Genomic DNA, 70,911 nt, shown 5'->3' on the forward strand with positions numbered 1-70,911 from the left:
TGGACGGGGAAGAAGGGAGGATGGAGGGGGAAATAGGGAGGATGGAGGGGGAAATAGGGATGATGGAGGGGAAAGAAGGGAGGATGGACGGGGAAGTAGGGAAGAGAAGGAGGGCGGAATAGGGAGGAAGGAGGGGAAGTAGGGAGTATGGAGGGGGATGTAGGGAGGGTGGAGGGGGGAGTAGGGACGAAGGAGGGGGAAAAAAGTGAGGAAGGAATTGGAAATAGGGAGAAAGTAGGGGTAAGTATGGAGGATGGGGTAGGAAGTAGGGAGTACGGAGGGGAAAAAGGGAGGATGGAGGGGAAGTAGGGTGGATGGAGGGTGAAGTAGGGAGGGTCGAGGGGGAAGTAGTGAGTATTGAGGGGGAAATAGGGAGGATGGAGGGGGAAGTAGGGAGTATGGAGGGGGAAGTAGGGATGATGGAGGGGGCAGGATGGATTGGGACGGAGGGAGGATGGAAGGGGGAATAGGGACGAAGGAGTTGGAAGTAGGGAGGATGGAGGGGGACATAGGAAGGAAGGAGGGGGAGTAGGGATGATGGACGGGGAAGTAAGGAGGCGGGAGTAGGAAGGAAGGATTGGGAAAAAGTGAGGAAGGAGTTCGAAATAGGGAGGATGTAGGGGGAAGTAGGAAGGATTGAGGGGAAAGTAGGGAGCATGGAGGGGGAAGTAGGGAGGATGGAGGGGGACCTAGGGAGGATGGAGGCGGGAATAGGGACGAAGGAGTGGGAAATAGGGAGCATGGAGTGGGAAGTAGGGAGGATGGAGTGGAAAGTTGGGAGGATGGAGGAGGAAGTAGGGAGGATGGAGGGGGAAGTAGGGAGGATGGAGGGGGAAGTGGGGAGGATGGAGGGGGAAGTAGGGAAGATGGAGGGGGAATTAGGGACGAAGTAGGGGAAGAAGGGAGGATTGAGTGGGAAATAGGGAGGATGGAGGGGGAAGAAGGGAGGATGGAGGGGGAAGTAGGGAGGATGGAGGGGGAAGTGGGGAGGATGGAGGGGGAAGTAGGGAAGATGGAGGGGGAATTAGGGACGAAGTAGGGGAAGAAGGGAGGATTGAGTGGGAAATAGGGAGGTTGGAGGGGGAAGTAGGGATGATGGACGGGGAAGTAGGGAAGAGAAGGAGGGGGAAGTAGGGAGGATAGAGGGGGAAAGAGGGAGGATGGAGGGGGAATGAGGGAGGTTGAACGGGGAAGTAGGGAGGATGGAGGGGGAAATAGGGATGATGGAGGGGGACGTAGGGAGGGTGGAGGGAGAAATAGGGACGAAGGAGTGGGAAATAGGGAGGATGGAGGGGAAGTAGGGAGGATGGAGGGCGAATTTGGGAGCATGGAGTGGGATATGGGGAGATTGGAGGGGGAAATAGGGAGGAAGGAGGGGGAAGTAGGGAGGATGGAGGGGGAAGTAGTGAGGATTGAGGGAGAAATAGGGAGGATGGAGGGGGAAGTAGGGAGTATGGAGGGGGAATTAGGGATGATGGAGGGGGAAGTAGGGATGATTGAGGGGGCAGGATGGAGTGGGACGCAGGGAGAATGGAAGGGGGGATAGGGACGAAGGAGTTGGAAGTAGGGTGGATGGAGGGGGACATAGGGAGGACGGAGGGGGAGTAGGGATGATGGAGGGGGAAGTAAGGAGGGGGGAGTAGGAAGGAAGGATTGGGAAAAAGTGAGGAAGGAGTTCGAAATAGGGAGGATGTAGGGGGAAGTAGGAAGGATTGAGGGTAAAGTAGAGAGCATGGAGTGGGAAGTAGGGAGGATGGAGGGGGACCTAGGGAGGATGGAGGCGAGAATAGGGACGAAGGAGTGGGAAATAGGGAGCATGGAGTGGGAAGTAGGGAGGATGAAGTGGAAAGTTGGGAGGATGGAGGAGGAAGTAGGGAGGTTGGTGGGGGAAGTAGGTAGGATGGAGGGGGAAGGGGAGGATGGAGGGGGAAGTAGGGAAGATGGAGGGGAAGAAGGGACGAAGTAGGGGAAGAAGGGAGGATGGAGGGGGAAAGAAGGAGGATGGAGGGGGAAGTAGGGAAGAGAAGGAGGGGGAAGTAGGGAGGATGGAGGGGAAGTAGGGAGGATGGAGGATGAAGTAGGGAGGATTGAGGGGGAAATAGGGAGGATGGAGGGGGAAGTAGGGAGGATGGAGGGGGAAGTAGGGAGGATGGAGGGGGAAGTAGGGAGGATGGAGGGGGAAGTTGGGAGGAAGGAGGGGAAGTAGGGAGGATGGAGGGGGAAGTAGGGAGTTTGGACTGGGGATGATGGAGGGGGACGTAGGGAGGATGGAAGGGGAAAGAGGGAGGATGGAGGGGAAGTAGGGATGGTGGAGGGAGAAATATGATGGATGGACGGGTTAGTAGGGAGGATGGAGGGGGAAATAGGGAGGATGGAGGGGGAAGTTGGGATGATGGAGGGGAAAGAAGGGAGGATGGACGGGGAACTACGGAAGAGAAGGAGGAGGAAGTAGGGAGGATAGAGGGGGAAAGAGGGAGGATGGAGGTGGAAGTAATGAGGTTGGACGGGGAAGTAGGGAGGATGGAGGGGGAAATAGGGAGGATGGAGGGGGACGTAGAGAGGGTGCAGGTGGAAATAGGGACGAAGGAGTGGGAAATAGGGACGAAGGAGAGGGAGAAATGGAGGAAGGAGGGGGAAGTAGAAGTGAAGGAGGAGAAAATAGGGAGGATGGAGGGGGAAGTAGGGAGGGTGGAGGGGGAAGTAGGGAGGATGGAGGGGTAAGTAGGGAGGATTGAGGGGGAAGTAGGGAGGAAGGAGGGGCAGAAGGGAGGATGGAGAGGGACCTAGGGAGGATGGAGGAGTAAGTAGGGAGGTTGGAGGGGGAAGTAGGGAGGATGAAGGGGGAAGTAGGGAGGATGGAGGGTGAAGTAGGGAGGAAGGAGGGGAAGAAGGGAGGATGGAGGGGGACCTAGGGAGGATGGAGGAGGAAGTAGGGAGGATGGAGGGGGAATTAGGGAGGATGGAGGGGGAAGTAGGGAGGATGGAGGGGGAAGTGGGGAGGATGGAAGGGGACGGGAGGAAGGAGGGGAAGTTTGGAGAATGGAGGGGGAAGTAGGGAGGATGGAGGGGGACGTATGGAGTTTTTAACGGGGAAAGAGGGAGGATGGAGGGGAAGTAGGGATGGTGGAGGGGGAAATAGGGTGGATGGACGGGGAAGAAGGGAGGATGGAGGGGGAAATAGGGAGGATGGAGGGGGAAATAGGGATGATGGAGGGGAAAGAAGGGAGGATGGACGGGGAAATAGGGATGATGGAGGGGGACGTAGGGAGGGTGGAGGGAGAAATAGGGACGAAGGAGTGGGAAATAGGGAGGATGGAGGGGAAGTAGGGAGGATGGAGGGCGAATTTGGGAGCATGGAGTGGGATATGGGGAGATTGGAGGGGGAAATAGGGAGGAAGGAGGGGGAAGTAGGGAGGATGGAGGGGGAAGTAGTGAGGATTGAGGGAGAAATAGGGAGGATGGAGGGGGAAGTAGGGAGTATGGAGGGGGAATTAGGGATGATGGAGGGGGAAGTAGGGATGATTGAGGGGGCAGGATGGAGTGGGACGCAGGGAGAATGGAAGGGGGGATAGGGACGAAGGAGTTGGAAGTAGGGTGGATGGAGGGGGACATAGGGAGGACGGAGGGGGAGTAGGGATGATGGAGGGGGAAGTAAGGAGGGGGGAGTAGGAAGGAAGGATTGGGAAAAAGTGAGGAAGGAGTTCGAAATAGGGAGGATGTAGGGGGAAGTAGGAAGGATTGAGGGTAAAGTAGAGAGCATGGAGTGGGAAGTAGGGAGGATGGAGGGGGACCTAGGGAGGATGGAGGCGAGAATAGGGACGAAGGAGTGGGAAATAGGGAGCATGGAGTGGGAAGTAGGGAGGATGAAGTGGAAAGTTGGGAGGATGGAGGAGGAAGTAGGGAGGTTGGTGGGGGAAGTAGGTAGGATGGAGGGGGAAGGGGAGGATGGAGGGGGAAGTAGGGAAGATGGAGGGGAAGAAGGGACGAAGTAGGGGAAGAAGGGAGGATGGAGGGGGAAAGAAGGAGGATGGAGGGGGAAGTAGGGAGGATGGAGGGGGAAGTAGGGAAGATGGAGGAGAAAAAGGGACGAAGTAGGGGAAGAAGGGAGGATGGAGGTGGAAGTAGGGAAGAGAAGGAGGGGGAAGTAGAGAGGATGGAGGGGAAGTAGGGAGGATGGAGGATGAAGTAGGGAGGATTGAGGGGGAAATAGGGAGGATGGAGGGGGAAATAGGGAGGATGGAGGGGGAAGTAGGGAGGATGGAGGGGGAAGTAGGGAGGATGGAGAGAGAAGTAGGGAGGATGAAGGGGGAAGTAGGGAGGATTGAGGGGGAAGTAGGGAGTTTGGACTGGGGATGATGGAGGGGGACGTAGGGAGGATGGAAGGGGAAAGAGGGAGGATGGAGTGGAAGTAGGGATGGTGGAGGGAGAAATATGATGGATGGACGGGTTAGTAGGGAGGATGGAGGGGGAAATAGGGAGGATGGAGGGGGAAGTTGGGATGATGGAGGGGAAAGAAGGGAGGATGGACGGGGAACTACGGAAGAGAAGGAGGAGGAAGTAGGGAGGATAGAGGGGGAAAGAGGGAGGATCGAGGTGGAGGTAGTGAGGTTGGACGGGGAAGTAGGGAGGATGGAGGGGGAAATAGGGAGGATGGAGTGGGAAATAGGGAGGAAGGAGAGGGAGAAATGGAGGAAGGAGGGTGAAGTAGAAGTGAAGGAGGAGAAAATAGGGAGGATGGAGGCGGAAGTAGGGAGGGTGGAGGGGGAAGTAGGGAGGATGGAGGGGGAAGTAGGGAGGAAGGAGGGGAAGAAGGGAGGATGGAGAGGGACCTAGGGAGGATGGAGGAGTAAGTAGGGAGGATGGAGGGGGAAGTAGGGAGGATGGAGGGGGAAATAGGGAGAATGGAGGGGGAAATAGGGATGATGGAGGGGAAAGAAGGGAGGATGGACGGGGAAGTAGGGAAGAGAACGAGGGGGGAAATAGGGAGGAAGGAGGGGAAGTAGGGAGTATGGAGGGGGATGTAGGGAGGGTGGAGGGGGGAGTAGGGACGAAGGAGGGGGGAAAAAGTGAGGAAGGAATGGGAAATAGGGAGAAAGTAGGGGTAAGTATGGAGGATGGTGTAGGAAGTAGGGAGTACGGAGGGGGAAAAGGGAGGATGGAGGGGAAGTAGGGTGGATGGAGGGGGAAATAGGGAGGATGGAGGGGGAAGTAGGGAGTATGGAGGGGGAAGTAGGGATGATGGAGGGGGCAGGATGGATTGGGGCGCAGGGAGGATGGAAGGGGGAATAGGGACGAAGGGGTTGGAAGTAGGGAGGATTGAGGGGGACATAAGAAGGAAGGAGGGGGAGTAGGGATGATGGAGGGGGAAGTTAGGAGGCGGGAGTAGGAAGGAAGGATTGGGAAAAAGTGAGGAAGGAGTTCGAAATAGGGAGGATGTAGGGGGAAGTAGGAAGGATTGAGGGGAAAGTAGGGAGCATGGAGGGGGAAGTAGGGAGGATGGAGGGGCACCTAGGGAGGATGGAGGCGGGAATAGGGACGAAGGAGTGGGAAATAGGCAGCATGGAGTGGGAAGTAGAGAGGATGGAGTGGAAAGTTGGGAGGATGGAGGAGGAAGTAGGGAGGATGGAGGGGGAAGTGGGGAGGATGGAGGGGGAAGTAGGGAAGATGGAGGGGGAATTAGGGACGAAGTAGGGGAAGAAGGGAACATGGAGGGGGAATTAGGGACGAAGTAGGGGAAGAAGGGAGGATTGAGTGGGAAATAGGGAGGTTGGAGGGGGAAGTAGGGATGATGGACGGGGAAGTAGGGAAGAGAAGGAGGGGGAAGTAGGGAGGATAGAGGGGGAAAGAGGGAGGATGGAGGGGGAATGAGGGAGGTTGAACGGGGAAGTAGGGAGGATGGAGGGGGAAATAGGGATGATGGAGGGGGACGTAGGGAGGGTGGAGGGAGAAATAGGGACGAAGGAGTGGGAAATAGGGAGGATGGAGGGGAAGTAGGGAGGATGGAGGGCGAATTTGGGAGCATGGAGTGGGATATGGGGAGATTGGAGGGGGAAATAGGGAGGAAGGAGGGGGAAGTAGGGAGGATGGAGGGGGAAGTAGTGAGGATTGAGGGAGAAATAGGGAGGATGGAGGGGGAAGTAGGGAGTATGGAGGGGGAATTAGGGATGATGGAGGGGGAAGTAGGGATGATTGAGGGGGCAGGATGGAGTGGGACGCAGGGAGAATGGAAGGGGGGATAGGGACGAAGGAGTTGGAAGTAGGGTGGATGGAGGGGGACATAGGGAGGACGGAGGGGGAGTAGGGATGATGGAGGGGGAAGTAAGGAGGGGGGAGTAGGAAGGAAGGATTGGGAAAAAGTGAGGAAGGAGTTCGAAATAGGGAGGATGTAGGGGGAAGTAGGAAGGATTGAGGGTAAAGTAGAGAGCATGGAGTGGGAAGTAGGGAGGATGGAGGGGGACCTAGGGAGGATGGAGGCGAGAATAGGGACGAAGGAGTGGGAAATAGGGAGCATGGAGTGGGAAGTAGGGAGGATGAAGTGGAAAGTTGGGAGGATGGAGGAGGAAGTAGGGAGGTTGGTGGGGGAAGTAGGTAGGATGGAGGGGGAAGGGGAGGATGGAGGGGGAAGTAGGGAAGATGGAGGGGAAGAAGGGACGAAGTAGGGGAAGAAGGGAGGATGGAGGGGGAAAGAAGGAGGATGGAGGGGGAAGTAGGGAAGAGAAGGAGGGGGAAGTAGGGAGGATGGAGGGGAAGTAGGGAGGATGGAGGATGAAGTAGGGAGGATTGAGGGGGAAATAGGGAGGATGGAGGGGGAAGTAGGGAGGATGGAGGGGGAAGTAGGGAGGATGGAGGGGGAAGTAGGGAGGATGGAGGGGGAAGTTGGGAGGAAGGAGGGGAAGTAGGGAGGATGGAGGGGGAAGTAGGGAGTTTGGACTGGGGATGATGGAGGGGGACGTAGGGAGGATGGAAGGGGAAAGAGGGAGGATGGAGGGGAAGTAGGGATGGTGGAGGGAGAAATATGATGGATGGACGGGTTAGTAGGGAGGATGGAGGGGGAAATAGGGAGGATGGAGGGGGAAGTTGGGATGATGGAGGGGAAAGAAGGGAGGATGGACGGGGAACTACGGAAGAGAAGGAGGAGGAAGTAGGGAGGATAGAGGGGGAAAGAGGGAGGATGGAGGTGGAAGTAATGAGGTTGGACGGGGAAGTAGGGAGGATGGAGGGGGAAATAGGGAGGATGGAGGGGGACGTAGAGAGGGTGCAGGTGGAAATAGGGACGAAGGAGTGGGAAATAGGGAGGAAGGAGAGGGAGAAATGGAGGAAGGAGGGGGAAGTAGAAGTGAAGGAGGAGAAAATAGGGAGGATGGAGGGGGAAGTAGGGAGGGTGGAGGGGGAAGTAGGGAGGATGGAGGGGGAAGTAGGGAGGATTGAGGGGGAAGTAGGGAGGAAGGAGGGGCAGAAGGGAGGATGGAGAGGGACCTAGGGAGGATGGAGGAGTAAGTAGGGAGGTTGGAGGGGGAAGTAGGGAGGATGAAGGGGGAAGTAGGGAGGATGGAGGGTGAAGTAGGGAGGAAGGAGGGGAAGAAGGGAGGATGGAGGGGGACCTAGGGAGGATGGAGGAGGAAGTAGGGAGGATGGAGAGGGAATTAGGGAGGATGGAGGGGGAAGTAGGGAGGATGGAGGGGGAAGTGGGGAGGATGGAAGGGGACGGGAGGAAGGAGGGGAAGTTTGGAGAATGGAGGGGGAAGTAGGGAGGATGGAGGGGGACGTATGGAGTTTTTAACGGGGAAAGAGGGAGGATGGAGGGGAAGTAGGGATGGTGGAGGGGGAAATAGGGTGGATGGACGGGGAAGAAGGGAGGATGGAGGGGGAAATAGGGAGGATGGAGGGGGAAATAGGGATGATGGAGGGGAAAGAAGGGAGGATGGACGGGGAACTACGGAAGAGAAGGAGGAGGAAGTAGGGAGGATAGAGGGGGAAAGAGGGAGGATCGAGGTGGAGGTAGTGAGGTTGGACGGGGAAGTAGGGAGGATGGAGGGGGAAATAGGGAGGATGGAGTGGGAAATAGGGAGGAAGGAGAGGGAGAAATGGAGGAAGGAGGGTGAAGTAGAAGTGAAGGAGGAGAAAATAGGGAGGATGGAGGCGGAAGTAGGGAGGGTGGAGGGGGAAGTAGGGAGGATGGAGGGGGAAGTAGGGAGGAAGGAGGGGAAGAAGGGAGGATGGAGAGGGACCTAGGGACGATGGAGGAGTAAGTAGGGAGGATGGAGGGGGAAGTAGGGAGGATGGAGGGGGAAATAGGGAGAATGGAGGGGGAAATAGGGATGATGGAGGGGAAAGAAGGGAGGATGGACGGGGAAGTAGGGAAGAGAACGAGGGGGGAAATAGGGAGGAAGGAGGGGAAGTAGGGAGTATGGAGGGGGATGTAGGGAGGGTGGAGGGGGGAGTAGGGACGAAGGAGGGGGGAAAAAGTGAGGAAGGAATGGGAAATAGGGAGAAAGTAGGGGTAAGTATGGAGGATGGTGTAGGAAGTAGGGAGTACGGAGGGGGAAAAGGGAGGATGGAGGGGAAGTAGGGTGGATGGAGGGGGAAATAGGGAGGATGGAGGGGGAAGTAGGGAGTATGGAGGGGGAAGTAGGGATGATGGAGGGGGCAGGATGGATTGGGGCGCAGGGAGGATGGAAGGGGGAATAGGGACGAAGGGGTTGGAAGTAGGGAGGATTGAGGGGGACATAAGAAGGAAGGAGGGGGAGTAGGGATGATGGAGGGGGAAGTTAGGAGGCGGGAGTAGGAAGGAAGGATTGGGAAAAAGTGAGGAAGGAGTTCGATATAGGGAGGATGTAGGGGGAAGTAGGAAGGATTGAGGGGAAAGTAGGGAGCATGGAGGGGGAAGTAGGGAGGATGGAGGGGCACCTAGGGAGGATGGAGGCGGGAATAGGGACGAAGGAGTGGGAAATAGGCAGCATGGAGTGGGAAGTAGAGAGGATGGAGTGGAAAGTTGGGAGGATGGAGGAGGAAGTAGGGAGGATGGAGGGGGAAGTAGGGAGGATGGAGGGGGAAGTGGGGAGGATGGAGGGGGAAGTAGGGAAGATGGAGGGGGAATTAGGGACGAAGTAGGGGAAGAAGGGAAGATGGAGGGGGAATTAGGGACGAAGTAGGGGAAGAAGGGAGGATTGAGTGGGAAATAGGGAGGTTGGAGGGGGAAGTAGGGATGATGGACGGGGAAGTAGGGAAGAGAAGGAGGGGGAAGTAGGGAGGATAGAGGGGGAAAGAGGGAGGATGGAGGGGGAATGAGGGAGGTTGAACGGGGAAGTAGGGAGGATGGAGGGGGAAATAGGGATGATGGAGGGGGACGTAGGGAGGGTGGAGGGAGAAATAGGGACGAAGGAGTGGGAAATAGGGAGGATGGAGGGGAAGTAGGGAGGATGGAGGGCGAATTTGGGAGCATGGAGTGGGATATGGGGAGATTGGAGGGGGAAATAGGGAGGAAGGAGGGGGAAGTAGGGAGGATGGAGGGGGAAGTAGTGAGGATTGAGGGAGAAATAGGGAGGATGGAGGGGGAAGTAGGGAGTATGGAGGGGGAATTAGGGATGATGGAGGGGGAAGTAGGGATGATTGAGGGGGCAGGATGGAGTGGGACGCAGGGAGAATGGAAGGGGGGATAGGGACGAAGGAGTTGGAAGTAGGGTGGATGGAGGGGGACATAGGGAGGACGGAGGGGGAGTAGGGATGATGGAGGGGGAAGTAAGGAGGGGGGAGTAGGAAGGAAGGATTGGGAAAAAGTGAGGAAGGAGTTCGAAATAGGGAGGATGTAGGGGGAAGTAGGAAGGATTGAGGGTAAAGTAGAGAGCATGGAGTGGGAAGTAGGGAGGATGGAGGGGGACCTAGGGAGGATGGAGGCGAGAATAGGGACGAAGGAGTGGGAAATAGGGAGCATGGAGTGGGAAGTAGGGAGGATGAAGTGGAAAGTTGGGAGGATGGAGGAGGAAGTAGGGAGGTTGGTGGGGGAAGTAGGTAGGATGGAGGGGGAAGGGGAGGATGGAGGGGGAAGTAGGGAAGATGGAGGGGAAGAAGGGACGAAGTAGGGGAAGAAGGGAGGATGGAGGGGGAAAGAAGGAGGATGGAGGGGGAAGTAGGGAAGAGAAGGAGGGGGAAGTAGGGAGGATGGAGGGGAAGTAGGGAGGATGGAGGATGAAGTAGGGAGGATTGAGGGGGAAATAGGGAGGATGGAGGGGGAAGTAGGGAGGATGGAGGGGGAAGTAGGGAGGATGGAGGGGGAAGTAGGGAGGATGGAGGGGGAAGTTGGGAGGAAGGAGGGGAAGTAGGGAGGATGGAGGGGGAAGTAGGGAGTTTGGACTGGGGATGATGGAGGGGGACGTAGGGAGGATGGAAGGGGAAAGAGGGAGGATGGAGGGGAAGTAGGGATGGTGGAGGGAGAAATATGATGGATGGACGGGTTAGTAGGGAGGATGGAGGGGGAAATAGGGAGGATGGAGGGGGAAGTTGGGATGATGGAGGGGAAAGAAGGGAGGATGGACGGGGAACTACGGAAGAGAAGGAGGAGGAAGTAGGGAGGATAGAGGGGGAAAGAGGGAGGATGGAGGTGGAAGTAATGAGGTTGGACGCGGAAGTAGGGAGGATGGAGGGGGAAATAGGGAGGATGGAGGGGGACGTAGAGAGGGTGCAGGTGGAAATAGGGACGAAGGAGTGGGAAATAGGGAGGAAGGAGAGGGAGAAATGGAGGAAGGAGGGGGAAGTAGAAGTGAAGGAGGAGAAAATAGGGAGGATGGAGGGGGAAGTAGGGAGGGTGGAGGGGGAAGTAGGGAGGATGGAGGGGGAAGTAGGGAGGATTGAGGGGGAAGTAGGGAGGAAGGAGGGGCAGAAGGGAGGATGGAGAGGGACCTAGGGAGGATGGAGGAGTAAGTAGGGAGGTTGGAGGGGGAAGTAGGGAGGATGAAGGGGGAAGTAGGGAGGATGGAGGGTGAAGTAGGGAGGAAGGAGGGGAAGAAGGGAGGATGGAGGGGGACCTAGGGAGGATGGAGGAGGAAGTAGGGAGGATGGAGGGGGAATTAGGGAGGATGGAGGGGGAAGTAGGGAGGATGGAGGGGGAAGTGGGGAGGATGGAAGGGGACGGGAGGAAGGAGGGGAAGTTTGGAGAATGGAGGGGGAAGTAGGGAGGATGGAGGGGGACGTATGGAGTTTTTAACGGGGAAAGAGGGAGGATGGAGGGGAAGTAGGGATGGTGGAGGGGGAAATAGGGTGGATGGACGGGGAAGAAGGGAGGATGGAGGGGGAAATAGGGAGGATGGAGGGGGAAATAGGGATGATGGAGGGGAAAGAAGGGAGGATGGACGGGGAAGTAGGGAAGAGAAGGAGGGCGGAATAGGGAGGAAGGAGGGGAAGTAGGGAGTATGGAGGGGGATGTAGGGAGGGTGGAGGGGGGAGTAGGGACGAAGGAGGGGGAAAAAAGTGAGGAAGGAATTGGAAATAGGGAGAAAGTAGGGGTAAGTATGGAGGATGGGGTAGGAAGTAGGGAGTACGGAGGGGAAAAAGGGAGGATGGAGGGGAAGTAGGGTGGATGGAGGGTGAAGTAGGGAGGGTCGAGGGGGAAGTAGTGAGTATTGAGGGGGAAATAGGGAGGATGGAGGGGGAAGTAGGGAGTATGGAGGGGGAAGTAGGGATGATGGAGGGGGCAGGATGGATTGGGACGCAGGGAGGATGGAAGGGGGAATAGGGACGAAGGAGTTGGAAGTAGGGAGGATGGAGGGGGACATAGGAAGGAAGGAGGGGGAGTAGGGATGATGGACGGGGAAGTAAGGAGGCGGGAGTAGGAAGGAAGGATTGGGAAAAAGTGAGGAAGGAGTTCGAAATAGGGAGGATGTAGGGGGAAGTAGGAAGGATTGAGGGGAAAGTAGGGAGCATGGAGGGGGAAGTAGGGAGGATGGAGGGGGACCTAGGGAGGATGGAGGCGGGAATAGGGACGAAGGAGTGGGAAATAGGGAGCATGGAGTGGGAAGTAGGGAGGATGGAGTGGAAAGTTGGGAGGATGGAGGAGGAAGTAGGGAGGATGGAGGGGGAAGTAGGGAGGATGGAGGGGGAAGTGGGGAGGATGGAGGGGGAAGTAGGGAAGATGGAGGGGGAATTAGGGACGAAGTAGGGGAAGAAGGGAGGATTGAGTGGGAAATAGGGAGGATGGAGGGGGAAGAAGGGAGGATGGAGGGGGAAGTAGGGAGGATGGAGGGGGAAGTGGGGAGGATGGAGGGGGAAGTAGGGAAGATGGAGGGGGAATTAGGGACGAAGTAGGGGAAGAAGGGAGGATTGAGTGGGAAATAGGGAGGTTGGAGGGGGAAGTAGGGATGATGGACGGGGAAGTAGGGAAGAGAAGGAGGGGGAAGTAGGGAGGATAGAGGGGGAAAGAGGGAGGATGGAGGGGGAATGAGGGAGGTTGAACGGGGAAGTAGGGAGGATGGAGGGGGAAATAGGGATGATGGAGGGGGACGTAGGGAGGGTGGAGGGAGAAATAGGGACGAAGGAGTGGGAAATAGGGAGGATGGAGGGGAAGTAGGGAGGATGGAGGGCGAATTTGGGAGCATGGAGTGGGATATGGGGAGATTGGAGGGGGAAATAGGGAGGAAGGAGGGGGAAGTAGGGAGGATGGAGGGGGAAGTAGTGAGGATTGAGGGAGAAATAGGGAGGATGGAGGGGGAAGTAGGGAGTATGGAGGGGGAATTAGGGATGATGGAGGGGGAAGTAGGGATGATTGAGGGGGCAGGATGGAGTGGGACGCAGGGAGAATGGAAGGGGGGATAGGGACGAAGGAGTTGGAAGTAGGGTGGATGGAGGGGGACATAGGGAGGACGGAGGGGGAGTAGGGATGATGGAGGGGGAAGTAAGGAGGGGGGAGTAGGAAGGAAGGATTGGGAAAAAGTGAGGAAGGAGTTCGAAATAGGGAGGATGTAGGGGGAAGTAGGAAGGATTGAGGGTAAAGTAGAGAGCATGGAGTGGGAAGTAGGGAGGATGGAGGGGGACCTAGGGAGGATGGAGGCGAGAATAGGGACGAAGGAGTGGGAAATAGGGAGCATGGAGTGGGAAGTAGGGAGGATGAAGTGGAAAGTTGGGAGGATGGAGGAGGAAGTAGGGAGGTTGGTGGGGGAAGTAGGTAGGATGGAGGGGGAAGGGGAGGATGGAGGGGGAAGTAGGGAAGATGGAGGGGAAGAAGGGACGAAGTAGGGGAAGAAGGGAGGATGGAGGGGGAAAGAAGGAGGATGGAGGGGGAAGTAGGGAAGAGAAGGAGGGGGAAGTAGGGAGGATGGAGGGGAAGTAGGGAGGATGGAGGATGAAGTAGGGAGGATTGAGGGGGAAATAGGGAGGATGGAGGGGGAAGTAGGGAGGATGGAGGGGGAAGTAGGGAGGATGGAGGGGGAAGTAGGGAGGATGGAGGGGGAAGTTGGGAGGAAGGAGGGGAAGTAGGGAGGATGGAGGGGGAAGTAGGGAGTTTGGACTGGGGATGATGGAGGGGGACGTAGGGAGGATGGAAGGGGAAAGAGGGAGGATGGAGGGGAAGTAGGGATGGTGGAGGGAGAAATATGATGGATGGACGGGTTAGTAGGGAGGATGGAGGGGGAAATAGGGAGGATGGAGGGGGAAGTTGGGATGATGGAGGGGAAAGAAGGGAGGATGGACGGGGAACTACGGAAGAGAAGGAGGAGGAAGTAGGGAGGATAGAGGGGGAAAGAGGGAGGATGGAGGTGGAAGTAATGAGGTTGGACGGGGAAGTAGGGAGGATGGAGGGGGAAATAGGGAGGATGGAGGGGGACGTAGAGAGGGTGCAGGTGGAAATAGGGACGAAGGAGTGGGAAATAGGGACGAAGGAGAGGGAGAAATGGAGGAAGGAGGGGGAAGTAGAAGTGAAGGAGGAGAAAATAGGGAGGATGGAGGGGGAAGTAGGGAGGGTGGAGGGGGAAGTAGGGAGGATGGAGGGGGAAGTAGGGAGGATTGAGGGGGAAGTAGGGAGGAAGGAGGGGCAGAAGGGAGGATGGAGAGGGACCTAGGGAGGATGGAGGAGTAAGTAGGGAGGTTGGAGGGGGAAGTAGGGAGGATGAAGGGGGAAGTAGGGAGGATGGAGGGTGAAGTAGGGAGGAAGGAGGGGAAGAAGGGAGGATGGAGGGGGACCTAGGGAGGATGGAGGAGGAAGTAGGGAGGATGGAGGGGGAATTAGGGAGGATGGAGGGGGAAGTAGGGAGGATGGAGGGGGAAGTGGGGAGGATGGAAGGGGACGGGAGGAAGGAGGGGAAGTTTGGAGAATGGAGGGGGAAGTAGGGAGGATGGAGGGGGACGTATGGAGTTTTTAACGGGGAAAGAGGGAGGATGGAGGGGAAGTAGGGATGGTGGAGGGGGAAATAGGGTGGATGGACGGGGAAGAAGGGAGGATGGAGGGGGAAATAGGGAGGATGGAGGGGGAAATAGGGATGATGGAGGGGAAAGAAGGGAGGATGGACGGGGAAGTAGGGAAGAGAAGGAGGGCGGAATAGGGAGGAAGGAGGGGAAGTAGGGAGTATGGAGGGGGATGTAGGGAGGGTGGAGGGGGGAGTAGGGACGAAGGAGGGGGAAAAAAGTGAGGAAGGAATTGGAAATAGGGAGAAAGTAGGGGTAAGTATGGAGGATGGGGTAGGAAGTAGGGAGTACGGAGGGGAAAAAGGGAGGATGGAGGGGAAGTAGGGTGGATGGAGGGTGAAGTAGGGAGGGTCGAGGGGGAAGTAGTGAGTATTGAGGGGGAAATAGGGAGGATGGAGGGGGAAGTATGGAGGATGGAGGGGGAAGTAGGGATGATGGAGGGGGCAGGATGGATTGGGACGCAGGGAGGATGGAAGGGGGAATAGGGACGAAGGAGTTGGAAGTAGGGAGGATGGAGGGGGACATAGGAAGGAAGGAGGGGGAGTAGGGATGATGGACGGGGAAGTAAGGAGGCGGGAGTAGGAAGGAAGGATTGGGAAAAAGTGAGGAAGGAGTTCGAAATAGGGAGGATGTAGGGGGAAGTAGGAAGGATTGAGGGGATAGTAGGGAGCATGGAGGGGGAAGTAGGGAGGATGGAGGGGGACCTAGGGAGGATGGAGGCGGGAATAGGGACGAAGGAGTGGGAAATAGGGAGCATGGAGTGGGAAGTAGGGAGGATGGAGTGGAAAGTTGGGAGGATGGAGGAGGAAGTAGGGAGGATGGAGGGGGAAGTAGGGAGGATGGAGGGGGAAGTGGGGAGGATGGAGGGGGAAGTAGGGAAGATGGAGGGGGAATTAGGGACGAAGTAGGGGAAGAAGGGAGGATTGAGTGGGAAATAGGGAGGATGGAGGGGGAAGAAGGGAGGATGGAGGGGGAAGTAGGGAGGATGGAGGGGGAAGTGGGGAGGATGGAGGGGGAAGTAGGGAAGATGGAGGGGGAATTAGGGACGAAGTAGGGGAAGAAGGGAGGATTGAGTGGGAAATAGGGAGGATGGAGGGGGAAGTATGGAGTATAGAGGGGGAAGTAGGGATCATGGAGGGGGCAGGAGGGATTGGGACGCAGGGAGGATGGAAGGGGGAATGGAGACGAAGGAGTTGGAAGTAGGGAGGATGGAGGGGGACATAGGGAGGATGGAGGGGGAAGTAGGGAGGATGGACGGGGAAGTAGGGAAGAGAAGGAGGGGGAAGTAGGGAGGATAGAGGGGGAAAGAGGGAGGATGGAGGGGGAATGAGGGAGGTTGAACGGGGAAGTAGGGAGGATGGAGGGGGAAATAGGGATGATGGAGGGGGACATAGGGAGGGTGGAGGGAGAAATAGGGACGAAGGAGTGGGAAATAGGGAGGATGGAGGGGAAGTAGGGAGGATGGAGGGCGAATTTGGGAGGATGGAGTGGGATATGGGGAGATTGGAGGGGGAAATAGGGAGGAAGGAGGGGGAAGTAGGGAGGATGGAGGGTAAAGTAGGGAGGGTGGAGGGGGAAGTAGTGAGGATTGAGGGAGAAATAGGGAGGATGGAGGGGGAAGTAGGGAGTATGGAGGGGGAATTAGGGATGATGGAGGGGGAAGTAGGGATGATTGAGGGGGCAGGATGGAGTGGGACGCAGGGAGGATGGAAGAGGGAATAGGGACGAAGGAGTTGGAAGTAGGGAGGATGGAGGGGGACATAGGGAGGAAGGAGGGGGAGTAGGGATGATGGAGGGGGAAGTAAGGAGGGGGGAGTAGGAAGGAAGGATTGGGAAAAAGTGAGGAAGGAGTTCGAAATAGGGAGGATGTAGGGGGAAGTAGGAAGGATTGAGGGTAAAGTAGAGAGCATGGAGTGGGAAGTAGGGAGGATGGAGGGGGACCTAGGGAGGATGGAGGCGAGAATAGGGACGAAGGAGTGGGAAATAGGGAGCATGGAGTTGGAAGTGGGGAGGATGAAGTGGAAAATTGGGAGCATGGAGGAGGAAGTAGGGAGCTTGGAGGGGGAAGTAGGTAGGATGGAGGGGGAAGTGGGGAGGATGGAGGGGGAAGTAGGGAAGAGAAGGAGGGGGAAGTAGGGAGGATGGAGGGGAAGTAGGGAGGATGGAGGATGAAGTAGGGAGGATTGAGGGGGAAGTAGGGAGGATGGGGTAGGGAGGATGGAGGGAGAAGTAGGGAGGATGGAGGGGGAAGTAGGGAGGATGGAGGGGGACGTTGGGAGGAAGGAGGGGAAGTAGGGAGGATGGAGGGGGAAGTAGGGATGATGGAGGGGAAAGAAGGGAGTATGGACGGGGAACTACTGAAGTGACGGAGGAGGAAGTAGGGAGGATGGATGGGGACGGGAGGAAGGAGGGGAAGTAGGGAGGATGCAGAGGGAAGAAGGTAGGATGGAAGAGGGAAAGATGGAGGATGGAGGGGAAGTAGGGATGGTGGAGGGGGAAATAGGGTGGATGGACGGAGAAGGGAGGATGGAGGGGGAAGTAGGGAGGATGAAGGGGGAAGTACGGAGGATGGAGGGGGAAGTAGGGAGGAAGGAGGGGAAGAAGGGAGGATTGAGGGGGCAGGATTGAGTGGGATATAGGGAGGATAGAAGGGGAAGTAGGGAGGAAGGAGGGGAAGAAGGGAGGATGGAGGGGGACCTAGGGAGGATGGAGGAGGAAGTAGGGAGGATGGAGGGGGAAATAGGGAGGATGGAGGGGGAAGTAGGGAGGATGGAGGGGGAAGTAGGGAGGATGGAAGGGGACGGGAGGAAGGAGGGGAAGTAGGGAGGATGGAGGGGGAAGTAGAGAGATTGGACAGATGATGGAGGAGGAAGTAGGTAGGATGGAAGAAGGAAAGATGGAGGATGGAGGGGAAGTAGGGATGCTGGAGGGGGAAATAGGGTGGTAGGACGGAGAAGTAGGGAGGATGGAGGGGGAAGTAGGGAGTATGAAGGGGGAAGTAGAGAGGGTGCAGGTGGAAATAGGGACGAAGGAGTGGGAAATAGGGAGGAAGGAGAGTGAAAAATGGAGGAAGGAGGGGGAAGTAGAAGTGAAGGAGGAGAAAATAGGGAGGATGGAGGCGGAAGTAGGGAGGGTGGACGGGGAAGTAGGGAGGATGGAGGGGGAAGTAGGGAGGATAGAGGGGGAAAGAGGAAGGATGGAGGGGGACGTAGAGAGGGTGCAGGTGGAAATAGGGACGAAGGAGTGGGAAATAAGGAGGAAGGAGAGTGAAAAATGGAGGAAGGAGGGGGAAGTAGAAGTGAAGGAGGAGAAAATAGGGAGGATGGAGGCGGAAGTAGGGAGGGTGGAGGGGGAAGTAGGGAGGATGGAGGGGGAAGTAAGGAGGAAGGAGGGGAAGAAGGGAGGATGGAGGGGGACCTAGGGAGGATGGAGGAGTAAGTAGGGAGGATGGAGGGGGAAGTAGGGAGGATGGAGGGGGAAAGAGGGAGGATGGAGGGGGTAGTGGTGAGGTTGGACGGGGAAGTAGGGAGGATGGAGGGGGAAGTAGGGAGGATAGAGGGGGAAAGAGGGAGGATGGAGGGGGACGTAGAGAGGGTGCACGTGGAAATAGGGACGAAGGAGTGGGAAATAAGGAGGAAGGAGAGTGAAAAATGGAGGAAGGAGGGGGAAGTAGAAGTGAAGGAGGAGAAAATAGGGAGGATGGAGGCGGAAGTAGGGAGGGTGGAGGGGGAAGTAGGGAGGATGGAGGGGGAAGTAAGGAGGAAGGAGGGGAAGAAGGGAGGATGGAGGGGGACCTAGGGAGGATGGAGGAGTAAGTAGGGAGGATGGAGGGGGAAGTAGGGAGGATGGAGGGGGAAAGAGGGAGGATGGAGGGGGTAGTGGTGAGGTTGGACGGGGAAGTAGGGAGGATGGAGGGGGAAGTAGGGAGGATAGAGGGGGAAAGAGGGAGGATGGAGGGGGACGTAGAGAGGGTGCACGTGGAAATAGGGACGAAGGAGTGGGAAATAGGGAGGAAGGAGAGGGAAAAATGGAGGAAGGAGGGGGAAGTAGAAGTGAAGGAGGAGAAAATAGGGAGGATGGAGGCGGAAGTAGGGAGGGTGGAGGGGGAAGTAGGGAGGATGGAGGGGGAAGTAGGGAGGAAGGACGGGAAGAAGGGAGGATGGAGGGGGACCTAGGGAGGATGGAGGAGTAAGTAGGGAGGATGGAGGGGGAAGTAGGGAGGATGAAGGGGGAAGTAGGGAGGATGGAGGGGGAAGAAGGGAGAAAGGAGGGGAAGAAGGGAGGATGGAGGGGGACCTAGGGAGGATGGAGGAGGAAGTAGGGAGGATGGAGGGGGAAATAGGGAGGATGGAGGGGGAAGTAGGGAGGATGGAGGGGGAAGTAGGGAGAATGGAGGGGGAAGTAGGGAGAATGGAGATGGACGTTGGGAGGAAGGAGGGGAAATAGGGAGGATAGAGGGGGAAGTAGGGAGTATGGAGGGGGAAGAAGAGAGGATGGACGGGGAAATAGGGAGGGGAGGGTGGGGTGAAGTGGGGAGGATGGAGGGGGAAAGAGGGAGGATGGAGGGGGAAGTGGTGAGGTTGGACGGGGAAGTAGGGAGGATGGAGGGGGAAGTAGGGAGGATAGAGGGGGAAAGAGGGAGGATGGAGGGGGACGTAGAGAGGGTGCACGTGGAAATAGGGACGAAGGAGTGGGAAATAGGGAGGAAGGAGAGGGAAAAATAGAGGAAGGAGGGGGAAGTAGAAGTGAAGGAGGAGAAAATAGGGAGGATGGAGGCGGAAGTAGGGAGGGTGGAGGGGGAAGTAGGGAGGATGGAGGGGGAAGTAAGGAGGAAGGAGGGGAAGAAGGGAGGATGGAGGGGGACCTAGGGAGGATGGAGGAGTAAGTAGGGAGGATGGAGGGTGAAGTAGGGAGGATGGAGGGGGAAAGAGGGAGGATGGAGGGGGTAGTGGTGAGGTTGGACGGGGAAGTAGGGAGGATGGAGGGGGAAGTAGGGAGGATAGAGGGGGAAAGAGGGAGGATGGAGGGGGACGTAGAGAGGGTGCACGTGGAAATAGGGACGAAGGAGTGGGAAATAGGGAGGAAGGAGAGGGAAAAATGGAGGAAGAGGGGGAAGTAGAAGTGAAGGAGGAGAAAATAGGGAGGATGGAGGCGGAAGTAGGGAGGGTGGAGGGGGAAGTAGGGAGGATGGAGGGGGAAGTAGGGAGGATGGAGGGGGAAGTAGGGAGGAAGGACGGGAAGAAGGGAGGATGGAGGGGGACCTAGGGAGGATGGAGGAGTAAGTAGGTAGGATGGAGGGGGAAGTAGGGAGGATGAAGGGGGAAGTAGGGAGGATGGAGGGGGAAGAAGGGAGAAAGGAGGGGAAGAAGGGAGGATGGAGGGGGACCTAGGGAGGATGGAGGAGGAAGTAGGGAGGATGGAGGGGGAAATAGGGAGGATGGAGGGGGAAGTAGGGAGGATGGAGGGGGAAGTAGGGAGGATGGATGGGGGCGGGAGGAAGGAGGGGAAGTAGGGAGGAAGGAGGGGAAGAAGGGAGGATGGAGGGGGACCTAGGGAGGATGGAGGAGGAAGTAGGGAGGATGGAGGGGGAAATAGGGAAGATGGAGGGGGAAGTAGGGAGGATGGAGTGGGGAGTAGGGAGAATGGAGGGGGAAAGAGGGAGAATGGAGGGGTACGTTGGGAGGAAGGAGGGGAAATAGGGAGGATAGAGGAGGAATTAAGGAGTATTGAGGGGAAAGAAGAGAGGATGGACGGGGAAATAGGGAGGGGAGGGGGGGGGGGGGGGGGGAAGTGGGGAGGATGGAGGGGGAAAGAGGGAAGATGAGGGGGAAGTGGTGAGGTTGGACGGGGAAGAAGGGAGGATGGAGGGGAAGTAGGGAGGATAGAGGGGGAAAGAGGGAGGATGGAGGAGGAAGTAGGGAGGATGGAGGGGGGAAAAGGGAGGATGGAGGGGGAAGTAGGGAGGATGGAGGAGGAAGTAGGGAGGATGGAGGGTGACGTTGGGAGGAAGGAGGGGAAGTAGGGAGGATGGAGGGGGAAGTAGGGAGTTTGGACGGGGGATGATGGAGTGGGACGTAGGGAGGATTGAAGGGGGAAAGAGGGAGGAAAGAAGGGAAGTAGGGATGGTGGAGGGGGAAATAGGATGGATGGACGGCGAAGTAGTGAGGATGGAGGGGGAAGTAGGGAGGATGGATGGCGAAGTAGGGAGGATGGAGGGGGAAGTAGGGAGGATGGAAGGGGACGGGAGGAACGAGGGGAAGTAGGGAGGATGGAGGTGGAAGTAGGGAGGATGGAAGAGGGAAAGATGGAGGATGGATGGGAAGTAGGGATGGTGGAGGGGGAAATAGGGTGGATGGACGGAGAAGTAGGGAGGATGGAGGGGGAAGTAGGGAGGATGAAGGGGGAAGTAGGGAGGATGGAGGGGGAAGTAGGGAGGAAGGAGGGGAAGAAAGGAGGATGGAGGGGGCTGGATTGAGTGGGATATAGGGAGGATAGAAGGGGAAGTAGGGAGGAAGGAGGGGAAGAAGGGAGGATGGAGGGGGGCCTAGGGAGGATGGAGGAGGAAGTAGGGAGGATGGAGGGGGAAATAGGGAGGATGGAGGGGGAAGTAGGGAGGATGGAGGGGGAAGTAGGGAGGATGGAAGGGGACGGGAGGAAGGAGGGGAAGTAGGGAGGATGGAGGGGGAAGTAGGGAGAATGGACGGGGGATGATGGAGGAGGAAGTAGGGAGGATGGAAGAGGGAAAGATGGAGGTTGGAGGGGAAGTAGGGATGGTGGATGGGGAAATAGCGTGGATGGACGGAGAAGTAGGGAGGATGGAGAGGGAAGTAGGGAGTATGAAGGGGGAAGTAGGGAGGACGGAGGGGACCTAGGGAGGATGGAGGAGGAAGTAGGGAGGATGGAGGGGGAAATAGGGAAGATGGAGGGGGAAGTAGGGAGGATGGAGGGGGAAGTAGGGAGAATGGAGGGGGAAGTAGGGAGGATGGTGGGGGACGTTGGGAGGAAGGAGGGGAAGTAGGGAGGATGGAGGGGGAAGTATGGAGCTTGGACTTGGGATGATGGAGGGGGACGTAGGGAGGATGGAAGGGGGAAAGAGGGAGGATGGAGGGGAAGTAGGTATGGTGGAGGGGGAAATGGGATGGATGGACGGGGAAGTAGGGAGGATGGAGGGGGAAATAGGGAGGATGGAGGGGGAAGTAGGGAGTATGGGGGGAAAGAAGGGAGGATGGACGGGGAACTACGGAAGAGAAGGAGGGGGAAGCAGGGAGGATAGAGGGGGAAAGGAGAGGATGGAGGGGTAAGTAGTGAGGTTGGACGGGGAAGTAGGGAGGAGGAAGGGGGAAATAGTGAGGATGGAGGGGGACGTAGGGAGGGTGCAGGTGGAAATAGGGACGAAGGAGTTGGAAGTAGGGAGGATGGAGGGGAAGTAGGAGGATGGAGGGCGAAGTAGGGAGGATGAAGTGGGATATGGGGAGATTGTAGGGGGAAATAGAGAGGAAAGAGGGGGAAGTAGGGAGTATGGAGGGGGAAGTAGGGAGGGTTGAGGTGGGAGTAGGGATGAAGGAGGAGGAAAAAAGTGAGGAAGGAGAAGGAAATAGGGAGAAAGTAGGGGGAAGTATGGAGGATGGGGCGGAATGTAGGTAGGATGGAGGGTGAAGTAGGGAGGGTGGAGGGGGAAGTAGTGAGGATTGAGGGGGAAATAGGAAGGATGGAGGGGGAAGTAGGGAGTATGGAAGGGGAAATAGGGATAATGGAGGGGGAAGTAGGGATGATGGAAGGGGCAGGATGGAGTGGGACGTAGGGAGGATGGAAGGGGGAATAGGGACGAAGGAGTGGGAAATAGGGAGGATGGAGGGAGAAGTAATGAGGATGGAGGGGAAATAATGAGGATGAGGGGGAAGTAGGGAGGATGGAGTGGGGAAGTAGGGAGGATGGAGTGGGGAAGTAGGGAGGATGGACGGGAAAGTAGGCTGGATGGAGGGGAAAAGGGAGGATGGAGGGGGATAGGGACGAATGAGTGTGAAATAGCCAGGATGGAGGGGAAATAGGGAGGATGAAGGGGGAATTTGGGAGGATGGAGGGGGAAAGAAGGAGGAGGGAGGGGATGTAGGGAGTAAGGAGGGGAAGAAGGGAGGATGGAGGGGGGAATAGGGACGAAGTATTGGGAAATAGAGAGGATGGATGGGAAGTAGGGAGGATGGACGGGGAAGTAGGGAGAATGGACGGTGGAAATAGGGACGAAGCAGTTGGAAAGAGGGAGGATGAAGGGGGAAGTAGGGAGGATGGAGGGGGAAGTAGGGAGGATGGAGGGGGAAGTAGGGAGGATGGAGGGGGAAGTAGGGAGAAAGGAGGGGGAAGTAGGGAGGATGGAGGGCGAATTAGGGAGGATGGAGGGGGAAGTAGGGAGGATGGAGGGGGAAGTAGGGAAGATGGAGGAGGAAGTAGGGAGGATGGACGGGGAAGTAGGGAGGATGGAGGGGGAAGTAGGGAGAAAGGAGGGGGAAGTAGGGAGGATGGAGGGGGGAAGTAAGGAGGATGGACGGGAAAGTGGGCTGGATCGAGGGGGGAATAGGGACGAATGAGTGGGAAATAGCCAAGATGGAGGTGAAGTAGGGAGGATGAAGGGGGAATTGGGGAGGATTGAGGGGGAAAGAAGGAGGATGGAGGGGGAAATAGGGACGAAACAGCGGGAAATAGGGAGGATGGAGGGGGAAGTAGGGAGGATGGACAGGGAAGTAGAGAGGATGGACGGAAGTAGGGAGGAAGGAGTGGGAATTAGGGAGGATGGAGGGGGAAAGTAGGGAGGATGGACAGGGAAGTAGGGAGGATGGGGGGGGGGGGGAAGTAGGGAGGAAGGAGGGGAAGTAGGGAGGATGGAGGGGGGAAGTAGGGAGGATGGGGCTGAAGTAGGCAGGATGGAGGGGGAAGAAAGGAGGGTGGAGGGGAAGAAGGTAGGATGGAGGGGGAAATAGGAAGAATGAGGGGGGAATAGGGACGAAGGAGTTGGAAATAGGAATGATGGAGGGGGAAGTAGGGAGGATGGAGGGGGAAGTAAGGAGGGTGGAGGGGAGACTAGGGAGTAAGGATTGGGAAAAAATGAGGGAGTGGGAAAAGGTGGGGAAGGAGTGGGAAATAGGGAGGACGTAGGGGGAAAGAGGGAAGGTGGAGCGGGGAGTAGGGAGTAAGGAGTAAGGAGTAAGGAGTTGGAAAAAATGAGGAAGGATTGGCAAATAGGGAGGATGTAAGGGAAGTAGGGAGAATGGAGGGGAAGAAGGGAGGGTGTGTGTGTGTGGGGGGGGGGGGGGGGGGGGAGTAGGGAGGAAAGGATAGGGAGGAAGGATTGGGAAAAAGTGAGGAAGGAGTGGGAAATAGGAAGGATGTGGGGGGAAAGTGGGAGGATGGAGGGGGAGTAGGGAGGGTGGAGGGGGAAGTAGGAAGGATGTAGGGGGAAATAGGGAGGATGGAGGGGGAAATAGGAAGGAAGGAGGGGGAAGTAGGGAGTATGGAGGGGGAAGAGGGAGGATGGAGGGGGAAGTAGGGAAGCGAAGGAGGGGAAGTACGGAGGATGGAGGCGGGGAGGATTGAGGCGGAAATAGGGAGGATGGAGGGGGAAATAGGAAGGAAGGAGGGGGAAGTAGGGAGTATGGAGTGGGAAGTAAGGAGGGTGGAGGTTGGAGTAGGGAGGAAGGATTGGAAAAAAGTGAGGAAGGAGTGGGAAATAGGGAGGATGTAGGAGGAAAGAGGGAGGATGGAGGGGAAGAAGGGAGGATGGAGGGAGAAGTAGGGAAGCGAAGGAGGGGAAGTACTGAGGATGGAGGGGGACGTAGGTAGGATGCAGGGGGGAATAGGGACAAAGGAGTGAGAAATTTTGAGGATGGAGGGTGAAGATAATATTGCTATTATTGTTTGACAGAAAGATCTCATAAAACAAAATAGTTTGGATCTCATGTTAGAAAAAAGCAACAAAGTTTCATAGTCTTCATATTACACGTTCTCTTAACATCAAAAAGAAAGCTGAAATTTAACTTTGACAATTCAAAAGTACATCTATATCAGGTAAAGGTGTTTCCCAACCATATGGTGCTCAGAAGAAGTACATGACCTGAAACAATACATCAAATCTTGCTATATTAATGCATGGGTGATCAGTGCTCATCAGAGATACCCACCTACTATATCCAGGTAAGACAAGCTTGCAAGTCATCCATGTTTGTCTTAGAAATTGTTGGTGACAATATCTGCTGGGTGTGAATATTACTTGATGGAGGAAACGATGTGACACACATATTATATCAGCTCATGATCAGTGCTCATCAAAGTGACTCATCTTTTGTGGCCAGACAAGAACAGTTTACCATTTATCCATGCTTCCCAAAGATTTGTTGGTGACAATATCTGCTGGGTGTGAATATTTCTTGATGTAGGATAAGCTGTGACACACATCTTACATCAGCTCATGATCAGTGCTCATTAAAGTGACCCATCTTTTGTGGCCAGATTAGAACAGTTTACCAGTTACCCATGCTTGCCTTACGAATATGTTTCTGACATTATCTGCTGGATAAGAATACTACTTGACGGAGGACCATTTGTGACACGCATATTACATCAGCTTATGATCAGTGCTCATCAAAGTGATCCATCTTCTGTGGCCAGTTTAGAACAGTTTACCAGTCACCCATGCTTGCCTTAAGAATGTGTTGCTGACATTATCTGCTGGATAAGAATATTACTTGATGGAGGACCAGCTGTGACAGGCATACCTTACATGCCGCCATGGTACAGCTACAAAATTACCCATTACTTACTATTGTCGTGTCTTGTCCCTTGCCAATGTGACATAAACGTTTAACTCACTGCAGACACCTGTGTGACCAATTTACGAGTTATCCATGCTTGCCTCTCTTTATTACTTGATGGAGGACCAGCTGTGAATTGGTTAGTTGTGTGTCATTGTGGTTTGTCTGGTCCAGACTGGATTACCTTTAATGACGCCACGATACAGCTGTGTTTCTCATTACTTCAATCACTCACCCTCTGGCATGTTCACCATAACATGTTCCATTATAATGCTGCTACACTCAGAGGCCAACTGAGGCTAGACAATGCCACTAAATCTGTCTAATGGTTTGGAGAATGATACAGGTACTCACTCACATCTTACCAAGTGTGTTCCACATTTGTTTTACTCCCCTCAGAGGTATCCATTCTCACGTTGACAGTCAAACTCAAACATTTCTGATCTTTTGTATGAAAATAACAGAAGTCAGGACACAGTCACATATCATAAGTTGCCTCCTGTCACTAGATTGCAACATTATTGCCAGTGTGACATAAATGTTTAACTCACTGCTGACACCTGTGTCACACAACTCACACTCCGATACGGCAATACATGCAGCTACTCATACATTCTCTTAATCACTATTGTGACTTCAGAGAACTTATTGTGGCAATTTATGGTTCAAGCTGGATTGCTCTCATCAAGAATTATTTGTGAGACATTGAAGATACATGCTGATCGTCCATTTACAACCTTGGTCACTGAAGAATACACATACACATTCACATACACTGAATGACATCACCTAGACATTGATATTAATTGCACAAAATTGGTTGTTGAGGCACTTATGCGATGCTTAGCAATACTCTCTCACTCAAATTGTTCCTCTGCTTTAACTAACCACACAATTCAAAATAAAACATAAGTATTACTTAGACTGCAAAGTGATATTTTATTAGGAAGCAAAAACATGTATTCCAGTTACATCCCAAATAAACGGCCTCCAACCTCCCCTCACAACCGTCCCTTTCCACTCTTAACATGCACTTATAGTACATAGTACTAGTATATAGTACAGGCCCTCAAAACAAGATAGCACAAAGAACACTAAGATAGTACAGGACAGGAGAGAGTAGGGTAGAAGAGAAAGCAACAGTAAGATGGTAGATAGTACAGGACAGGAGAGAGAAGGATAGTAGAGATACAGAAGTTTGAAACAAGATGGTACAAGTCAGGAAAAAGTAGGATCGTAGAGAGAAAACAGTAAGATGACAGATAGTACAGGACAGGAGAGAGAAGGATAGTAGACAGAAAAAAGTTTGAAACAAGATGGTACAAGTCAGGAAAAAGTAGGATGGTAGAGAGAAAACAGTGAAATAATAGATAGTACAGGACAGGAGACCGCAGGATAGTAGAGAGAAGAACAGTAGGATGGTAGATAGTACAGACAGGAAAGAGTAGGATAGTAGTAGAGAGAAGAACAGTATGGACAAGATGGTACAAGTCATGAAAGAGTAGGATAGTAGAGAGAAGAACAGTAGGATGGTAGATAGTACAGACAGGAAAGAGTAGGATAGTAGTAGAGAGAAGAACAGTATGGACAAGATGGTACAAGTCATGAAAGAGTAGGTTAGTAGAGAGAAGAACAGTAGGATGGTAGATAGTAAAGACAGGAAAGAGTAGGATAGTAGTAGAGAGAAGAACAGTATGGACAAGATGGTACAAGTCATGAAAGAGTAGGATAGTAGAGAGAAGAACAGTAGGATGGTAGATAGTACAGACAAGAAAAGAGTAGGATAGTAGTAGAGAGAAGAACAGTATGGACAAGATAGTACAAGTCATGAACGAGTTGGATAGTAGAGAGAACAGTATGGACAAGATGGTACAAGTCAGGAAAGATTCAATAAGATGTTAGTACAGGACAGGATATTAGAGAGGAGAACGGTGAGATGGTGGATAATAAAGGACTAGTTTGATACAAGGTTGTACAAAGCAGGAGAGATTAGGGTATTAGAGAGAGGAACAGTAAGATTGTAGATAGTACAGGACAAGAAGAGAGTAGGATAGTAAAGAGAACAAGGAGATGGTAGAAAGTACAGGACAGGAGAGAGTAAGATAATAGAGAGAAGAACGGTAGGATGGTAGATTGTACAGGACAGGAGAGAGTAGGATAGTAGAGAGAAGAAGAGTAGGATGGTAGATAGTACAAGACAGGAGAGAGTAGGATAGTAGAGAGAAGAACAGAAGGAGGGTAAGTAGTTCAGGACAGGATAGAGTAGGGTAGTAGAAAGAAGAACATAAGAGGAAGGTAGATAGTACAGGACAGGCTAGAGTAGGATAGTAGAGAGGAGAACAGTTGGATGGTAGATTGCACAGGATAGAGTAGGATAGTAGAAAGAAGAACAGAAGGATGGTAGATGGTACAGGATAGAGTAGGATAGTAGAGGGGGGAGAACAGTAGGATGGTAGATAGTACAGGATAGATTAGGATAGTAGAGAGAAGAACAGTAGGATGGTAGACAGTACAGGAGAGGATAGAGAAGGATAGTAGAGAGGAGAACAGAAGGATGGTAGATGGTACAGGATAGAGTAGGATAGTAGAAAGAAGAACAGTATGATAGTAGATAGTAGAAGACAGGACAGATGAAGATAGTAGAGGAGAACAGTAAGGTGGTAGATAGTACAGGACGGATAGAGTAGGATAGTAGAAAGAAGAACAGTAGGATGGTAGAAAGTACAGGACAGGACAGGTTAAGATAGTAGAGGAGAACAGCAAGATGGTAGATAGTACAGGACAGGATAAAGTAGGATAGTAGAAAGAAGAACAGTAGGATGGTATATAGTACAGGACAGGAGAGAGTAGGATAGTAGTGAGAAGAACAGTAAGATGGAAGATAGTAAAGGACAGGAAATAGTAGGATAGTAGAGAGAAGGACAGTAGGATGGTAGATAGTATGGAACAGGAGAGAGTAGGATAGTAGAGAGAAGGGCAGTTCAATTACAAGATAGTACATGACAGGAGAGAGTAAAAAACATGTTTTTCAGTTACATACTAAATAAACGGCCTCCAACCTCCCCTCACAGCCGTCCCTTTCCACCCTTAACATGCACTTATAGCATTTGTTTCTTTGTCTGTTGTTTAAAGCTGCACACAGCAATATTCCAGCTATATGACGTGGTCTGTAAATAATCCAGTCTGGACCAGACAATCCAGTGATTGACAATTTGAGCATCGATCCACGCAATTGGTATACCATGACTTGCATCAACCAAGTCAGTGAGCCTGACAACTCAATCATGTTAGTCACCTCTTACAACAAGCACTCTTGCCTTTTACGGCAAGCATGGGTTGCTGAAGACCTATTCTACACTGGACCTTCCTGGATCGCACTTATAGTACATTGTACTTAGTAGTATATACTAGAAGCCCTAAAACACAGGATTGTGCAGGGAACAATTAGATGGTACAAGACAGGAGAGAGTAGAATAGTAGAGTGAAAAACAGATTGATACAAGATAGTAGATGTCAGGAAAGAGTAGGATAGCAGAGAGAAGAACAGTAAGATAGTGCATTGTACAGTTGTGTTTGACAGTACATAATAGTGTAGTGTTGGACAGTGATTGGAGGATAGTGTAGAAATGTGGAAATGTGTAGAAAAAGAAAGAGTGAAATAAGCGAAAGATATGTTGAAGATAATGTAATTGTATAAACATCAACCTAACTATACACCAATCTATACCTACCTGTCCCCTGCCCCTTACAGTGTTTAGAAGAAGTCCCTGGTGCCAGATGAGAGACTGGAGCTGTACTCAGCCAGGAGAGCTTCCAGGTCCTCCAGAGTGTCCTGGGGCTCCTCCAGTCTTGCCTGCTTCACAGCTCGGGGCACCTCGCTGTTGTCAACTGGGCACTTCCTCTTGCGTGAGGGCAGGGACTCCTTGCTGGGCTCAGCAGTGGGTTTCCTCTTTTTCCTTAAAATAAGCTTAGTAAGATACAGATATTCCACATCATATTCATTATCAGACTTAGGCTCAGCTCTGTCCACTGCCTTGACAGGACTTACACTTACTGTTGCAGCAATTACGACACCTGACTTAGGACTCTCTGATGCTGAAACAACCTTATCCTTTACATTCTTAACAGGGACAGGGAAGGTCTTGCAACCTGTACTGCGCAAGACAGACTTTGACTTTATGTAAGCACGATCAGCAGACAACAATTGTTCAGGAAAACTAAGCTTAGATGAGGACTTAATGATACCATTATCACCCGAGGGCTTAGTGATACGGTTCCCAAGGGGTCTGCTCTGGGTTTTGACATGCTTAGCTCCAAGAGGCTGCGGCACAAAGTAGGGCTTGCTCTCAGGCTGATGCTTGCTTATTTTCTCCTTAGGAATGGGAGGCTTTGGCTGAGGTTTGGGCCGGAAAGTGCGGGGTTTGCGTTTGCAGGGCTTGAGCTCAGGTTTTTTGGTTTGGGGTTTGGGGTTGCTTGTTGTAGACATGGCAGGAGTTTCAACATGGGCTATAGACTGAGGATGAACTGTACCAGGTAGGTCAAGTTGGGGCAGAACACAGGAGAAGACCTATTGGGTGATACAGTCATTGTATCATTTTTATATTTCATGATCACATAAGTACAATGGAAGTATATCTCTACTATAAACTTTATAAAGGAAGTATTATCATTTTTTTATTTACATTTTGAAATCATCAACAACAACCAAATACTCCTGCATACCTCTGGTCTCATCAGCTCCAGGTCTAGCACTGAACTGGGCAGGCTGACAGGCGGCTGGCTGACAGGCATCATCTCCCTACGTCCACTGCAAGATGGTGCCTGGACTGCAGGAGTAAGGGGGATACCAGTCACAGATGATTGAACTCCAGGCTGCAGGAGTTTGGGCTGTGGGTAACCAGCACCCAGGGAGAAGTAAACAGGATTACCAGCTGGTATCCAGATAGTGTTGTGATCTACCAGACATCTGGTCCCATCTCCCATCACCACTGTCGGCAACCCGGAGGGCAAGCGGGTCACAGGCACTGTAACAGTGAATAGTTAACTAAACTGCCAACAAAATAATTCGTCATTTTGATAACACTGAAAACAAATATCTAACTGTAAACCAGTTCGTTTGATTTACGTCTTTTGAAAAGAAGTCTAGTGTGTCTTCTTCATTTTCCCTCTGTCAAATATGTCATGCCTCATGTTTACTTTATACCAGTACATCATAAGAAATTGCAGTAGTCCTAAAGTCCTTGCCACTCACCATGTTAAGGGTTTTGTTTGGCCTATATGTTGTCATTGGAAGGACTAGTGGACTAAAACTGTTAGTTTCTATCGCTGCAGTGCCTAAAGTGTACAGGTTATTCATAACTCACTTTGCAAACTCGGACTAAATACAGACATTGAAAATAGAAACTGGGGTGTGGAAAACGTCAGCGTTTCATTGTTTGCATTGTAAACATATAAGGTAAATCACTGGCTTTATCACTGGCAAAATGCAAATTTCATATACCTGCCGTAGTAGGATTCATTGTTTTTTCCACTTCTTCAAGTTGTATACACTTTTCGAGTTGTATTTTGCACGATAAAACTGCAAATACTTCCAGTGATATCTCTCAAAATGGCGGACACACAGGAAGGGCTAACTGTTGTCATGACGCCGCTACTCTCGGCAAAGGCACGCATGCGTCGACTTTATGCATAACTTGCACTTCCGTCTCTATATTGTGTAAACATAGATATATCCACACGAACACTTCCTACGTCATTTGTTTAGTTTTCGTTGAAATGCGAATGTCATTCCAAGGGAAGCTACTCCGGGAGAGTTTAATGTATATAAAAAGAGTTACCCTTCCTGAATGAAGATTTTATGAGCGCTTTAATTGATTCACACACGTACTTGGAACCCTTGAAAAGCTATGTTTCCAATAAGGTGCCGTAGCGTTTCATGAGAGAGAGAGGGATTATTGGTAGATTAATGATAGGACGGCGGTAGAAGCACGTGACGAAATGGGAGGAGCATGAGGGCAGGAGACGGGAAGAGAACTTCAGTGCTAGGACTGAGGTATGTGTGACGGAGGTAAAGGCAGGCAAAGAAATCAGGGAAATGGGGAGCAGGAGAGGGGGAGTAAAGTACAGTGGGAAGACCGAGGTAGCGTAAGGTAGGGAAATCAGGGACATGCGAATAGGAGAGGGGAAGAGAAGTACAGTGGGAGGACGGAGGAAGAAGGGGGCGAGTAAATCAGGGACATGGAAGCAGGAGAGTGGATGTGTTTGTGTAGAGAGAGAGAGATAGAGAGAGGTAGAGGGATTATGGGAAGATAAATGATAGGACGGCGGTAGAAGCACGTGACGAAATGGGAGCATGAGGGCAGGAGAGGGGAAGAGAACTTCAATGAAAGGACTGAGGTATGTGTTGGAAATCTGGAAAATTGGCAACATAGGGGTAGGAAAGGTGACGAGAAATACATTGATAAGATGTGGTAACGGTAGGTGGGGAAATGAGGGCCATCGGAGTAGGAGAGAGGAAGGTGGGTATAACTGTAGAATAGAGGCTGGGTCAGGTGGGGATATGGGGAACATGGGTGCAAGAGAGGGGAAATGGAGTATAGTGGTCGGGCGAAGACAGGGTCACGGACACGTGAAGAAATGGGAGACATGAGAGCAGGAAATTGGTATGGACGAATAGTGGTAGGACAGCGGTAGGGGCAGGTGGGGATATCGGAGAAGGAGAGGGCTAAAGAGCCCCAATAGAAGGCCGGATGGATATGTCGAGGTTATCAGCTTGACGGTTTTAGGCGGAAAGGAACTGTAATTATACAACGGAGACAGGGGCAGATGGTGACATGGGGGCAGCAAAAGGCGCAGAAGAGGGGAAGGCAACTATAGTAGTTTGGCGTAGGGAAGTGCAGTGGGAGGATGGGGGTAGGGGCAGGCGTCGGAATTGGGGACATAGGTGCAGGAGAGGGGAAGTGAAGAGCAGTAGGGGGACGGAGGTAGAGGCAGACGAGGAAATCAGGGACATGGAAGCAGGATAGAGGAAGTGAAGTACAGTGGGAGGATGGAGGTAGGGGCAGGAATGGGAACTGGGGACATGGGTGCAGGAGAGAGGAAGTGAAGAACAGTGGGAGGATGGAGGTAGGGACAGGCTTGGAAATTGGGGACATTGGAGCAGGAGAGGGGGGGGTAAGGTACAGTGGGAGGACCGAGGTAGGAGCAGGCGAGGAAATCAGGGAAAAGGGAGCAGGAGAGGGGAAGTGAAGTACAGTGAGAGAACATAGGTAGGGTCAGGTGAGGAAATCAGGGACATGCGAGCAGGAGAGGGGAAGTGAAGTACAGTGAGAGAACGGAGGTAGGGTCCGGTGGGGAAATCAGGGACATGGGAGCAGGAGAGGGGAAGTGAAGTACAGTGAGAGAACAGAGGTAGGGTCAGGTGAGGAAATCAGGGACATGCGAGCAGGAGAGGTGAAGTGTAGTACAGTGGGAGGACGGATGTAGGGGCAAGGGAGGAAATCAGGGACATGGGAGAAGGAGAGGGGATGTTAAGTACAGTTGGTGAACGGAGGTAGGGACAGGCGAGGAAATTTCGGACATGGGAGGTGGAGAGGGGAAGTGAAGTACAGTGGGAAGGCGGAGGTAGGCGCAGGCGAGGGAATTGGGGACATGGGATTAGGAAAGGGGATGTGAAGTACAGTTGGAGGACGGAGGAAGGGGCAGGCGAAGTAAATGGGGACATAGGAGCAGGAGAGGGGAAGTGAAGTACAGAACGGAAGTAGGGGCAGGTGGGGAAATAGGGGACACGGGAGCAGGAGAGGGGAAGTGAAGTAGAGTGGGAGGACGGAGGAAGGGGCACGTGGGGAAATTGGGACATGGGAGCAGGAAAGTGGAAGTGAAGTACAGTGGGAGGATGGAGGTAGGGGCAGGCGAGGAAATCAAGGACATGGGAGTAGGAGAGGGGAAGCTAAGTACAGTGGGAGGATGGAGGTAGGGACAGGTGGTGAAATAAGGAACAACGGAGCAGGAGAGGGGAAGTGAAGTACAGTGGGTGAACGGTGGTAGGGGCAGGCGAGGAAATTAGGGACACGGGAGCAAGGGAGGGGACGTGAAGTACAGTGGGAGGTCGGAGTTAGCGGGGCAGGTGGGGAAATTGGGGACATGGGAGCAGCAGAGGGGAAGTGAAGTACAGTGGGAGGATGGAGGGAGGTGCAGTTGGAGAAATTGGGGACATGGGAGTGGGAAATGGGAAGTGAAGTACAGTGGGATTACGGAGGGAGGGGGGCAGGTGGGGAAATTGGGGACAAGGGAGCAGGAGAGGGGAAGTGAAGTTAAGTGGGAGGACGGAAGTAGAGGCACTTTGGGAAACTGGGGACATGGCAGCAGGAGAGGGGAAGTAACGTACAGTTAAAGGATGGAGGTAGGGACAGGCGAGGAAACTAATATGGACAATTGATCTGGCACATTGTAATCGACCATCGACTCTTAGACAACAGCAAATGTTGCACTCTGTCACAGGTGTATCTGACAACACGTGATATGGCTAGTATACTGCTAACTGCTGTGTAAAACCATACTCAGTTTTCAGTTTCTGTCTTGCTTTTACGTCGAGGAATGCACGAAGCTATGTAAATGTCACATCGCTATATACGGCCATTGTGTTTGGTAATGATAATATTCCTATCAGATGATTACAGAAAGATCTCATAAAACAAAATAGTTTGGATCTCATGTTAGAAAATAGAAACAAAGTTTCATAGTCTTCATGTTACACGTTCTCTTAAAAGAAAGCCTATGACAAATACAAGAACTGAAATTTAACTTTGACAATTCAAAAGTACATCTATATCAGGTAAAGGTGTTTCCCAACCATATGGTGCTCAGAAGAAGTACATGACCTGAAACAATACATCAAATCTTGCTATATTAATGCATGTGTGATCAGTGCTCATCAGAGATACCTACCTACTATATCCAGGTAAGACAAGCTTACCAGTCATCCATGTTTGTCTTAGAAATTATTGGTGACAATATCTGCTGGGTGTGAATATTGCTTGATGGAGGATAAGCTGTGACACACATATTATATCAGCTTTTGATCAGTGTTCATCAGGGTGAACCATCATTTGTGGCCAGATTAGAACAATTTACCAGTCACCCATGTTTGCCTCAGGATGTGTTGGTCATAGAAGCTGCTGGTTATAGTGTTTCATCAAATCTTGCTATATCAATGCATGGGTGATCAGTGCTCATCAGAGATACCCACCTTCTATATCCAGGTAAGACAAGCTTACCAGTCATCCATGTTTGTCTCAGAAATTGTTGGTGACAATATCTGCTGGGTGTGAATATTGCTTGATGGAGGATAAGCTGTGACACACATCTTCTATCAACTTTTGATCAGTGCTCATCATTTTATGTGGCCAGATAAGAACAGTTTACCAGTTATCTTACATCAGCTTGTGATCAGTGGACATTGGAGGAGGAGAGGTGAAGGAAAGCACATTGGTAGGCCGGAGATAGGGGCAAATGGGGAAATTAAGGACAATGGAGGAAGAGGTTAAGGAAAGTACATGTTAGGACGGAGGTACGGGTATGTGGAGAAATGGAGGACATAAGAGGAGGAGAGGTGAAGGGAAGTATATTGGTAGGCCGGAAGTAGGGGCAGGTGGGGGAATGGAGGACATTGGAGGAGGGGAGGTGAAGGGAAGTATATTGGTAGGCTGGAGGTAGAGCAGGTGGGGGAATGGAGGACATTGGAGGAGAAAGGTGAAGGGAAATAAATTGGTAGGACGGAGGTAGGGGCAGGTGGCGAAATGGAGGACATTGGAGGAGGAGAGGTGAAGGGAAGTACATAGGTTGGCTGGAGGTAGGGGCAGGTGGCGAAATGGAGGACATTGGAGGAGGAGAGGTGAAGGGAAGTACGTAGGTTGGCTGGAGGTAGGGGCAGGTGGTGAAATGGAGGACATTGGAGGAGGAGAGGTGAAGGGAAGTACATAGGTTGGCTGGAGGTAGGAGCAGGTGGTGAAATGGAGGACATTGGAGGAGGAGAGGGGAAGTACATAGGTTGGCTGGAGGTAGGGGCAGGTGGCGAAATGGAGGCCATTGGAGGAGGAGAGGTGAAGGGAAGTACAGAGGGTGGCTGGAGGTAGAGCAGGTGGGGAAATGGAGGACATTGGAGGAGGGAGATGAAGGGAAATAATTTGGTAGGACGGAGGTAGGGGCAGGTGGCGAAATGGAGGACATTGGAGGAGGGAGGTGAAGAGAAATAAATTGGTAGGACGGAGGTAGGGGCAGGTGGCGAAATGGAGGACATTGAAGGAGGGAGGTGAAGAGAAATAAATTGGTAGGACGGAGGTAGGGGCAGGTGGCGAAATGGAGGACATTGGAGGAGGAGAGGTGAAGGGAAGTACATAGGTTGGCTGGAGGTAGGGGCAGGTGGCGAAATGGAGGACATTGGAGGAGGAGAGGTGAAGGGAAGTACGTAGGTTGGCTGGAGGTAGGGGCAGGTGGTGAAATGGAGGACATTGGAGGAGGAGAGGTGAAGGGAAGTACATAGGTTGGCTGGAGGTAGGAGCAGGTGGTGAAATGGAGGACATTGGAGGAGGAGAGGGGAAGTACATAGGTTGGCTGGAGGTAGGGGCAGGTGGTGAAATGGAGGACATTGGAGGAGGGGAGATGAAGGGAAGTATATTGGTAGGCTGGAGGTAGGGGAAGGGGAAATGGAGGACATTGGAGGAGGGAAGTGAAAGGAAATAAATTGGTAGGACGGAGGTAGGGGCAGGTGGCGAAATGGAGGACATTGGAGGAGGAGAGGTGAAGGGAAGTACATAGGGTGGCTGGAGGTAGAGCAGGTGGGGAAATGGAGGACATTGGAGGAGGGAGATAAAGGGAAATAAATTGGTAGGACGGAGGTAGGGGCAGGTGGCGAAATGGAGGACATTGGAGGAGGAGAGGGGAAGTACATAGGTTGGCTGGAGGTAGGGGCAGGTGGTGAAATGAAGGATATCGGAGGAGCTGATGTTGGATGTACATTGGTAGGCTGGAGGTAGGGGCAGGTCGGGAAAAGGGGGACACTGGAGAAGGCAAAGTTGAGGGAAGTACATTTGTAATGGGGACATCAGAACAGGAAAGGGGAATGTTGTTGAAAATGTGGAGCTGTGAGTAGAAGCGGGGAAGGGAAGTCAGATAACAGGACAAAAGCCGTTACGGACAATTGGTCACAGACCAACCCTTAGACTAGAATAATATTGACAAGTTATTACGTACACTGTCAAAGGTGTCCCTTACTACATGCAATATGGCTAGGATACCGATTACAGTGAATCCTGTGTGACTGCAAGAAGCTATGGAAATGCCACATCGTTATGTGTGGTGGCTGTGTTTGAGAATTATAATATTTTCATATGACAAACCCTCTTGATATGTGACAGAAAACCTCTAGCAAATACAATAACTGTAACTAAGCTTTGACAATGCCACAAGGACATCTATATCAGGCGAAACTGTTCCCCAGCCATGTGAAACAATACATCAAATCTTACTACATTATGCATGTGTGGTCAGTGCTCATCAGAGACACCCACCTACTGTGTGTAAGATACGTTTATCAGTCATCCTTGTTTGTGTTTAGAACGTATATATATATCCGCTGGGAATGAATATTACTTGAAGGAGGACCAGTTGTTACATGCATATTACATCTGCTTATGATCAGTGCTCATCAGGGTGAACCATCTTTTGTTGCCAGATTAGAACCGTTTACCAGTTACCCGTGTCTCCCTCAAGAAATTGTTGATGGCAATATCTGCTGGGTGTGAATATTACTTGATGGAGGATAAGCTGTGTTACACATCTTATATCAGCTTACGATCAGTGCTAATCAGAGTGACCTATCTTTTGTGGCCAGATTAGAACAGTTTACCAGTTACCGTGTCTCCCTCAAGAAATTGTTGATGACAATATCTGCTGGGTGTGAATATTACTTGATGGAGGATAAGCTGTGACACACATCTTATATCAGCTTATAATCAGTGCTCATCAGAGTGACCCATCTTTTGTGGCCAGATTAGAACAGTTCACCAGTTACCATGTCTCCCTTAAGAAATTGTTGATGACAATATCTGCTGGGTGTGAATATTACTTGATGGAGGATAAGCTGTGACACACATCTTACATCAGCATTTGATCAGTGCTCATTAAAGTGACCCATCTTTTGTGGCCAGATTAGAACAATTTACCAGTCATCCATGCTTGCCTCAGGATGTGTAGAAGCTGCTGGATATGAATACTACTTGATGGAGGACCAGCTGTGAATTGGTTAGTTGTGTTTCATTCTGGTTTGTCTGGTCCAGACTGGATTACCTTTAATGACGCCACGATACAGCTGTGTTTCTCATTACTTCAATCACTCACCCTCTGGCATGTTCACCATAACATGTTCCATTATAATGCTGCTACACTCAGAGGCCAACTGAGGCTAGACAATGCCACTAAATCTGTCTAATGGTTTGGAGAATGATACAGGTACTCACACACATCTTACCGAGTGTGTTTTACTCCCCTCAGAGGTATCCTTTCTCACGTTGATAGTCAAACTGAAACGTTTCTGATCTTTTGTATGAAAATAACAGATGTCAGAATACAGTCACATATCGTATGTTGCCTCCTATCACTACACTGCAACATTATTGCCAGTGTGACATAAATGTTTAACTCACTGCTGACGCCTGTGTCACGTAACTTACACTCAGATACAGCAATACATGCAACTACTCATACGTTCTCTTAATATCATTAATGAGAACTTATTGTAACCATTTATGGTTCAAGCTAGATTGCTCTCATCAAGAATTATTTTTGAGACATTGAAGATACATGCTGATCGTCCATTTACAACCTTGGTCACTAATGAATACACATACACATTCACATACACTGAATGACATCACCTAGACAATGATGTTAATTACCCAAAATTGGTTGTTGAGTCACTTATGCGATGTTTAGCAATGCTCTTTCACTCAAATTGTTCCTCTGCTTTAACTAACAACACAATTCAAAATAAAACATAAGTATTACTTAGACTGCAAAGTGATATTTTATTAGGAAGCAAAAACATGTATTCCAGTTACATCCCAAATAAACGGCCTCCAACCTCCCCCCGCAGCCGTCCCTTTCCACTCTTAACATGCACTTATAGTACATAGTACTAGTATATAGTACAGGCCCTAAAGATAGCACAAAGAACACTAAGATAGTACAGGACAGGAGAGAGTAGGGTAGAAGAGAAAGCAACAGTAAGATGGTAGATAGTACAGGACAGGAGAGAGAAGGATAGGAGAGAAAAAAAAGTTTGAAACAAGATAGTACAAGTCAGGAAAAAGTAGGATAGTAGAGAGAAAAACAGTAAAAGGTTAGACAGTACAGGACATTAGACAGCAGGATAGTAGAGATATGAACGGTGAGATGGTAGATAGTAGAGGACAGGAGGGATAAGGATAGTAGAGAGAAGAACAGTAGGATGGTAGATAGTACAGGACAGGAAAGAGTAGGATAGTTTTAGAGAGAAGAACGGTATGGACAAGATAGAGAGTACAGGACAGGAAAGAGTAGAAAAGTAGAGAGAAGAACTGTTTGATACAAGATTATACAAAGCAGGAGAGATTAGGATAGTAGAGAGAGGAACAGTAAGATTGTACATGGTACAGGACAGGAAAGAGTAGGATAGTAGAGAGAAGATCAGTTTGATACAAGATAGTACAGGACAGGAGAGGGTAGCATAGTAGAGAAAACTGTGAGATGGTAGAAAGTACATGACAGGAGAGATAAAGATAGCAGAGAGAAGAACAGTAAGATGGGAAATAGAACAGGACAGGAAAGAGTAGGATAGTAGAGAGAAAAACAGGTTGATACAAGATAGTACAGGACAGGAGAAAGTAGGAAAGAAGAGAGAAGAACAGTAAGATATGAAATAGTACAGGACAGGGAAGAGTAGGATAGTAGAGAGAAGAACAGTTTGATTCAAGATAGTACAGGACAGGAGAGAGTAGGATAGTAGAGAAAAAATTGAGATGGTAGAAAGTACAGGACAGGAGAGATAAAGATAGAAGAGAGAAGCACATTAAAATGGCAGATAGTACATGACAGGACATATTAGGATAGCAGAGAGGAGAAGAGTTAGATGGGAGATATTACAGGACAGGATAGAGTAGGATAGTAGAGAGAAGGACGGTGAGATGGTAGATAGTACAGGACAGGACAGATTAAGATAGTAGAGAGGAGAACAGTAAGATGGTAGATTGTAGAGGACAGGAGGGATAAGGATCATAGAAAGAAGACCATTTCGATGGTAGATAGTACAGGACAGGAGAGAGTAGGATAATAGAGAGAAGAACAGTAAGATGGTGTATAGTGCAGGACAGGAGAGAGTAGGATGATAGAGAGAAGAACAGTAAGATGGTAGATAGTAAAGGACAGGACAGATTAAGATAGTAGAGAGGAGAACAGTAAGATGGTAGATAGTACAGAACAGGATAGAGTAGGACAGTAGTGGAGAGAAGAACAGTAAGATGGTAGATAGTAAAGGACAGGACAGATTAAGATAGTAGAGAGGAGAACAGTAGGATGGTAGATAGTACAGAACAGGATACAGTAGGATAGTAGAGAGGAGAACAGTAAGATGGTAGATAGTACAGGATAGGAAAGAGTAGGATATTAGAAAGAAGAACAGTAAGATGGTAGATAGTACAGGACAGGAGGGATTATGATAGTAGAGAGGAGAACAGTAAGATGGTAGATTGTAGATGACAGGAGAGAGTAGGATAGTAGAGAGCAGAAAAGTAAGATGGTAGATTGTAGAGGACAGGAGGGATAGGGATAGTAGAAAGAAGAACATTAGGATGGTAGATAGTACAGACCAGGATAGAGTAGGATAATAGAGAGAAGGACAGTAAGATGGTAGATAGTACAGGACAGGACAGGACAGATTAAGATAGAAGAGAGGAGAACAGTAACATTAGTAGATAGTACAGGACAGGAAAGAGTAGGATACTAGAAAGAAGAACATTAGGATGGTAGATAGTACAGGACAGAAGAGAGTAGGATAATAGAGAGAAGAACAGTTAGATGGTAGATAGTACAGGACAGAAGAGAGTAGGATAATAGTGAGAAGAACAGTTAGATGGTAGATAGTACAGGACAGATTAAGATAGAAGAGAGGAGAACAGTAACATTAGTAGATAGTACAGGACAGGAAAGAGTAGGATACTAGAAAGAAGAACATTAGGATGGTAGATAGTACAGGACAGAAGAGAGTAGGATAATAGAGAGAAGAACAGTTAGATGGTAGATAGTACAGGACAGAAGAGAGTAGGATAATAGTGAGAAGAACAGTTAGATGGTAGATAGTACAGGACAGGAGAGAGTAGGATAGTAGAGAGAACAGTAAGATGGTAGATTGTAGAGGACAGGAGGGATAGGGATAGTAGAAAGCAGAACAATAAGATGGTAGATAGTACAGGACAGGATAGAGTAGGAGAGTAGAGAGAACAGTTAGATGGTAGATAGTACATGACAGGATAGAGTAGGATAGTAGAGAGAACAGTTAGATGGTAGATAATTCAGGACAGGATAGAGTAGAATAGTAGTGAGAAGGACAGTCATATGGTAGATAGTAAAGGACAGGACAGATTAAGATAGTATAGAGTAGAACAATAATATGGTAGATTGAAGAGGACAGGAGGGATAAGGATAGTAGAAAGAAGAACATTTGGATGGTAGATAGTACAGGACAGGAGAGAGTAGGTTAGTAGAGAGGAGAACAGTAAGATGGTAGATATTACAGGATAGGATAGAGTAGGATAATAGAGAGAAGAACAGCAAGATGGTAGATAGTACAGGACAGGAGAGAGTAGGATATTAGAAAGAAGAACAGTAAAATGGTAGATAGTAGAGGACAGGAGGGATAAGGATAGTAGAGAGGAGAACATTATGATGGTAGATAGTACAGACCAGGCTAGAGTATGATAATAGAGAGAAGGACATTAATGTGGTAGATAGTACAGGACAGGACAGATTAAGATAGTAGAGAGGAAAACAGTAAGATGGTAGATTGTAGAGGACAGGAGGGATAGGGATAGTAGAAAGAAGAACATTATGATGGTAGATAGTACAGGACAGGAGGGATAAGGATAGTAAAGAGGAGAACAGTAAGATGGTAGATTGTAGAGGACAGGAGAGAGTAGTAACTGTATAGTAGAGAGAAGAGTAAGATGGTAGATTGTAGAGGACAGGAGGGATAGGGATAGCAGAAAGAAGAATTTTAGGATGGTAGATAGTACAGACCAGGATAGGGTAGGATAATAGAGAGAAGGACAGTAATATGGTAGATAGTACAGGACAGGACAGATTAAGATAGTAGAGAGGAGAAGAGAAAAATGGGAGATAGTACAGGATAGGATAAAGTAGTATAGTAGAGAGGAGAAGAGTAAGATGGTAGATTGTACAGGACAGGAGAGAGTACAATAACAGAGAGAAGAACAGTAAGATGGTAGATAGTACAGGACAGGACAGATTAAGACAGTAGAGAGGAGAACAGTAAGATGGTAGATAGTTCAGGACAGGTAAGAGTAGGATAGTAGAAAGAAGAACATTAGGATGGTAGATAGTACAGGACAGGAGAGAGTAGGATAGTAGAGAGGAGAAAAGAAAGATGGGAGATAGTACAGGACAGGATATAGTAGTATAGTAGAGAGGAGAACAGTAAGATGGTAAATAGTACAGGGCAGGATAGAGTAGGATAGTGGAGAGAAGAACAGAAAGATGGTAGATAGTACAATACAAGACAGATTAAGACAATAGAGAGGACAACGCTGAGATGGTAGATAGTAAGGGACAGGAGAGATTAGGATAGCAGAGAGAAGAACACTAAGGTGATAGTGTGTACATGGCAGGAAAGAGTAGAAAAGCAGAGAGAAGAACTTTTTGATACAAGGTTGTACAAAGCAGGAGAGATTAGGGTAGTAGAGAGAAGAACAGTTTGATACAAGATAGTACAGGACAGGAGAGGGTAGGTTAGGAGAGAAAACAATGAGATGGTAGAAAGTACAGGACAGGAGAGAGTAGAAAAGTAGCGAGAAGAACTGTTGGATACAAGGTTGTACACAGTAGATAGTACAGGACAAGACAGATTAAGATGATAGAGATGAGAACAGTAAGATGGTAGATAGAACAGGACAGGATAGAGTAGGATAATAGAGATGAGAACAGTAAGATGGTAGATAGTACAGGACAGGATAGATTAGGATAATAGAAAGAAGAACACTAGGATGGTAGATAGTACAGGACAGGAGAGTGTAGGATAGTAGAGAGAAGAACAGTAGGATGGTAGATGGTATAGGACAGAATGGAGTAGGATAGTAGAAAGAAGAACAGTAGGATGGTAGATAGTACAGGACAGGATCAAGTAGGATAGTAGAAAGAAGAAAAGTAGGATGGTAGATAGTAAAGGACAGGAGAGAGTAGGATAGAAAAGAGAAGAACAGTAAGATGGAAGATAGTAAAGGAAAGGAGAGCGTAGGATAGTAGAGCGAAGGACAGTAGGATGGTAGATAGTATGGGACAGGAGAGAGTAGGATAGTAGAGGGAAGGGCAGTTCGATTACAAGATAGTACATGACAGGAAAGGTAAAAAACATGTTTTTCAGTAACATACTAAATAAACGGCCTCCAACCTCCCCTCACAGCCGTCCCTTTCCACTCTTAACATGCACTTATAGCATTTGTTTGTTTGTCTGTTGTTTAACGCCGCCCACAGCAATAATCCAGCTATATGACGGCGGTCTGTAAATAATCCAGTCTGGACCAGACAATCCAGTGATTGACAATATGAGCATCGATCCACGCAATTGGGATACCATGACTTGCATCAACCAAGTCAGTGAGCCCGACCACTTGATCACGTTAGTCACCTCTTACGACAAGCACAGTTGCCTTTTACAGCAAGCATGGGTTGCTGAAGACCTATTATACACTGGACCTTCCTGGATCGCACTTATAGTACATTGTACTTAGTAGTATATACTAGAAGCCCTAAAACACAGGATTGTGCAGGGAACAATAAGATGGTACAAGACAGGAGAGAGTAGAATAGTAGAGTGAAAAACAGATTGATACAAGCTAGTAGATGTCAGGAAAGAGTAGGATAGCAGAGAGAAGAACAGTAAGATGCTAGATAGAACAGAACAGAAGAGAGAGTAGGATAGTAAGTCAGGAAAGAAGTAGGATAGAAGAGAGAAGAACAGTAACATAGTGCATTGTACAGTTGTGTTTGACAGTACATAATAGTGTAGTGTGGACAGTAAATAGGAGGATAGTGTTGGAAATGTGTTGGAAATGTGTTGGAAAAAGATAGAGTGAAATTAGCAAAAGACATGTTGAAGATAATGTTATTGTATAAACATTAACCCAACTATACACCAATCGATACCTACCTGTCCCCTGCACCTTACAGTGTTTAGAAGAAGTCCCTGGTGCCACATGAGAGACTGGAGCTGTACTCAGCCAGGAGAGCTTCCAGGTCCTCCAGAGTGTCCTGGGGCTCCTCCAGTCTTGCCTGCTTCACAGCTTGGGACACCTCGCTGTTGTCATCTGGGCACTTCCTCTTGCGTGAGGGCAGGGACTCCTTACTGGGCTCAGCAGTGGGTTTCCTCTTTTTCCTTAAAATAAGCTTAGTTAGATACAGATATTCCACATCATATTCATCATCAGACTTAGGCTCAGCTCTGTCCACTGCCTTGACAGGACTTACACTTACTGTTGCAGCAATGACGACATCTGACTTAGGACTCTCTGATGCTGAAACAACCTTATACTTTACATTCTTAACAGGGACAGGGAAGGTCTTACAACCTGTACTGCGCAAGACAGACTTTGACTTTATGTAAGCACGATCAGCAGACAACAATTGTTCAGGAAAACTAAGCTTAGGTGAGGACTTAAAGATACCATTATCACCCGAGGGCTTTCAGATACGGTTCCCAAGGGGTCTGCTCTGGGTTTTGACATGCTTAGCTCCAAGAGGCTGCGGCACAAAGTAGGGCTTGCTCTCAGGCTGATGCTTGCTTATTTTCTCCTTAGGAATGTGAGGCTTTGGCTGAGGTTTGGGGCGGAAAGTGCAGGGTTTGCGTTTGCAGGGCTTGAGCTCAGGTTGTTTGGTTTGGGGTTTGGGGATGCTTGTTGTAGACATGGCAGAAGTTTCAACATGGGCTACAGACTGAGGATGAACTGTACCAGGTAGGTCAAGTTGGGGCAGAACACAGGAGAAGGCCTAATGGGTGATACAGTCATTGTATCATTTTTAAATTTCATGATCACATAAGTACAATGGAAGTATATCTCTACTATAAACTTTATAAAGCAAGTATAATCATCTTTTGATTTACATTTTGAAATCATCAACAACAACCAAATACTCCTGCATACCTCTGGTCTCATCAGCTCCAGGTCTAGCACTGAAGACCGCCTCCGTGGTCTTGTGGTAGAGCGTTCGCCCGGAGAGCGGAAGGTCCAGGGTTCGATCCCGGGCCGCGTCATACAAAAAGACGTTAAAAGATTGTACTTGTTGTTACCCTGTCTGGCGCTCGGCATTAAGGGGCTAAAACAAGGACTGGTCGGCTCGGAGTCAGTATACTGTGTCTGAGTGGGGTATTCATGTTAAACTGCGGCATGGTATCTCAGTGAGCTAGCACTATAAATCGGCATCAGTCCGGACTAGTACAAGCAGCCACACACACACATACACGTGCATGCACGTCGCTATATAAGTGCAATAATCTTGGACGCGACGTTAAACTCAATTTCACCTCACCTCACCTCTAGCACTGAACTGGGCAGGCTGACAGGCGGCTGGCTGACAGGCATCGTCTCCCTACGTCTACTGGAAGGTGGTGGCTGGACTGCAGGAGTAAGGGGGATACCAGTCACAGATGGCTGAACTTCAGGCTGCAGGAGTCTTGGCTGTGGGTAACCAGCACCCAGGGAGAAGTTAACAGGATTACCAGCTGGTATCCAGATAGTGTTGTGATCTACCAGACATCTGGTCCCATCTCCCATCACCACTGTCGGCAACCCGGGGGGCAAGCGGATCACAGGCACTGTAACAGTGAATAGTTAACTAAACTGCCAACAAAATAATTCGTCATTTTGTTTACACTGAAAACCAATATCTAACTGTAAACCAGTTCGTTTGATTTACATCTTTTGAAAAGAAGTCTAGTGTGTCTTCTTCATTTTCCCTCAAATGTCAAATATGTCATGCCTCATGTTTACTTTATACCAGTACATCATAAGAAATTGCAGTAGTCCTAAAGTCCTTGCCACTCACCATGTTAAGGGTTTTGTTTGGCCTACATGTTATCATTGGAAGGACCAGTGGACTAAAACTGTTAGTTTCTATCGCTGCAGTGCCTAAAGTGTTCAGGTTATTCATAACTCACTTTGCAAACTCGGACTAAATACAGACATTGAAAATAGAAATTGGGGTATGGAAAACGTCAGCGTTTCATTGTTTGCATTGTAAACATATAAGGTAAATTACATGTTGCTTTATCACTGGCAAAATGCAAATTTCATATACCTGCCGTAGTAGGAGTCATTGTTTTTTCCACTTCGTCAAGTTGTATACACTTTTCGAGTTGTATTTTGTTGATAAAACTGCAAATACTTCCAGTAATATCTCTCAAAATGGCGGACACACAGGAAGGGCTAACTGTTGTCATGACGCCGCTACTCTCGGCAAAGGCACGCATGCGTCGACTTTATGCATAACTTGCACTTCCGTCTCTTTATTGTGTAAACATAGATAGATCCACACGAACACTTCCTACGTCATTTGTTTAGTTTTCGTGGAAATGCGAATGTCATTCCAAGGGAAGCTACTCCGGGAGAGTTTAATGTATATAAAAAGAGTTACCCTTCCTGGATGAAGATTTTATGAGCGCTTTAATTGATTCACACACGTACTTGGAACCCTTGCAAAGCTATGTTTGCAATGAGGTGCCGTAGCGTTTCATGTTAGATACAGTGCACTGACACTAAATATGTGAATGTTTAGGCAGTTCATTGTCATTGTATATAGTAATTATTTACGTCAATCCATGATTTTGTCTCAGGTTCAGGGTGTGTTCTGTGTGTGTGTGTGTGTGGAGAGAGAGAGAGAGAGAGAGAGAGAGAGAGAGAGAGAGAGAGAGAGAGAGAGAGAGAGAGAAGGGGGGGATTATGGGAAGATTAATGATAGGACGGCGGTAGAAGCACGTGACGAAATGGGAGGAGCATGAGGGCAGGAGAGGGGAAGAGAACTTCAATGCTAGGACTGAGGTATGTGTGACGGAGGTAAAGGCAAAGAAATCAGGGAAAAGGGGAGCAGGAGAGGGGGAGTAAAGTACAGTGGGAAGACCGAGGTAGCGTAAGGTAGGGAAATCAGGGACATGCGAACAGGAGAGGGGAAGAGAAGTACAGTGGGCGGACGGAGGAAGAAGGGGGCGAATAAATCAGGGACATGGAAGCAGAAGAGGGTTAGTGAAGTACAGTGGGAGCACGGAGGTAGGGACAGGCGTGGAGATCAGGGACATGGCCCTACCTCCGTCCTCCCACTGTCCTTCACTTCCCCTCTCCTGCTCTCATGTCCCCAATTTCCTCGCATGCCCCTACTTCCGCCCCCCCCCCCCCCCTCCCCCCTTGTACTTCGCTTTCCCTCTCCTTCTCCCATGTCCCCAATTTCCTCCCCTGCCCATACCTCCGCCCTCCCAATGTAATTCTTCCCCTGTCCTGCTCCCATGTCCCCATTTTCCAAGCCTGTCCCTACCTCCATCCTCCTACTGCTTTTCACTTCCTGCTCTATCCTGCTTCCATGTCCCTGATTTCCTCGTCTGCCTCTACCTCCGTCCCCCCACTGCTCTTCACTTCCCCTCTCCTGCACCCGTGTCCCCAGTTCCCACGCCTGCCCCTACCTCCGTCCTCCCACTGCACTTCCCTACGCCAAACTACTATAGTTGCCTTCCCCTCTTCTGCGCCTTTTGCTGCCCCCATGTCACCATCTGCCCCTGTCTCCGTTGTATAATTACAGTTCCTGTCCCCCTAAAACCATCACCTCGACACATCCATCCGGCCTTCTATTGGGGCTCTTTAGCCCTCTCCTCCTCCCATATCCCCACCTGCCCCTACCGCTGTCCTACCACTATTCGTCCATACCCATTTCCTGCTCTCACGCTCCCATTTCGTCACGTGTCCGTGACCCTGTCTTCGCCCGACCACTATACTCCATTTCCCCTCTCTTGCACCCATGTTCCCCATATCCCCACCTGACCCAGCCTCTATTCTACCGTTATACCCCCCTTCCTCTCTCCTACTCCGATGCCCCTCATTTCCCCACCTACCGTTACCACATCTTATCAATGTATTTCTCGTCACCTTACCTACCCCTATGTCGCCAATTTTCCAGATTTCCAACACATACCTCAGTTCTTTCATTGAAGTTCTCTTCCCCTCTCCTGCCCTCATGCTCCCATTTCGTCACGTGCTTCTACCGCCGTCCTATCATTAATCTTTCCATAATCCCCCTACGTGTGTGAATCAGTTAAAGTGCTCATAAAATCTTCATTCAGGAAGGGTAACTCTTTTTATATACATTAAACTCTCCCGGAGTAGCTTCCCTTGGAATGACATTCGCATTTCCACGAAAACTAAACAAATGACGTAGGAAGTGTTCGTGTGGATCTATCTATGTTTACACAATAAAGAGACGGAAGTGCAAGTTATGCATAAAGTCGACGCATGCGTGCCTTTGCCGAGAGTAGCGGCGTCATGACAACAGTTAGCCCTTCGTGTGTCCGCCATTTTGAGAGATATCACTGGAAGTATTTGCAGTTTTATCAACAAAATACAACTCGAAAAGTGTATACAACTTGACGAAGTGGAAAAAAACAATGACTCCTACTACGGCAGGTATATGAAATTTGCATTTTGCCAGTGATAAAGCAACATGTAATTTACCTTATATGTTTACAATGCAAACAATGAAACGCTGACGTTTTCCATACCCCAATTTCTATTTTCAATGTCTGTATTTAGTCCGAGTTTGCAAAGTGAGTTATGAATAACCTGAACACTTTAGGCACTGCAGCGATAGAAACTAACAGTTTTAGTCCACTGGTCCTTCCAATGATACCATATAGGCCAAACAAAACCCTTAACATGGTGAGTGGCAAGGACTTTAGGACTAGTGCAATTTCTTATGATGTACTGGTATAAAGTAAACATGAGGCATGACATATTTGACATTTGAGGGAAAATGAAGAAGACACACTAGACTTCTTTTCAAAAGACGTAAATCAAACGAACTGGTTTACAGTTAGATCTTGGTTTTCAGTGTAAACAAAATGACGAATTATTTTGTTGGCAGTTTAGTTAACTATTCACTGTTACAGTGCCTGTGATCCGCTTGCCCCTCGGGTTGCCGACAGTGGTGATGGGAGATGGGACCAGATGTCTGGTAGATAACAACACTATCTGGATACCAGCTGGTAATCCTGTTAACTTCTCCCTGGGTGCTGGTTACCCACAGCCAAGACTCCTGCAGCCTGGAGTTCAGCCATCTGTGACTGGTATCCCCCTTACTCCTGCAGTCCAGCCACCACCTTCCAGTAGACGTAGGGAGACAATGCCTGTCAGCCAGCCGCCTGTCAGCCTGCCCAGTTCAGTGCTAGACCTGGAGTTGATGAGACCAGAGGTATGCAGGAGTATTTGGTTGTTGTTGATGATTTCAAAATGTAAATCAAAAGATGATTATACTTGCTATAAAGTTTATAGTAGAGATATACTTCCATTGTACTTATGTGATCATGAAATATAAAAATGATACAATGACTTTATCACCCATTAGGCCTTCTGTGTTCTGCCCCAACTTGACCTACCTGGTCCAGTTCATCCTCAGTCTGTAGCCTGTGTTGAAACTTCTGCCATGTCTACAACAAGCAACCCCAAACCCCAAACCAAAAAACTTGAGCTCAAGCCCTGCAAACGCAAACCCTGCACTTTCCGCCCCAAACCTCAGCCAAAGCCTCGCATTCCTAAGGAGAAAATAAGCAAGCATCAGCCTGAGAGCAAGCCCTACTTTGTGCCGCACCCTCTCGGAGCTAAGCATATCAAAACCCAGAGCAGACCCCTTGGGAACCGTATCACTAAGCCCTCGGGTGATAATGGTATCATTAAGTCCTCACCTAAGCTTAGTTTTCCTGAACAATTGTTGTCTGCTGATCGTGCTTACATAAAGTCAAAGTCTGTCTTGCCCATTACAGGTTTGAAGACCTCGCCTGTCCCTGTTAAGAATGTAAAGGATAAGGTTGTTTCAGCATCAGAGAGTCCTAAGTCAGATGTCGTCATTGCTGCAACAGTAAGTGTAAGTCCTGTCAAGGCAGTGGACAGAGCTGAGCCTAAGTCTGATAATGAATATGATGTGGAATATCTGTATCTTACTAAGCTTATTTTAAGGAAAAAGAGGAAACCCACTGCTGAGCCCAGTAAGGAGTCCCTGCCCTCACGCAAGAGGAAGTGCCCAGATGACAACAGCGAGGTGCGTCAAGCTGTGAAGCAGGCAAGACTGGAAGAGCCCCAGGACACTCTGGAGGACCTGGAAGCTCTCCTTGCTGAGTACAGCTCCAGTCTCTCATGTGGCACCAGGGACTTCTTCTAAACACTGTAAGGTGCAGGGGACAGGTAGGTATAGATTGGAGTATAGTTAGGTTGATTTTTATACAATAACATTATCTTCAACATGTCTTTCGCTAATTTCACTATATCTTTTTCTACACATTTCCAACACTATCCTCCTATTTACTGTCCAACACTACACTATTATGTACTGTCAAACACAACTGTACAATGCACTATTTTACTGTCCTTCTCTCTGCTATCCTACTCTTTCCTGACATCTGCTATCTTGTATCAATTTGTTTTTCACTCTACTATTCTACTCTCTCCTGTCTTGTACCATCTTATTGTTCCTTGCAAAATCCTGAGTTTTAGGGCTTCTAGTATATACTACTAAGTACAATGTACTATAAGTGCGATCCATGAAGGTCCAGTGTAGAATAGGTCTTCAGCAACCCATGCTTGCCGTAAAAGGCAACTGTGCTTGTCGTAAGAGGTGACTAACGTGATCGAGTTGTCAGGCTCACTGACTTGGTTGATGCAAGTCATGGTATCCCAATTGCGTGGATCGATGCTCATATTGTCAATCACTGGATTGTCTGGTCCAGACTGGATTATTTACAGACCGCCATCATATAGCTGGAATATTGCTGTGTGCGGCGTTAAACAACAGACAAACAAACAAATGCTATAAGTGCATGTTAAGAGTGGAAAGGGATGGCTGTGAGGGGAGGTTGGAGGCCGTTTATTTAGTATGTAACTTATTTATGTAACTGAAAAACATGTTTTTTACTCTCTCCTGTCCTATACTATCTTGTAATCGAACTGCCCTTCTCTCTACTATCCTACTCTCTCCTGTCGCATACTATCTACCATCCTATTGTCCTTCTCTCTACTGACCTACGCTCTCCTGTCCTTTACTATCTTCCATCTTACTGTTCTTCTCTCTACTATCCTACTCTCTCTTGTCCTGTACTATCTACCATCCTACTGTTCTTCTTTCTACTATCCTACTCTATCCGTCCTGTACTATCTACCATCTTACTGTTCTCCTCTACTATCTTAACCTGTCCTGTCCTGTACTATCTACCATCCTACTGTTCTTCTTTCTACTATCCTACTCTATCCTGTCCTGTACTATCTACCACCTTACTGTTCTTCTTTCTGTTATCCTACTCTCTCCTGTCCTGTACTTTCTACCATGCTATTGTTCTTCTTTCTACTATCCTACTCTCTCCTGTCCTGTAATATCTACCATCTTACTGTTCTCTTCTACTATCTTAATCTGTCCAGTCTTGTACTGTCTACCATCCTACTGTTCTTCTTTCTACTATCCTACTCTATCCTGTACTATCTACCATCCTACTGTTCTTCTTTCTACTATCCTACTCTATCCGTCCTGTACTATCTACCACCTTACTGTTATTCTACCTACTATCCTGCTCTCTCCTGTCCTGTACTATCTACCATCCTACTGTTCTTCTTTCTACTATCCTACTCTCTCCTGTCCTGTACTTTCTACCATCTCCTTGTTCTCTTTACTATCCTACTCTCTTCCTGTCCTGTACTATCTACAATCTTACTGTTCCTCTCTCTACTACCCTAATCTCTCCTGCTTTGTACAACCTTGTATCAAACTAGTCCTTTATTATCCACCATCTCACCGTTCTCCTCTCTAATATCCTGTCCTGTACTAACATCTTATTGTTTTTCTCTCTACTATCCTAATCTTTCCTGACTTGTTCTATCTTGTTTCAAACTTTTGTCTCTCTACTATCCTTCTCTCTCCTGTCCTGTACTATCTACCATCTTACTTTTGCTTTCTCTTCTACCCTACTCTCACCTGTCCTGTACTATCTTAGTGTTCTTTGTGCTATCTTGTTTTGATGGCCTGTACTATATACTAGTACTATGTACTATAAGTGCATGTTATGAGTGGAAAGGGACGGTTGTGAGGGGAGGTTGGAGGCCGTTTATTTGGGATGTAACTGGAATACATGTTTTTGCTTCCTAATAAAATATCACTTTGCAGTCTAAGTAATACTTATGTTTTATTTTGAATTGTGTGGTTAGTTAAAGCAGAGAAACAATTTGAGTGAAAGAGTATTGCTAAGCATCGCATAAGTGACTCAACAACCAATTTTGTGCAATTAATATCAATGTCTAGGTGATGTCATTCAGTGTATGTGAATGTGTATTTGTATTCTTCAGTGACCAAGGTTGTAAATGGACGATCAGCATGTATCTTCAATGTCTCACAAATAATTCTTGATGAGAGCAATCTAGCTTGAACCATAAATGGCCACAATAAGTTCTCTGAAGTCACAATAGTGATTAAGAGAACGTATGAGTAGCTGCATGTATTGCCATATCGGAGTGTGAGTTGTGTGACACAGGCGTCAGCAGTGAGTTAAACATTTATGTCACACTGGCAATAATGTTGCAATCTAGTGACAAGAGGCAACATATGATATGTGACTGTGTCCTGACTTCTGTTATTTTTATACAAAAGATCAGAAATGTTTGAGTTTGACTGTCAACGTGAGAATCGATACCTCTGAGGGGAACACACTTGGTAAGATGTGAGTGAGTACCTGTATCATTCTCCAAACCATGAGACAGATTTAGTGGCATTGTCTAGCCTCAGTTGGCCTCTGAGTGTAGCAGCATTATAATGGAACATGTTATGGTGAACATGCCAGAGGGTGAGTGATTGAAGTAATGAGAAACACAGCTGTATCGTGGCGTCATTAAAGGTAATCCAGTCTGGACCCAACAAACCAGAATGAAACACAACTAACCAATTCACAGCTGGTCCTCCATCAAGTAATAAAGAGAGGCAAGCATGGATAACTGGTAAATTGGTGTCTGCAGTGAGTTAATCGTTTATGTCACATTGGCAAGGGACAAGACACGATAATAGTATGTAATTGGTAATTTTGTAGCTGTACCATGGCAGCATGTAAGGTATGCCTGTCACAGCTGGTCCTCCATCAAGTACTATTCTTATCCAGCAGATAATGTCAGCAACACATTCTTAAGGGAAGCATGGGTAACTGGTAAACTGTTCTAATCTGGCCACCAAAGATGGGTCACTTTAATGAGCACTGATCATGAGCTGATGTAAGATGTGTGTCACAGCTTTTCCTCCATCAAGAAATATTCACACCCAGCAGATATTGTCACCAACAAATCTTTGGGAAGCATGGATAAATGGTAAACTGTTCTTGTCTGGCCACAAAAGATGAATCACTTTGATGAGCACTGATCATGAGCTGATGTAAGATGCATGTCACATCTTTTCCTCCATCAAGTAATATCCACACCCGGCAGATGTTGTCACCAACACATTTTAAACACAAACATGGATGACTTGCAAGCTTGTCTTACCTGGATATAGTAGGTGGGTAGTTCTGATGAGCACTGATCACACATGCATTATTATAGCAAGATTTGATGTATTGTTTCAGGTCATGTACTTCTTCTGAGCACCATATGGTTGGGAAACACCTTTACCTGATATAGATGTACTTTTGAATTGTCAAAGTTAAATTTCAGTTCTTGTATTTGCCAGAGGCTTTCTTTTCGATGTTAAGAGAACGTGTAATATGAAGACTATGAAACTTTGTTGCTATTTTCTGACATGAGATCCAAACTATGTTGTTTTATGAGATCTTTCTGTCAAGCAATAATAGCAATATTATCTTTCCCAAACACAATGGCCATACAAAGCGATGAGACATTTCCAAAGTTTTGTGTATTCCTCGACGTAAAAGAAACACAGAAACTGAGAACTGAGTTTGGTTTTACATGGCAGTAAGCAGTATACTAGCCCTATCACGTGTTGTCAGATACACCTGTGACATTGTGCAACACTAGGTGTTGTCTAAAAATTGGTCTGTGAACGATTACAATGTGCCAGATCAATTGTCCATATAAGTTTCCTCGCCTGCCCCTACCTCCATCCTCCCACTGTACTTCACTTCCCCTCTCCTCCTTCCATGTCCCTGATTTCCTCACCTGCCCCTTCCTCCGTGCTCCCAATGTACTTCACTTCCCCTCTCCTGCTCCGTTGTTCCTTATTTCACCACCTGTCCCTACCTCCATCCTCCTACTGTACCTAACTTCCCCTCTCCTGCTCCCATGTCCCTGATTTCCTCACCTGCCCCTACCTCCGTCCTCCAACTGTACTTCACTTCCCCAATTCTGCTCCCATGTCCCTGATTTCCTCGCCTGCCCCTACCTCCGTCCTCCCACTGTACTTCACTTCCCCAATTCTGCTTCCATGTCCCTGATTTCCTCGCCTGCCCCTACCTCCATCGTACCCACTGTACTTCAATACTCCCGACTTCACCCTCCATCCTTCCTACTTCTCCCTTCTCTTCTTCCTACTTAACCTCAAACCACCCAACTTCCCTTCCATCCCCTTCATCCTTTCCGACTTCCCCTCTATCCACGCTACTTACCCCCACCCCCACTCCTCACCCCCAATCCACCCTACTTCCCCGCCCATTCTCCCTTCATCCACTCCATCATCCCTACTTCCTTTCCACCCTCTCTGCTTCGTCCTCCATCCTCCCTTTTTCCCACTCCTTCGTCCCTATTCCTCCTTCCATCCTCCTTACGTCCCCCTCTATCCTCCCTACTTCGCCTTCCATCCTCACTACTTCCCCTAACATCCTCTCTATTTCCCACTCCTTCCTCACTTTTTCCCACTCCTTCCTCCCTATTCCCCCCTCCACCCTCCCTACTTCCTCCTCCATACTCCCTACTTCCCCTTCATCCTCCCTTCTTTCCCTGCTTCCTCCCTACTTCCCAATCCATCCTCCCTACTTCCCTCTCCTCCTTCCCTACTTCCCCTCAATCCTCCCTATTTCCACTCCATCCTCCCTAGTTCCCCCTCCATCTTCCCTATTTTCCTCTCCATCCTCCCTACTTCCCCATCCACCCTCCCTACTTCCCCTTCTTCGTCCCAACTCCCCCCCCCCCCTCCCCATCTTCCCCATTTCCTCTCCATCCCCCCTACTTCCCCCTCAATCCTCCCTACTACCCCCTCCATCCTCCCTACTTCCCCCTTCATCTTCCCTATTTCCCCTTCCATCCTCCTTACTTCCCTATTCATCCTACCTACTTCCCCCTCCATCCTCCCCATTTCCCCTCCATCCTACCTACTTCACCCTCCATCCTCCCTACTTCCCCCTCCATCCTCCCTACTTCCCCCTCCATCTTCCCTATTTTCCCATCCATCCTCCCTACTTCCCCATCCTTCCTCCCTACTTCCCCTCCATGCTCCCTTCTTCCCCTCCTTCCTTCCTACTTCCGAATCCATCCTCCCTACTTCCCTCTCCACCTTGCCTACTTCCCCCTCCATCCTCCCTACTTCCCAAACCATCCTCCCTACTTCCCCTTCTTCGTCCCTACTTCCCCCTCGATGCTCCCCCGTCTAATCGCCCTACTTCCTCCTCCATCGTCCCTACTTCCCCCTCCATCCTCCCTACTTCCCCCTCAATTTTCCCGTTTTCCCCCTCCATCCTCCCTACTTCCCAAACCATCCTCCCTACTTCCCCTTCTTCGTCCCAACTTCCCCCTCCATCCTCCCTACTTCCCCCTCGATGCTCCCCCGTCTAATCGCCCTACTTCCTCCTCCATCGTCCCTACCCCCCTCCTTCCTCCTGACCTCCCCCTCCATCCTCCCTTCTTCTTCCTCAATCCTCCCTACTTCCCCTCCATTCTCCCTTCTTCCCCTCCTTCCCAATCCATCCTCCCTACTTCCCGCTCCACCTTCCCTACTTCCCCTGAATCCTCCCTATTTCCCCTCTATCCTCCATACTTCCCCCTCCATCCTCCCTACTTCCCTCTCCATCCTCCCTACTTCCCACTCCAACCTCCCTACTTCCCCCTCCATCCTCACAACTTCCCCTTCCATCCTCCCTACTTCCCCTCCATGCTTCCTACTTCCCCTTGTTCGTCCCAACTTCCCCCTCCATGCTCCCTACTTCCCCTTCCATCCTACCTACCTCCCTCTCCTTACTCCCTATTTCCCCCTCCTTACTCCCTATTTCCCCCTCCATCCTCCCTACTTCTCCGTCCGCCCTCCCTACTTCCCCTCCTTTGTCCCTACTTCCCCCTCTATACTCCCTACTTCACCCTCCTTCCGCCTATTTCCCCCTCCATCCTCCCTACTTCCCGCTTCACCCTCCCCACTTCACCCTCCATCCTCCCTACGTCCCTCTCCAGCCTCCCTACTTCCCCATCCATCCTCCCTACTTCCCCCTCCATCCTCCCTACTTCCCCCTCAATTTTCCCTATTTCCTCCTCCATCCTCCCTACTTCCCAAACCATCCTCCCTACTTCCCCTTCTTTGTCCCAACTTCCCCCTCCATCCTCCCTACTTCCCCCTCGATGCTCCCCCGTCTAATCGCCCTACTTCCTCCTCCATTGTCCCTACCCCCCTCCTTCCTCCTGACCTCCCCCTCCATCCTCCCTACTTCTTCCTCAATCCTCCCTACTTCCCCTCCATCCTCCCTTGTTCCCCTCCTTCCCAATCCATCCTCCCTACTTCCCGCTCCACCTTCCCTACTTCCCCTGAATCCTCCCTATTTCCCCTCTATCCTCCATACTTCCCCCTCCATCCTCCCTACTTCCCTCTCCATCCTCCCTACTTCCCACTCCAACCTCCCTACTTCCCCTCTATCCTCCCTACTTCTCCATCCTCCCTACTTCCCCCTTCATCTTCCCTATTTCCCCTTCCATCCTCCTTACTTCCCTATTCATCCTCCCTACTTCCCCCTCCATCCTCCCCGTTTCCCCTCCATCCTACCTACTTCACCCTCAATCCTCCCTACTTCCCCCTCCAACCTCCCTACTTCCCCCTCCATCTTCCCTATTTTCCCATTCATCCTCCCTACTTCCCAACCCTTCCTCCCTACTTCCCCTCCATGCTCCCTTCTTCCCCTCCTTCCTTCCTACTTCCCCCTCCATCCTCCCTACTTCCCCCTCGATTTTCCCGTTTTCCCCCTCCATCCTCCCTTATTCCCAAACCATCCTCCCTACTTCCCCTTCTTCGTCCCAACTTCCCCCTCCATCCTCCCTACTTCCCCCTCGTTGCTCCCCCGTCTAATCGCCCTACTTCCTCCTCCATCGTCCCTACTCCCCTCCTTCCTCCTGACCTCCCCCTCCATCCTCCCCTCTTCTTCCTCAAGCCTCCCTACTTCCCCTCCATCCCCATCTATACTCCCTACTTCACCGTCCTTCCCGCCTATTTCCCCCTCCATCCTCCCTACTTCCCGCTTCACCCTCCCCACTTCCCCCTCCATCCTCACAACTTCCCCTTCCATCCTCCCTACTTCCCCTCCATGCTTCCTACTTCCCCTTGTTCGTCCCAACTCCCCACTCCATGCTCCCTACTTCCCCTTCCATCCTACCTACTTCCCTCTCCTTACTCCCTATTTCCCCCTCCTTACTCCCTATTTCCCCCTCCATCCTCCCTACCCCCCTCCTTCCTCCTGACCTCCCCCTCCATCCTCCCCACTTCTTCCTCAATCCTCCCTACTTCCCCTCCATCCTCCCTGGTTCCCCTCCTTCCCAATCCATCCTCCCTACTTCCCGCTCCACCTTCCCTACTTCCCCTGAATCCTCCCTATTTCCCCTTTATCCTCCATACTTCCCCCTCCATCCTCCCTACTTCCCTCTCCATCCTCCCTACTTCCCACTCCAACCTCCCTACTTCCCCTCTATCCTCCCTACTTCTCCATCCTCCCTACTTCCCCCTCCATCTTCCCTATTTTCACCTTCATCCTCCGTACTGCCCCCTCCTTCCTGCCTATTTCCCCCTCCATCCTCCCTACTTCCCCCTCCATCCTCACTATTTTAACCTCCATCCTCCTTACTTCCCCCTCCATCCTCCCTACTTACCCCTCCTTCCTCCCTACTTCCCCCTCCTTCCCGCCTACTTCCCTCTCCACTTTCCCTACTTTCCCTCAATCCTCTCTATTTCCCCTCCATCCTCCCTACTTCCCCCTCCATCCTTCCTACTTCCCCCTCCATCCTCCCTACTTCCCCCTCCATCCTCCCTACTTCCCCCTCAATTTTCCCTATTTCCCCCTCCATCCTCCCTACTTCCCAAACCATCCTCCCTACTTCCCCTTCTTCGTCCCAACTTCCCCCTCCATCCTCCCTACTTCCCCCTCGATGCTCCCCCGTCTAATCGCCCTACTTCCTCCTCCATCGTCCCTACCCCCCTCCTTCCTCCTGACCTCCCCCTCCATCCTCCCCACTTCATCCTCAATCCTCCCTACTTCCCCTCCATCCTCCCTTGTTCCCCTCCTTCCCAATCCATCCTCCCTACTTCCCGCTCCACCTTCCCTTCTTCCCCTGAATCCTCCCTATTTCCCCTCTATCCTCCATACTTCCCCCTCCATCCTCCCTACTTCCCTCTCCATCCTCCCTACTTCCCACTCCAACCTCCCTACTTCCCCTCTATCCTCCCTACTTCTCCATCCTCCCTACTTCCCCCTCCATCTTCCCTATTTTCACCTCCATCCTCCGTACTGCCCCCTCCTTCCTGCCTATTTCCCCCTCCATCCTCCCTATTTCCCCCTCCATCCTCACTATTTCAACCTCAATCCTCCTTACTTCCCCCTCCATTCTCCCTACTTACCCCTCCTTCCTCCCTACTTCCCCCTCCTTCCCGCCTACTTCCCTCTCCACTTTCCCTACTTTCCCTCAATCCTCTCTATTTCCCCTCCATCCTCCCTACTTCCCCCTCCATCCTTCCTACTTCCCCCTCCATCCTCCCTACTTCCCACTCCATCCTCACTACTTCCCTCTCCACCCTCCCTACTTCCCCCTCCATCCTCCCTACTTCCACCTTTATCCTCCCTACTTCCCCCTCCACCCTCCCTACTTTCCCTCCATCCTCCCAACTTCCCCCTCCATCGTCCATACTTCCCTATCCTACCTCTCTACTTCCCTTCCATCCTCCCTACTTCTCCATCCTCCCTACTTCCCGCTCCATCTTCCCTATTTTCCCCTCTATCCTCCCTACTTCCCCCTCCTTCCTGCCTATTTCCCCCTCCATCCTTCCTACTTCCCCCTCCATCCTCCCTATTTTCCCCTCCATCCTCCTTACTTCCCCTCCATTCTCCCTACTTCCCATCCATCCTCTCTATTTCTCACACCTTCCTCCCTATTTTCCCGTCCATCCTCCATACTTCCCCCTCTATCCTCCCTACTTCCCCCTCCATCCTCCCTACTTCCCCCTCAATTTTCCCTATTTCCCCCTCCATCCTCCCTACTTCCCAAACCATCCTCCCTACTTCCCCTTCTTCGTCCCAACTTCCCCCTCCATCCTCCCTACTTCCCCCTCGATGCTCCCCCGTCTAATCGCCCTACTTCCTCCTCCATCGTCCCTACCCCCCTCCTTCCTCCTGACCTCCCCTCCATCCTCCCCACTTCTTCCTCAATCCTCCCTACTTCCCCTCCATCCTCCCTTGTTCCCCTCCTTCCCAATCCATCCTCCTTACTTCCCGCTCCACCTTCCCTACCTCCCCTGAATCCTCCCTATTTCCCCTCCATCCTCCCTACTTCCCCCTCCATCCTACCTACTTCGCACTCCATCCTCCCTACAACCGTCTCCACCCTCCCTACTTCCTCCTCAATCCTCCCTACTTCCCCCTCCATCCTCCCTACTACCCCCTCCATGCTCCTTACTTCCCTCTCCACCCTCCTTACTTCCCCTCCATCCTCCCTACTTCCCCCTCCATCCTCCCCATTTCCCCTCCATCCTCCCTACTTCCCCCTCCATCCTCCCTTCTTCCCCCTCCATCCTCCCTACTTCCCCCTCCGTCCTCCCCATTTCCCCTCCATCCTCCCTACTTCCCCCTCCATCCTTCCTACTTCCCCCTCCATCCTCCCTACTTCCCCCTCCATCCTCCCTATTTCCCCCTCCATCCTCCCTACTTCCCAACCCATCCTCCCTACTTCCCCTTCTTCGTCCCAACTTCCCCCTCCATCCTCCCTACTTCCCCCTCGATGCTCCCCCGTCTAATCGCCCTACTTCCTCCTCCATCGTCCCTACCCCCCTCCTTCCTCCTGACCTCCCCCTCCATCCTCCCCACTTCTTCCTCAATCCTCCCTACTTCCCCTCCATCCTCCCTTGTTCCCCTCCTTGCCAATCCATCCTCCCTACTTCCCGCTCCACCTTCTCTACTTCCCCTGAATCCTCCCTATTTCCCCTCTATCCTCCATACTTCCCCCTCCATCCTCCCTACTTCCCTCTCCATCCTCCCTACTTCCCACTCCAACCTCCCTACTTCCCCTCTATCGTCCCTACTTCTCCATCCTCCCTACTTCCCCCTCCATCTTCCCTATTTTCACCTCCATCCTCCGTACTGCCCCCTCCTTCCTGCCTATTTCCCCCTCCATCCTCCCTACTTCCCCCTCCATCCTCACTATTTCAACCTCCATCCTCCTTACTTCCCCCTCCATCCTCCCTACTTACCCCTCCTTCCTCCCTACTTCCCCCTCCTTCCCACCTACTTCCCTCTCCACTTTCCCTACTTTCCCTCAATCCTCTCTATTTCCCCTCCATCCTCCCTACTTCCCCCTCCATCCTTCCTACTTCCCACTCCATCCTCCCTACTTCCCACTCCATCCTCACTACTTCCCTCTCCACCCTCCCTACTTCCCCCTCCATCCTCCCTACTTCCACCTCTATCCTCCCTACTTCCCCCTCCTTCCTGCCTATTTCCCCCTCCATCCTTCCTACTTCCCCCTCCATCCTCCCTATTTTCCCCTCCATCCTCCTTACTTCCCCTCCATTCTCCCTACTTCCCATCCATCCTCTCTATTTCTCACACCTTCCTCCCTATTTTCCCGTCCATCCTCCATACTTCCCCCTCTATCCTCCCTGCTTCCCCGTCCATCCTCCCTATTTCCCACTCCTTCGTCCCTATTCCCCCTTGCATCCTCCCTATGTCCCCGTCCATCCTCCCCCGTCAAAACTCCCTACTTCCTCCTCCATCGTCCCTACTTCCCCTCCTTCCTCCCAACTTCACCCTCCTTCCTGCCTATTTCCCTACTATCATCCCTACTTCCCCTGCTTCGTTCCATCCTCCCCCTCCATCCTCACTACTTCCCCTTCCATCCTCCATACTTGCCCCTCCTTCCTCCCTACTTCCCAATCCATCCCCCCTACTTCCCTCTCCACCTTCCCTACTTCCTCTCAATCCTCCCTATTTCCCCTCCATCCTACCTACTTCCCCCTCCATCCTACCTACTTCGCACTCCATCCTCCCTACTTCCGTCTCCACCCTCCCTACTTCCTCCTCAATCCTCCCTACTTCCCCCTCCATCCTCCCTATTTCCCCCTCCATGCTCCCTAATTCCCTCTCCACCCTCCTTACTTCCCCTCCATCCTCCCTACTTCCCCCTCCATCCTCCCCATTTCCCCTCCATCCTCCCTACTTCCCCCTCCATCCTCCCTTCTTCCCCCTCCATCCTCCCTACTTCCCCCTCCGTCCTCCCCATTTCCCCTCCATCCTCCCTACTTCCCCCTCCATCCTTCCTACTTCCCCCTCCATCCTCCCTACTTCCCCCTCCATCCTCCCTACTTCCCCCTCAATTTTCCCTATTTCCCCCTCCATCCTCCCTACTTCCCAAACCATCCTCCCTACTTCCCCTTCTTCGTCCCAACTTCCCCCTCCATCCTCCCTACTTCCCCCTCGATGCTCCCCCGTCTAATCGCCCTACTTCCTCCTCCATCGTCCCTACCCCCCTCCTTCCTCCTGACCTCCCCTCCATCCTCCCCACTTCTTCCTCAATCCTCCCTACTTCCCCTCCATCCTCCCTTGTTCCCCTCCTTCCCAATCCATCCTCCTTACTTCCCGCTCCACCTTCCCTACCTCCCCTGAATCCTCCCTATTTCCCCTCCATCCTCCCTACTTCCCCCTCCATCCTACCTACTTCGCACTCCATCCTCCCTACAACCGTCTCCACCCTCCCTACTTCCTCCTCAATCCTCCCTACTTCCCCCTCCATCCTCCCTACTACCCCCTCCATGCTCCTTACTTCCCTCTCCACCCTCCTTACTTCCCCTCCATCCTCCCTACTTCCCCCTCCATCCTCCCCATTTCCCCTCCATCCTCCCTACTTCCCCCTCCATCCTCCCTTCTTCCCCCTCCATCCTCCCTACTTCCCCCTCCGTCCTCCCCATTTCCCCTCCATCCTCCCTACTTCCCCCTCCATCCTTCCTACTTCCCCCTCCATCCTCCCTACTTCACCCTCCATCCTCCCTACTTCCCCCTCAATTTTCCCTATTTCCCCCTCCATCCTCCCTACTTCCCAAACCATCCTCCCTACTTCCCCTTCTTCGTCCCAACTTCCCCCTCCATCCTCCCTACTTCCCCCTCGATGCTCCCCCGTCTAATCGCCCTACTTCCTCCTCCATCGTCCCTACCCCCCTCCTTCCTCCTGACCTCCCCTCCATCCTCCCCACTTCTTCCTCAATCCTCCCTACTTCCCCTCCATCCTCCCTTGTTCCCCTCCTTCCCAATCCATCCTCCTTACTTCCCGCTCCACCTTCCCTACCTCCCCTGAATCCTCCCTATTTCCCCTCCATCCTCCCTACTTCCCCCTCCATCCTACCTACTTCGCACTCCATCCTCCCTACAACCGTCTCCACCCTCCCTACTTCCTCCTCAATCCTCCCTACTTCCCCCTCCATCCTCCCTACTACCCCCTCCATGCTCCTTACTTCCCTCTCCACCCTCCTTACTTCCCCTCCATCCTCCCTACTTCCCCCTCCATCCTCCCCATTTCCCCTCCATCCTCCCTACTTCCCCCTCCATCCTCCCTTCTTCCCCCTCCATCCTCCCTACTTCCCCCTCCGTCCTCCCCATTTCCCCTCCATCCTCCCTACTTCCCCCTCCATCCTTCCTACTTCCCCCTCCATCCTCCCTATTTCCCCCTCCATCCTCCCTACTTCCCAACCCATCCTCCCTACTTCCCCTTCTTCGTCCCAACTTCCCCCTCCATCCTCCCTACTTCCCCCTCGATGCTCCCCCGTCTAATCGCCCTACTTCCTCCTCCATCGTCCCTACCCCCCTCCTTCCTCCTGACCTCCCCCTCCATCCTCCCCACTTCTTCCTCAATCCTCCCTACTTCCCCTCCATCCTCCCTTGTTCCCCTCCTTGCCAATCCATCCTCCCTACTTCCCGCTCCACCTTCTCTACTTCCCCTGAATCCTCCCTATTTCCCCTCTATCCTCCATACTTCCCCCTCCATCCTCCCTACTTCCCTCTCCATCCTCCCTACTTCCCACTCCAACCTCCCTACTTCCCCTCTATCGTCCCTACTTCTCCATCCTCCCTACTTCCCCCTCCATCTTCCCTATTTTCACCTCCATCCTCCGTACTGCCCCCTCCTTCCTGCCTATTTCCCCCTCCATCCTCCCTACTTCCCCCTCCATCCTCACTATTTCAACCTCCATCCTCCTTACTTCCCCCTCCATCCTCCCTACTTACCCCTCCTTCCTCCCTACTTCCCCCTCCTTCCCACCTACTTCCCTCTCCACTTTCCCTACTTTCCCTCAATCCTCTCTATTTCCCCTCCATCCTCCCTACTTCCCCCTCCATCCTTCCTACTTCCCACTCCATCCTCCCTACTTCCCACTCCATCCTCACTACTTCCCTCTCCACCCTCCCTACTTCCCCCTCCATCCTCCCTACTTCCACCTCTATCCTCCCTACTTCCCCCTCCACCCTCCCTACTTTCCCTCCATCCTCCCAACTTCCCCCTCCATCGTCCATACTTCCCTATCCTACCTCCCTACTTCCCTTCCATCCTCCCTACTTCTCCATCCTCCCTACTTCCCGCTCCATCTTCCCTATTTTCCCCTCTATGCTCCCTACTTCCCCCTCCTTCCTGCCTATTTCCCCCTCCATCCTTCCTACTTCCCCCTCCATCCTCCCTATTTTCCCCTCCATCCTCCTTACTTCCCCTCCATTCTCCCTACTTCCCATCCATCCTCCCTATTTCTCACACCTTCCTCCCTATTTTCCCGTCCATCCTCCATACTTCCCCCTCTATCCTCCCTGCTTCCCCCTCCATCCTCCCTATTTCCCACTCCTTCGTCCCTATTCCCCTTTGCATCCTCCCTACGTCCCCGTCCATCCTCCCCCGTCAAAACTCCCTACTTCCTCCTCCATCGTCCCTACTTCCCCTCCTTCCTCCCAACTTCACCCTCCTTCCTGCCTATTTCCCTACTATCATCCCTACTTCCCCTGCTTCGTTCCATCCTCCCCCTCCATCCTCACTACTTCCCCTTCCATCCTCCATACTTGCCCCTCCTTCCTCCCTACTTCCCAATCCATCCCCCCTACTTCCCTCTCCACCTTCCCTACTTCCTCTCAATCCTCCCTATTTCCCCTCCATCCTCCACACTTCACCCTCCATCCTACCTACTTCCCCCTCCATCCTACCTACTTCGCACTCCATCCTCCCTACTTCCGTCTCCACCCTCCCTACTTCCTCCTCAATCCTCCCTACTTCCCCCTCCATCCTCCCTACTTCCCCCTCCATGCTCCCTACTTCCCTCTCCACCCTCCTTACTTCCCCTCCATCCTCCCTACTTCCCCCTCCATCCTCCCTTCTTCCCCCTCCATCCTCCTTACTTCCCCATTCATCCTCCCTACTTCACCTCCATCCTCCCTACTTCCCTTCTTCGTCCCAACTTCCACCTCCATCCTCCCTACTTCCCATTCCACCCTCCTTACTTCCCCCTCCTACCTGCCTATTTCCCCCTCCATCCTCCCTTCTTCCCCCACCATCCTCCCTATTTTCCCTCCATCCTCCTTACTTCCCCCTCCATTCTCCCTACTTCCCCTCCATACTCCCTATTTCAACCACCTTCCTCCCTATTTTCCCGTCCATCCTCCATACTTCCCGCTCCATCCTCCCTGCTTCCCCCTTCATCCTACCTATTTCCATTCCTTCGTGCTTATTCCCCCTTCCATCCTCCCTACGTCCCCCTCCATGCCCCCCCCCCGTCCAATCTCCCTTCTTCCTCCTCCATCGTCTCTACTTCCCCTTCTTCCTCTCAACTTCCCCTCCATCCTCCCTACTTCCTCCTCCATCCTCCCTTCTTCCCCTGCTTCCTCCCTACTTCCCAATCCATCCTCCCTACTTCCCTCTCCTCCTTCTAAACTTCCCCTCAATCCTCCCTATTTCCCCTCCATCCTCCCTACTTCCCTCTCCACCCTCCCTATTTCCCCTCCATCCTCCCTACTTCCCCCTCCATCCTCCCTACTTCCCCCTCCATCCTCCCTACTTCCCTCTCCACCCTCCCTACTTCCCCTCCATCCTCCCTACTTCCCAAACCATCCTCCCTACTTCCCCTTCTTCGTCCCAATTTCCCCCCTCCATCCTCCCTACTTCCCCCTCGATGCTCCCCCGTCTAATCTCCCTACTTCCTCCTCAATCGTCCCTACTCCCCCTCCTTCCTACTGACCCCCCCCCCTATCCTCCCCACTCCTTCCTCCATCCTCCCTACTTCCCCTCCATCCTCCCTTCTTCCCCTCCTTCCCAATCCATCCTCCCTACTTCCCGCTCCACTTTCCCTACTTCCCCTGAATCCTCCCTATTTCCCCTCTATCATCAATACTTCCCCCTCCATCCTCCCTACTTCCCCCTCCATCCTCCCTACTTCCCACTCCAACCTCCCTACTTCCGCTCCATCCTCCCTACTTCTCCATCCTCCCTACTTCCCCCTCCATCTTCCCTATTTTCCCCTCCATCCTCCGTACTGCCGCTTCCTTCCTGCCTTTTCCCCCTCCATCCTCCCTACTTCCCCCTCCATCCTCACTATTTGCCCCTCCATCCTCCTTTTTTCCCCCTCCATCCTCCCTACTTACCCCTCCTTCCTCACTACTTCCCCCTCCTTCCCGCCTACTTCCCTCTCCACCTTCCCTACTTTCCCTCAATCCTCCCTATTTCCCCTCCATCCTCCCTACTTCGCCCTCCATCCTTCCTACTTCCCCCTCCATCCTCCCTACTTCCCACTCCATCCTCACTACTTCCCTCTCCACCCTCCCTACTTCCCTCTCCATCCTCCCTACTTCCCCCTCCATCCTTCCTACTTCCCCCTCCATCCTCCCTACTTCCCACTCCATCCTCACTACTTCCCTCTCCACCCTCCCTACTTCCCCATCCATCCTCCCTACTTCCCCCTCCATCCTCCCCATTTCCCCCTCCATCCTCCCTATTTCCCCTTCCATCCTCCCTCCTTCCCCCTCCATCCTCCCCCGTCCAATCTCCCTACTTCCCCCTCCTTCCTCCCTATTTCCCCCTCCATCCTTCTTATTTTCCCTTCCATCCTCCCTGCTTCCCCCTCCATCCTCCCCCGTCCAATCTCCCTACTTCCTCCTCCATCCTCCCTGCCCCTACCGCTGTCCTACCACTATTCGTCCCTACCCATGTCCTGCTCTCATGTCTCCCATTTCTTCACGTGTCCGTGACCCTATCTTCGCCCGACCACTACTCCATTTCCCCTGTCTTGCACCCATGTTCCCAATATCCCCACCTGACCCAGCCTCTATTCTACCGTTATACCCCCCTTCCTCTCTCCTACTCCGATGGCCCTCATTTCCCCACCTACCGTTACCACATCTTATCAATGTATTTCTCGTCACCTTTCCTACCTCTATGTCGCCAATTTTCCAGATTTCCAACACATACCTCAGTCCTAGCATTGAAGTTCTCTTCCCCTCTCCTGCCCTCATGTTCCCATTTCGTCACGTGCTTCTACCGCCGTCCTATCATTAATCTTCCCATAATCCATCTACCTCTCTCTCTCTCTCTCTCTCTCTCTCTCTCTCTCTCTCTCTCTCTCTCTCTCTCTCCACACACACACACACACAGAACACACCCTGAACCTGAGACAAAATCATGGATTGACGTAAATAATTACTATATACAATGACAATGAACTGCCTAAACATTAACATATTTAGTGTCAGTGCACTGTATCTAACATGAAACGCTACGGCACCTTATTGCAAACATAGCTTTTCAAGGGTTCCAAGTATGTGTGTGAATCAATTAAAGCGCTCATAAAATCTTCATTCAGGAAGGGTAACTCTTTTTATATACATTAAACTCTCCCGGAGTAGCTTCCCTTGGAATGACATTCGCATTTCAACGAAAACTAAACAAATGACGTAGGAAGTGTTCGTGTGGATCTATCTATGTTTACACAATAAAGAGACGGAAGTGCAAGTTATGCATAAAGTCGACGCATGCGTGCCTTTGCCGAGAGTAGCGGCGTCATGACAACAGTTAGCCCTTCCTGTGTGTCCGCCATTTTGAGAGATATCACTGGACGTATTTGCAGTTTTATCGTGCAAAATACAGCTCGAAAAGTGTATACAACTTGAAGAAGTGGAAAAAACAATGAATCCTACTACGGCAGGTATATGAAATTTGCATTTTGCCAGTGATAAAGCAACATATAATTTACCTTATATGTTTACAATGCAAACAATGAAACGCTGACGTTTTCCATACCCCAATTTCTATTTTCAATGTTTCGAGTTTGCAAAGTGAGTTATGAATAACCTGAACACTTTAGGCACTGCAGCGATAGAAACTAACAGTTTTTAGTCCACTAGTCCTTCCAATGACAGCATATAGGCCAAACAAAACCCTTAACATGGTGAGTGGCAAGGACTTTAGGACTAGTGCAATTTCTAATGCTGTACTGGTATAAAGTAAACATGAGGCATGACATATTTGACAGAGGGAAAATGAAGAATTTCTGCAGACACACTAGACTTCTTTTCAAAAGACGTAAATCAAACAAACTGGTTTACAGTTAGATGTTAGTTTTCAGTGTTATCAAAAATGAGGAATTATTTTGTTGGCAGTTAAGTTAACTATTCACTGTTACAGTGCCTGTGACCCACTTGCCCCCCGGGTTGCCGACAGTGGTGATGGGAGATGGGACCAGATGTCTGGTAGATCACAACACTATCTGGATACCAGCTGGTAATCCTGTTAACTTCTCCCTGGGTGCTGGTTACCCACAGCCAAGACTCCTGCAGCCTGGAGTTCAGACATCTATGACTGGTATCCCCCTTACTCCAGTCCAGCCACCACCTTCCAGCAGACGTAGGGAGTCGATGCCTGTCAGCCAGCCGCCTGTCAGCCTGCCCAGTTCAGTGCTAGACCTGGAGCTGATGAGACCAGAGGTATGCAGGAGTATTTGGTTGTTGTTGATGATTTCAAAATGTAAATCAAAAGATGATTATACTTGCTTTATAAAGATTATAGTAGAGATATACTTCCATTGTACTTATGTGATCATGTTATATAAAAATGATACAATGACTGTATCACCCAATAGGCCTTCTCCTGTGTTCTGCCCCAACTTGACCTACCTGGTCCAGTTCATCCCCAGTCTGTAGCCCATGTTGAAACTTCTGCCATGTCTACAACAAGCAACCCCAAACCCCAAACCAAAAAACCTGAGCTCAAGCCCTGCAAACGCAAACCCCGCACTTTCCGGCCCAAACCTCAGCCAAAGCCTCGCATTCCTAAGGAGAAAATAGACAAGCATCAGCCTGAGAGCAAGCCCTACTTTGTGCCGCAGCCTCTTGGAGCTAAGCATATCAAAACCCAGAGCAGACCCCTTGGGAACCGTATCACTAAGCCCTCGGGTGATAATGGTATCATTAAGTCCTCATCTAAGCTTATTTTTCCTGAACAATTGTTGTCTGCTGATCGTGCTTTCATAAAGTCAAAGTCTGTCTTGCGCAGTACAGGTTGCAAGACCTTGCCTGTCCCTGTTAAGAGTGTAAAGGATAAGGTTGTTTCAGCATCAGAGAGTCCTAAGTCAGGTGTCGTCATTGCTGCAACAGTAAGTGTAAGTCCTGCCAAGGCAGTGGACAGAGCTGAGCCTAAGTCTGATGATGAATATGATGTGGAATATCTGTATCTTACTAAGCTTATTTTAAGGAAAAAGAGGAAACCCACTGCTGAGCCCAGCAAGGAGTCCCTGCCCTTACGCAAGAGGAAGTGCCCAGATGACAACAGCGAGGTGCGTCAAGCTGTGAAGCAGGCAAGACTGGAAGAGCCCCAGGACACTCTGGAGGACCTGGAAGCTCTCCTTGCTGAGTACAGCTCCAGTCTCTCATGTGGCACCAGGGACTTCTTCTAAACACTGTAAGGTGCAGGGGACAGGTAGGTATAGATTGGAGTATAGTTAGGTTGATTTTTATACAATAACATTATCTTCAACATGTCTTTCGCTAATTTCACTATATCTTTTTCTACACATTTCCAACACTATCCTCCTATTTACTGTCCAACACTACACTATTATGTACTGTCAAACACAACTGTACAATGCACTATTTTACTGTCCTTCTCTCTGCTATCCTACTCTTTCCTGACATCTGCTATCTTGTATCAATTTGTTTTTCACTCTACTATTCTACTCTCTCCTGTCTTGTACCATCTTATTGTTCCTTGCACAATCCTGAGTTTTAGGGCTTCTAGTATATACTACTAAGTACAATGTACTATAAGTGCGATCCATGAAGGTCCAGTGTAGAATAGGTCTTCAGCAACCCATGCTTGCCGTAAAAGGCAACTGTGCTTGTCGTAAGAGGTGACTAACGTGATCGAGTTGTCAGGCTCACTGACTTGGTTGATGCAAGTCATGGTATCCCAATTGCGTGGATCGATGCTCATATTGTCAATCACTGGATTGTCTGGTCCAGACTGGATTATTTACAGACCGCCATCATATAGCTGGAATATTGCTGTGTGCGGCGTTAAACAACAGACAAACAAACAAATGCTATAAGTGCATGTTAAGAGTGGAAAGGGATGGCTGTGAGGGGAGGTTGGATGCCGTTTATTTAGTATGTAACTTATTTATGTAACTGAAAAACATGTTTTTTACTCTCTCCTGTCCTATACTATCTTGTAATCGAACTGCCCTTCTCTCTACTATCCTACTCTCTCCTGTCCCATACTATCTACCATCCTATTGTCCTTCTCTCTACTGACCTACGCTCTCCTGTCCTTTACTATCTTCCATCTTACTGTTCTTCTCTCTACTATCCTACTCTCTCTTGTCCTGTACTATCTACCATCCTACTGTTCTTCTTTCTACTATCCTACTCTATCCGTCCTGTACTATCTACCATCTTACTGTTCTCCTCTACTATCTTAACCTGTCCTGTCCTGTACTATCTACCAACCTACTGTTCTTCTTTCTACTATCCTACTCTATCCTGTCCTGTACTATCTACCACCTTACTGTTCTTCTTTCTATTATCCTACTCTCTCCTGTCCTGTACTTTCTACCATGCTATTGTTCTTCTTTCTACTATCCTACTCTCTCCTGTCCTGTAATATCTACCATCTTACTGTTCTCTTCTACTATCTTAATCTGTCCTGTCTTGTACTGTCTACCATCCTACTGTTCTTCTTTCTACTATCCTACTCTATCCTGTACTATCTACCATCCTACTGTTCTTCTTTCTACTATCCAACTCTATCCGTCCTGTACTATCTACCCCCTTACTGTTATTCTACCTACTATCCTGCTCTCTCCTGTCCTGTACTATCTACCATCCTACTGTTCTTCTTTCTACTATCCTACTCTCTCCTGTCCTGTACTTTCTACCATCTCCTTGTTCTCTTTACTATCCTACTCTCTTCCTGTCCTCTACTGTCTACAATCTTACTGTTCCTCTCTCTACTACCCTAATCTCTCCTGCTTTGTACAACCTTGTATCAAACTAGTCCTTTATTATCCACCATCTCACCGTTCTCCTCTCTAATATCCTGTCCTGTACTAACATCTTATTGTTTTTCTCTCTACTATCCTAATCTTTCCTGACTTGTTCTATCTTGTTTCAACTTTTGTCTCTCTACTATCCTTCTCTCTCCTGTCCTGTACTATCTACCATCTTACTTTTGCTTTCTCTTCTACCCTACTCTCACCTGTCCTGTACTATCTTAGTGTTCTT

General features: G+C 50.5%; 2 protein-coding genes across 2 annotated transcripts; both read right to left on the reverse strand.

The window, feature by feature from the left end:
* Positions 1-28,432: 28,432 nt before the first annotated feature.
* On the reverse strand, positions 28,433-40,366 carry LOC124129153 (extensin-like). The gene is made up of 3 exons (XM_048387480.1): positions 30,688-40,366; positions 29,910-30,211; positions 28,433-29,143 (listed from the first exon to the last, which is right to left on the reverse strand). The coding sequence occupies exon 1, from the start codon at positions 36,287-36,289 to the stop codon at positions 34,745-34,747; it is 1,545 nt and encodes a 514-aa protein (XP_048243437.1). The 5' UTR covers positions 36,290-40,366; the 3' UTR covers positions 28,433-29,143; positions 29,910-30,211; positions 30,688-34,744.
* A 4,637-nt stretch (positions 40,367-45,003) lies between these two features.
* Positions 45,004-46,103, reverse strand: LOC125377798. Its single transcript, XM_048391820.1, has 2 exons — positions 45,804-46,103; positions 45,004-45,321 (listed from the first exon to the last, which is right to left on the reverse strand). Exons 1-2 carry the CDS (start codon positions 45,973-45,975, stop codon positions 45,032-45,034), a joined length of 462 nt encoding a protein of 153 aa, XP_048247777.1. The 5' UTR covers positions 45,976-46,103; the 3' UTR covers positions 45,004-45,031.
* Positions 46,104-70,911: the final 24,808 nt, after the last annotated feature.

The sequence above is a fragment of the Haliotis rufescens genome, unplaced genomic scaffold (assembly GCF_023055435.1).
Source record: "Haliotis rufescens isolate VD_foot unplaced genomic scaffold, xgHalRufe1.0.p SCAF_10, whole genome shotgun sequence".
Classification (NCBI taxonomy): Eukaryota; Metazoa; Mollusca; class Gastropoda; order Lepetellida; family Haliotidae; genus Haliotis; species Haliotis rufescens.

Coding starts and splice junctions, on each gene's coding strand:
- LOC124129153 (XM_048387480.1), bottom strand. CDS start 36,289: ATGTCCCCATTACAAATGTACTTCCCTCAACTTTGCCTTCTCCAGTGT.
- LOC125377798 (XM_048391820.1), bottom strand. CDS start 45,975: ATGCGTGCCTTTGCCGAGAGTAGCGGCGTCATGACAACAGTTAGCCCT. Junction 45,322..45,803: donor AATGACTCCTACTACGGCAG/GTATATGAAATT, acceptor TCACTGTTACAG/TGCCTGTGATCCGCTTGCCC.